The 60,948-nt window shown below is 41.1% G+C and overlaps 1 protein-coding gene across 2 annotated transcripts; it reads right to left on the bottom strand.

The window, feature by feature from the left end:
• Positions 1 to 18,395: 18,395 nt before the first annotated feature.
• YWHAQ (tyrosine 3-monooxygenase/tryptophan 5-monooxygenase activation protein theta) lies at positions 18,396 to 42,264 on the bottom strand. Of its 2 annotated transcripts, none has more exons than XM_075049160.1 (6): positions 42,108 to 42,264; positions 40,505 to 40,889; positions 24,510 to 24,633; positions 21,805 to 21,968; positions 21,344 to 21,439; positions 18,396 to 20,285 (listed from the first exon to the last, which is right to left on the bottom strand). In XM_075049160.1, the coding sequence occupies exons 2-6, from the start codon at positions 40,796 to 40,798 to the stop codon at positions 20,226 to 20,228; spliced, it is 738 nt and encodes a 245-aa protein (XP_074905261.1). In that variant the 5' UTR covers positions 40,799 to 40,889; positions 42,108 to 42,264; the 3' UTR covers positions 18,396 to 20,225. The 2 variants fall into 2 exon arrangements, with proteins under 2 accessions (XP_074905261.1, XP_074905262.1); XM_075049161.1 differs by having other exon boundaries at positions 40,505 to 40,892; positions 42,108 to 42,260.
• Positions 42,265 to 60,948: the final 18,684 nt, after the last annotated feature.

The raw sequence follows: 60,948 nt of genomic DNA, 5'->3' as shown, positions 1-60,948 counted from the left end.
ATTCCTTAAAAGTTTCTCAAAGTAAAATAACCTCCAAAACATGGAAAAAAACCCAACAGCAAACCATCATCTGTGTTTTTGTAACACAAGGAGGGCTTTGTGTTTGTTTAATACCATGGAACATGGGACCTAATAGCAAGAACATACCTGCAAGTGTTAACAGACAAGACGACTGGTATACTTAGATCTTGATCACTGAGGTTAAGTCTTCTTCCTCTTGCTGATTGAGACTGTTCTGATAAATGATCTGGACTCCTGTGGCATACCAGTTCTGTACTGTTAAGGAAAAACGGTAGAAGTTTCTAGAATTCCTCTCTTCCTCACCTTTTTCTTTTTGTTTTCTCCTCTGTTCTCTTCCACGGCTGTCTTTCACCATCTCATCTGACTTAGTCTCCTCTCTTTTATCTCCATAGATGTTTTTTGTCCCATACAGCCTTTCATTACTCTGAAGGCCTCACCCTTACTTAGTGCTATTTGGCCCATTGTCATTTTCTAAATATGTATAACATTCCACATTAATGATCCAGGAGTTTACTTTATTAATAGTCTTTTCCCGCTATTTCCCCTACCTACTCAGCAGACAGGAACTTGGCTGCATCTCTTGAAATCTACATATTCCATTATTTTCTGGCTACAGGGAACTTCTATGGTCATCTGTGGTCTTCCAGGACTACACTAATACACTGCAACTGGACTAACTTACCTGCTTTGCTGGTTTTGAAATCTGCTATTACTACATTATAAAGGAAAACAGAGGCGTCAACATGAGAGAGCTTTTTAAACGCAGAAGCAACCTGAATTTGTTCTTCATAATTGTGAGTATGTGTTCTCCATAATTATAATAACATATAATGCTTTTCTTCCCTGAAGCATATCAAAGTTAATCTTCCTAGGGAGGGAATATACTCTTGTGAAGTTACTTCCTGTTACAGTCTTTTTAAAATCCACAAAGAAATTACTTGGCCCTGCTCTCTGACAGAAAGTGGTCCCTATTTCTTGTATCTGCCAGGAGATGGTGCTGCCAGTCTTCCATCTATTCCTTTCCAGTTCTTAGGAAAGGTGACACGTGTTTATGTAGAATTACGTGTATAAATAACGAAGATACTTCTGCCATCTGACTGGTGCACTTTTTTCCTAATTGGGATCTTAAGGGAAACAGAAAACACCTTTCCATATTTAAAGCTTGCTACTGTCTTAGCACTGGACATATATATTTAAGATCCATCAGATGTCAATGGCAAAGCCATTCAGGAGTTTTCCAGAGTTTTCTAGTGTTCCATAACAGGATGATGAATATAAGCCACTCATCTTTATGATTTGCTGGGTAGTTTCACACCTGCCTTTCTCACCTTTACAGACATCTCTGGGTGCACTCTGGCAAGGTGGTTCATACTTTCACAGGCATCCCAGCCCTGTTCAGAGAACCAGAGCTTTGACACTACTTTAAATGGAAGCAGGATGGGGTTTTAAGACTCATCCTAAATCACTTTAGGCAATTTAGGCAGTTCTCTTTGCATTAATGCTGATGTGAACAGGTCCTGCAGCCCCACCTTTTTATTGGTTCTCTTTTGTCTCCTAAGAAAGAGCTTCTCTGATTTGAAATATAATAGAAGAAAAGAGAATCTAAGTATTTGCTAAGATAAAATGTACTTCTTCTGGGCAATATTTCCGATCAGGCTAATATAGCTCCAGGAATGTTGTTAATGTAAAGGCTGCTAATGTGGAGCTTTTGGGAAGTAATGAAACGTGGGCTAGTCTCAAGCTGTACTATTTTGGTGTATGAGACACAGAGGGAACTGATTGCCAGTATACGTCAGTAACCCAAGCAAAACCTGGAAGCTGGACAATTGAACATCTACTGAACTGCAAAAAAAAATTTGCAGAAATTTTAACTGATTAAATTTGCACACATTTGGATTTGGAAATCTCTGCTGGGAATCTACCTTATGTTGACTGCTTTGGTCATATACCTCTGTGTATGTATATGTATCTCAGTCTATATATACATATAAACAGTCTCTGTATAGGCTTAGAACTGTAAGGGAAGCTTTGTAAGAGACAAATGAAACTCTTTTGGGCAAACTCTGAAATCGGTATCCAGTGGTTTCCAATGAGTGAGAGTTGCAAGGTGGAACTCCTGTTGTTTTTTTTCCTCACAAGATACATTGGCAATATGGGATTTAAGTGTAAATGGAGACTTAAACTTGCTATGAAAAATTAATGTATTGAATGCTGTGCAATCTGCATTACAAAGAAACAGAAATAGGGTCGGCTAGAAAGAGGCTGTGCTGAAATGGGTTAATGCCTTCTAGTTTTTTTGGCAAGATCTCAAATAGAGAGCAATTCATGGAATACATGGAATGTAGCATTCAACTTTGCTTGGTATTCCTCATTAGAGCTGTAGTAGACCACACTTGTGTATGTGGCATTGCTGAGAGTTGCTTGAAAAGAGACAAATGCCTCAGCCAAGCAAATAAGACCATGCATCTTCCTTGGCTTCTGTGGTGAGAACAGGAAGCCAGAGCCTCTTGCAGAATCAGGTGCTCTTGAAAAAAAAAATCTGCTCTGATGGGATGTTGCAGTGATTCTCCCCTGTACAATGAGATGTTGCGTGTCTGTCTTAATGCTCCTCTGGGTACCATCTTAAAGCCTCGGTGGAGGTAAAAGACCAGGACAAGAGGAAGTAGAAATTCTGATCTTCTGTAGTGACCTGGTAGCTTTGCAGCAGCAGGACAGGGCAGTTTTACCCTAACTTGCCCCACTGGCTGAATGAACCCATTCGCCCCAGAACTTGAGGAATGCAGGCAGCTTTTTGCTGAGCTGGTGCAGCCCTGAGTGTCAACAAGCTATCAACCTGTTCAGAGGTTTCATTCTCCTTATTTATTTTTTGGCCCTGTCAACTCATTGGTATATGAGCAACGTAAGTGTGAAGCATTACTGCTCCAGGCTAGCAAGTACTTCACACTGAATAGGTGTGACTGCACTGAGCAGGAAATCTGGATCCAACTCCTCACAGTTCTTTCTCAGACAAAATAGTTCTGCTGACTATGTGAGTGAGACCAAGAGGATTTATTTTTAAGTCATTTCTTTGCAAAGAAAAGGAGTTCACCAAATGCCTTGGGTCTATGAACACTATACCAAAATCTTCATGTGAGCAGAATCTGCACATGCTAGCTATTTCCAAAGAGAAAAGGAAATATCTGTGAGCAGCCTGCATCAGGGACACCAGTTCACCACTGCAAAATGGGCCTGCATGTGTCTTTGACTTGCAGACAACCTACTGATGTCAGGCTTGGGAGCACCAGTTAGCTCACTTCATCTAACAGCTGGGGTTTAGGTTACCCAGACTGGCCATCCTCATGATGGAGCTTTGACGCAGGAGCCACGCTTGAACCACTTAAGACCTACATTCGATTCAAGAGTCACCTGCCCATCAGCTGAGATTTCAGCCATATTTTTATATGTCTTTGTATTTATGTGCCTTTAATCTCTCATTTTCATGGTGCCTCATTGCTACAGCCACTGCAGCCCTCTCAGTTCCGTATGGTGAAAATGTGACTCAAACAATTGCCACTCCCCAGCCCTACCTGATTACACTCCTCTGTGATTTTTTTCACCAGCTAGATCTGATACAGGGCACACAACAGGAAGACAGAGAAGCATACTTCCAAGGGATACTTCTGCCTCAGGAGAGTGCTGCTAGAAGGCATGTTTCCTTGCTACACCTGTGCAGGCTCTCATCCTTCTGGCCTACCTGGAGAGGTTTGGTTGGAAGTATACTCTGCATAGTGGTAGTAAAAAACCTTGAGAGGTCTACCCTCTGGGTCAGCAAATATGCCACTGAGCTCTCTTATTCATTGAGCTGTGACTTAGATTGCACTGGTAACACAGCTGTGACATCGTAAGGCACCTGGGAGCACTCTGGTGATTCTGTGATCACAAATGTCTAGGTCAGTAGTCTCCAAACAGTTTGGACCACCAGAGTGTAGTCAACTCTCAAAACTTACTGTAGCCTGTTATTAAAATTCTTCTTGAAAACATGTTTTTGTATGGTTCTGCAGAGCCCTTACCAGCGGCTCATGGGGCACAGTAAGGAAAACACTGGCCAAAATACTTCTTCAGCTGTAAGTAACTCAAGGTACCTCTACAGAAGTGGGGAGACCTTCGGCTAAGTCTCTTCACCTTTCTGTGTGTGAATTACTTTTTCAATGGTAGAGTGTGCATATTGATATACTTTAAGTATGCAATGTAAGTGCCAAGTATTCATAGTTATTATACACTTGCTGACCTAAAGCACCGATTTAAAAGAACTGGGAAATAACCTGAAAATAAGCACAGTGCTAGACCCATTTTTAAGTGATTATCTTAGAGACAAGGGACAATTTTCTTTATGAAAAGTGAGACTGATACTTACAGCTCCTGTTTCTCACATGTGACTGTATACTGTTAATGGTGAAGAACTGGTAGGCAGGAAGTTTCTAAGGTCCCTAAAGCAGAAAACACAGGCATGGAGTTTACTGCAAATCTAGGACAGAAACTCATACTTGGTTACCACTCTTTTAAATGTTTTTGATCTCAAAAGAATACTGCTTTATATTTAACCAGGGATGTTAATATGGCTGTTTGTAAATGAAAGTATTTTTGCACTTGAGGGAAAAGATAATAAAGGAAGTGTTTGAGTGAATGTCTGTTCTGAGCAAATGCCTGTTTGTTAAGATAGTAGGTAAACAGCACTGTAATCAAAGTATTCAAACGCTTTTGAAGTTGATGAGGAAATGTGTGACAAATATCATCAAGAATGCAGTTCAAAGGATACAGTTCATATCTCTTAAGACACACACAGAAGACCTGATTCTGATCTTATGCTACTTGTATACCTTGCGTCAGCTGAATCAAACTTACTCTGCTGTCAGAAGCCATCAGTGGGTAACTGTTCCTGCTTTCTCTGGGACGCTGAGAAAAGCTGACCCCATGGGACCAGGGCAAAGAAGGACTCTGAAACAGGCCATAAAGAGGGCCATGAAAGATGAGGTCAATGAGGTGACCAAGAAAAAGTTTAAGAGAAAAAAATCAAACTGTGTAGAGCCATCAGAGCTTTTGCTCTTGCACTTCTGCCCTTGATACCTCCTTCTCCTCTGCCTTGCCTTTTCCCTTTGGGATTTGCAAAATCTGTTCCAGGATGACCAGTTAAATCGTGTTGAATATGGTTTGTCCTTGTATGTATTTGTAATTAACTGCCCTGAACTCTTAGGCACGTTCATAGTTTATTTCGTTGGCTGGTTTTTCACTTATTTGTGTTCTTCACAAATATGGGTAACAAAAAGGAGTGAAAGGTGTAAATAGTCATGCAGAAACAAGGTCTACTCCTGTTTGGATCCCTGGGTTATCTGGAAGACTTCTCAAAGACAGCTGACTGAGAAAAATCAGACACAGACAATAACACTTGTGATGGAATACCATGGGCCTCCACTTACTTTTTACATAGAAGTTGTTCTCAGTACAGCTTCTTGGGCAGCAGTGTCTGCATCATGAGGCCCCTAGACTCATAATGACAGTCATCCTGGTTGGGTATTTTCAGCAGGATTACAAACTGATCAGATGTATGTACCAGCATCTTCCAGCTGTACTTACAGAGGCCTTGCTGTAAGAGTCATTTCCCAGTAGGAATTAGTAAAATCAGCAGATTGTCCCCTGCAAATTAAACCATCCTTTTGGTCCAAATCCCAGTTCTTCTATGTCTTTTGATGAGAAACATTGCTAGAGCCAGTGTAAGCAAGGATGTGTTGCTACTTTTTTTGGTGCAATTATACTGAGATTAGAGAAAACATTACTTTTCAGGACCTTTTACAAACACTAAAGTGATTAGAACAAAATCAAACCAGTTGAATTTTAGTGTGTTGCTGTTGGACATGTTTTCTCATTTATCACAGCTGATACAAATCCAGGTCTTTTTCCCTTAAGAATACAGATTATTGGCTTTTATTAGTATCTGAGTAATAGCAGTCTAAAGTGTAATTCACCAACCCCCAATCTTCAGAATGCAATGTTAATTCACCAAGAATAAAACCACCACCAGTGACTATACAAACATATTTGTACTTACTGGCTTTATGCAATAAGGGGTATAAAATAAAAGTAAGATAGTATAAAAATAAAAGCTGTTAAGATCTTGAGAGAAAAACCCCTAAATTGCTGTTTATGTAGGAAGAAGCAAGTATAGTAGCTGAGTTTTAACATAGGATAAGTCTAATGTATCTGTTTGACAGTGGACTAGTGAGAACAACTATGTTAATGTTTTTAATGTAGAGTATTAGGACTATTTAGCATTAAGTGTGTTTCAAAGACAAGGCCCTGAGGAACCTGTAACTTTGAATTCGGACCTGCTCTGAGAGGAGAGTTGAACCAGATGATTTCCAGAGGTCCCTTCCAGCCTTAATGATTTTATGACTCTAAATCATTAACAAAACTAGTCTGCATTTATTAAAATATTTGCCTTATTAGTGGCTGACAACGTTGTCTAATGATAAGAGCAATGCAGGTGTGATGTTAAGCTATAAAATGTTATAATCAGTAATTATATAATTTATGTAATTATATATATTTTATAAATGCGTGTGCAATTTGTGCAATATAGAGAAACAGTTTAAGTATGAGATGTTTTTCTAAGATCTCTAAATGTATATTACTTGTCTCACTCTTATTAATGCAAAGATACTGCATATATGATAGTAAGTAAACCTGAGCAGTTTTTTACATTGTATTTCATTAGACTTTCACATTGTTTTTACTGTGCAAGCCTCTAGCATTCTCTATAACTTAAACAATGTTCAAATGAGCTACTTGAAAAGTTAAATTTACTTAAAGAATAGGTATTTAACTGGCTATTCTCATATAAGTCTACAAGAACATACAGAAAATAAGGGTTTATCTCAATCTTTAAGGATTTATACTTCTATTTGTTTTTCCAGACAACATGACCAGTAATTACTGTGTCAAATGTGGTTTCTAAATAGTCTTCAGAGAAGATGCCATAATCAAAGTCATGTATTTGGGGCAAAATTTTAACTTTAATAACATTTTTCTGTCCCCATTTGAGTCCAGAAATCTGAGTTATGCAAAGGCATGAGTGGTTCAGATGACTGCAAACTTACAGCTGATGATGTGCAGTTACTGGCATGGGTTCAGCCTAGGTCCTTAGTAACGAAAAGTTGTTACCATCTGATTATAATGAATTTCCAAAATGAAATGAGTCAGTCTTCTGCAAGCAGACATGGTCACATCTCATAAATAAATAAATATATACACAAATACATATAAAAATTTATATAATATAATATTTATAAATAAAATACATATTTCAGTATACACACACCAGCACAACTGAAACTAGTTGGCATACTACTTATTGTTTTCCCACCCTTTTACTTCCCACAAATGTGATGCATCTTTTAGGTTATCATTTTAAAGTGGGGATTCCAAATACTCTTGGCTTCCTGATTGAAATTAATAGGAGTCTTGCCCTAGATAGTTTCATTTTAATCAGTTAAACTTTTTTAGTGAACTAATTTTCTGTGGAAAATTATCAGATCATCTTGTTTGTTGTATTAATCCCATATTCTCCCATTCCCTTCATTACAGGCATCAGTACCAGGACATTTCATTCTGGAACACTACAGAAACAGCCTCCCACACAATAAAGCACGGGAAGACTGAAAACAACGTTTGCCTTCTGATACTTAAAATTGTTTTTTACCCCTAAACCCAACTGCAAAGGTAGGAAGAAATTTGGATCATATAGAATACATGAAAATTGTAGTAAGACACATGTTTGCTTACCAAGCCTATGTTCTTCCAGGGTATGATTTGGATTGACAGTTCTGCTAAGGATGCCAAGGTTATTTCCTTGGTGAGGATCATGATTTTTGTCTTTTAGATACAACTCTTCTTTTTCTGCAATGTACTTTTGAGTCTTGGGAGCTTTCACTACTGGAAAGTATTACTCCTAAGGAGATTTTTATCATGGAGCCCTGAGTGTGAATCTGGTATCACTTACTTTAAGTCAATAATAAACATTACAAGACCAGACTCAGAATCCAGTGCAAACCAGACAAATAAATCCACCTTGAGTCTGACCAATAGGGGTGTTCCAAAAGTCCTTATACTCAGGTTTTTGTCACATAGCCACAATCAGTCCAACATAATTTGCATTGCCATGGGGAGGGGTAGTCCTCCTGGTCTCTCCTCCCATGCATTTCTCTTTTTACAGAACCAGGCTGTGTGTGTGGGTCAGCACATGGTTGGGGAAGTAATAAGTGAAAGGTGTCTGCCTTCGTATTGGGTTCTGCATTCAGGCTGCCTTATGCCAGCCTAAGGGAGGCACTAGGGACAAGCACAGATGAGACAGCAGAAGTTTTTGAAGGCAGTATGGATTTATGTTGGACTAAATTGACCACATAACTGTGGCCTCAGAGGGATCCTCCAGAGCATGTATCCAGTGCAGAAACTGGCTGTCAGCATAGGAAGCATAGCCCAGGAGGACAGGCTGCCACTGCAGCTTTGTACCACGGCAATTCGCATTTAATGCAAGAGTCCTCAGACACCACTGGCAGCAAGTATAAATCAGCATAGCCTTTGGGTTGCTGTAATTTATAAGGCTCAGACTGATACATTTCATGCTGCAATGTTGTTTAAAAGCAATGTGTAGTGTTTGTAAGCCAAGGATCTTTGAAATAAGAAAACAAGTAAACACATTACTAGTAGCAAATAAGAGTTTTGGGAGTGGGTGGATGCAAGTGAATATGAAAGCTGAGTGACGAGGAAGAAAAACGAATAAAAATACATCAAACTACATCTACTAGTTACTTTTGTCTCAATGAGGTAGGTCTCTGAGGCAGTTTCCCTGCACAGCAACAATCTCTCTATTCCATTTAGAAAAACTTCACAAGTCAAGGGAAAAAAACAAGTAGCAACAAACAAGAAATATGTTGTTAAATGTAGGATTTTGAATTTTTGGTCATTTCTTCCACAAAAGGCCCTCAGTAGTCAGACATTCCTTATTTCTAAATGTTAAAATTCCTTCATTATCAGAGTATTCTTATTAACCAATAAGATTTTTATAATCTACATGTATTTATTTATATTTTTTAAGATGTTGAAGATTTTTTTCTCATTGCCTGTTTTAGAAATTGGGATCCCTCTGCACAGGAAAATACTTTGGGAAGAGGAATGCAGGGCATGTAAAACAATTGACATCCCTCTATCTTGTCGTTGTCTCTGGCTCCACAGGCGGCAGCGTGGAGAGCACTTTTCCTTTGGCCCACATGAGAAGAAAACAGCTGATTACCAGTGCCAAAGGAACACAGGACTGGTCCAACCTTTTATATTCAAGTAAGCATGTAATAGACATCTACTTCAGAAGGCTCCACAAAACATCTAGTCTATAACTCTGGGCTACAAAATGGGTTTTCAACATCCTGTAACACAAAATACCTACAGAAAAAGACTGAAAGCCACAATTATTAAGAAAAAAAGCCACAAGAAGAGGTCAGGAGACACTGGACACTGCAGAGACCCTAAGTTTCTGCAGTAGTAGAAAGTATATGACAAAGTTCCAGCAAGAAGCACACTTCTCCACTGTCTCTTACAGAGAAGGAAATAAAAGTTACAACAGTTCTTCCAAAATGGATCTGAGAGGCAAATTCCTCCTGGGTCTCAGTTGGCTAGATGAGCATCCCTCTAGTATTTGCAGATCAGAGTTATGAGGAATCTCAAGGGTAAACATCCACTGTCAGACAATAGGGTGCTTTTGTATAGCTTCCATCAAAACAACAATGGTGTTTTATTGGTCAGTGTATTCTGCTTTTAAAGTTCTTTATCTTGTACACCCTCATCTCTCTTCACCTAGATGTGAGTCTGTCTAAGTGCATTCTTGTAATCCATTCTCATCTTAATGCTACATTCTGGATTCTTTGGTCTTTGATTTTGTTTGTAATTATGACATGAATAACATTAATGGAGAATGATACAGATGGGATGCATGAAGTGGGAATGAAATTTCATGTACAAACTCTGCAGCATGAGGTTAATAACACATATTTCAAAGACTTATCCAATGATAATAATCTAAATGCTGATTCCAAAATTCTTAATATCCCAGATAAGATCTGACACTGCAAGACCACAGGCTACCTGGCTGAGGGAGAGCAGTCAGTTAGCAAGAAGCACCAAGTGATGGGGAAGGAAAATTTGGCAAATGGTCAGGGAAGATTTTACTTGCCCCCCCCCCCCCCAAAAAACCCAATCCTTTGGATCATGATAGCCAGGTCATGGCTGATTTACAAACAGCAGCAAAAAGCCATCTTAACACCAGTCTAACCAACTATGCAGACAGTGATTTCACACCTTGGTGTGCGTTGGCACAGCAAGCCCATGTCATTTGTATGATAACGTAGTAGTCAGCACAGTGCTGCACATCCACAATCTTGTAGATGAGTTGTATGGGACATTATTAAAACAGGGCATAGAGTATATTACCCCTGCAACTGCTTCTTTGAGCTGTTCTTCTCAAATCTTCCTTTTATTCACCCATCAGCTGCATCAAGCAGATGTCTCATGCAGCTGAGAAAGCAGTTCTGAATTCCAGGCAGAGCAGATGTCAAGTCAGTTTTAAAGTTTTATCTAGAAGACCAACATAATGATATAAGACTATATGGTGTTCAATTAATCAGTGCTTGCAAGGTGATGGAATCAAGAATAGGATTTATTTGTTACGCTGGGAGATATGTTTTCCATATTTTTCTACCCTTATTGTCAGTCATGTGCTTGCATGACTAGCTGGGGAATCAGAGACAGCTCTAATGGAAAAGAGAAATTAAGTCATCTGGTCCATCCCCACTGCCAGGGCATGACTGTTCCCTGCAATGTATCACTTCCCACACAGTTATCTTTCCAACTGTCTTTTGTAAGATGGAAATGCAATTCAGAGTCCCATTTGGCTATGACTATCAGGCCTTTTGAGGACTTTTTATTTGGACAAAAATGCCTAATGAGGGACTCAGAGCTAACAATTTTAAATACATTTCAAAGAAAAAAAGCAAATCTCAGAATTTGATTCTCAGTAAAAACTTTTTAATAGAAAAATTGTGCAATATATGGGATAATCGGGGACACTGTTTTCATTCAGACAGGAAATAGTTTCTATGACTCAATTCTACAAATTAAACAATAAATTTCCTGCTTAAAAAAAAAAAAAAGCACCAACTAAAAAAACGTAGTTCAGTTAGTAGTTTAGGAATCAGCCAGTACTTGTGATGCTCTGAGCAGACTCTCATCAGGAGACTTGGCACTAGAGCTAGCTGACTGTAGGTATTCCAGGTTGCCTTGATAAATTATTCCAAGTGCTTGGATCCCCATCATTCAGCAGAACATCTCACTGTGCAAGCACTCAAGACTGCACAGAGCAGGACTGGTTTATTAAGGGAAAAAAATGAACAAACACAAATGGAAAAACAGTGATAGAACTTACATGTAAGGAAATGGCAAACTACTTCCCTTTTGGCAGCCTTAGCATTACTAACTTCCATGCTGCCTGCAAATGGGAATAACCCCCAACTTTTACCCCTTGACTACATCACCACGCTCATCAAGTCCAATGGTTTGCATTACTAAGTGGCAGTCCAAATATTTCCCTAAGGTTGATCTCCTTTCCCAAAGGACCTGTTTGCTTCTTTTTACCAGGAGGTGCCACCATGTAGTTTGGTTTAAGGATTCACTTCCTTAAGTTAGGCAGGGATTCTCCAAACTCTGCTCAGCTTTGCTGCAGCATTTCCTTTTGCCACTAAATTCTCATCCTTCTCTCCCTTCGCATGCTTATTTACATCAGTTCTTGTAGTGATGTTTTTAGACAATCACGCTTCACTGGAGAATTTTGTTTACGCTGCACCTTGCAGCAACATTTTCACTGGAGAGGACCCAAGAGCATTTAAGGAAATTGAGCAGAAATCCAGCAGTTTAGAAACAAGCTCATCATGACAAAAGGAGTAATAATTTCTCTAGAACTTCTCTGAAAAGATCACAACCACTGCAATCTCAAGTACAAGTGCATGGGGTTGCTTTTTATGTCCCACAAGAGGAACCAGAAGATTTTCTTGGCGAAAGATGCCTTTTCCCCTTCTCTAAGAGAGGAGAGTGCTCTCAAGTGCTTCTGAGTTCAGGAATTCAACAGGTTATTCTCTACAGTTACCTTCCTAAATCTGCAAATTAATCCACATAGCTTTTCCTTTTGTCTCCAGCAAATTGGACTCAAGACTACAAACAGATGACAGGATTATTCCATCTCTACTATAAACCCAGAAGACATTGTCAAGCTCTTATGCTGCTTATCTTTTAAAGTGCATGAGAGAACTCTGCATTTCATTCTTTTACATAAATAATGACCTTGTGTTAATTTAAATGGGCTTTAGGGCTTTACCCCATGGTTTTAGGTAGTCATTGAGGCACTCAGCTAGTTACCAAAGGTTGTCAAAAAGTCATCAGTCACGAAAGTAGCGTTAGCATGTCAGGTGTGAGATCATAGGGACATGACTTTTCTGGATGCTTGCCTATGTAATGCTCTCCACAGCATGGTTGTAAAGCTTTACTGTAACAAAAATAATTATTAGATCCACACTGACATGACAATTTTCATGAGTTTTCTTGAAGTAACAGGTTTCTAGATTCCACTTAATGAGGAAAGATCTGATTACTAACAGGAGAACATACTATAGTGCTTTTTTGGGTGTAGCAATTTCATACTATTAGAGAAAACAAAAAAACATTCCAGTATTACAAATCCACTGAAACTGAACAGTCAACTTGTTTTCTTTCCCATTATTTTTCCTACTGCACTGTTTAATTCCAGTGATTTATTCATTAGTAAGATAGCCTGCCTAGGTGTCTTGACAAGTGAAATCTGGAAAGTCAGGGAATAAAGTATGAAGTTCCAGGATGCTAATATTGATCTCATATTTGTGTCTGCCTGAAAAAAATGCTATGTTCCATTTGGAAGGCTTGAGCATCTTTTAAAAATTGAAGTGCCTTTGACAAGAATGATCCGCCCTTTCTCCTCTGGTTCTAATTGGACAAAAATAGTATTTGCATTTGACCCTTCAATCAAGACAGACAGATAAGCAATATTTCCTGCCAATGACTTAACAACTTTTATCTTTTAAGACAGTGAAGTAACAAGTGAGCCACCTTTATAAAGAGCAGCAATTTGGAAAAAGAAAATAAAATGTTTATTTCTTTGAAATGTCAATGCCCATGCTGTTAAAGATCATTCTATTAGGCAACCAAAATGAGAATTTAGAGATTCCTCCTTCCTCAGCTGTTTTTTTCCCTTTGCAATATAGATTATGTGCACACGCACACCAAAAGAAAATGTCCCCCTTACCAAACAAATAACCATTGACAAAATACAAATCTATTGCAAAACCATCTAGGAATGGAATCCCCACCAAAATCAGCAAAACCTTGAGCAAAAAGATGTGCAGCATTAGGACCTGCCTCTGACAAACAGTTACTGTTATAGATATATCAAAGCTTTGCAATTCCTACCATCCCTGCATACCACAAAAGGTTCCTGGAGCACTCTGATCTATTAATCCAAGATTTCTTCCTGTGCAGACCTCCTGACAGCAGAATGCTTACTGGATTTTAGCCAACAGGCAACACTGACACAAAAATAAGTGGATATAAACTGGCTAAGAATAAGCTTTTTATTTGGATTTCTAGCTATCAGCAGGGTAAGGACCTGGAACAGGCTTCCAGTAGCAAAGGAGGAAAAGAATCTAAATATAAGGCTTGATAAACATGCTGTGTAGTGCCTATGATGGGACTGAGTGGGATGTGATGATCTAGGGGGTCTCCTCCAGTCTTATTTTTAGAGCATAAACAACAGCATACGTTGTCCCACTTTGAAGCAAAAGTCTCTAATTGATTAGGTTGGCACACTTAAGGCTTTCTTCTCCATAGGAACCATTTATATTATTATTTCTATAAATCAGTATTTTTTGTTACTTACCAAAGCTGCTGGTTTTGAACCACATTCTGCAGCTCCACCAGAGGTGACTGTGCACTCTTGATACAGAACAGCACATCAACGTATTGTCTTGTTGCTTGTAGAAGAATGGAGCGCCACAGACACGGAGCTATAAACATCTTTTCAGCCTTTACCACAGAAGAGACCTTCATGCCTCTGCATGTCCATGCACCAGTTTTAAGTGACAAGATATTTTAAGTTCTTTCCACTCTGGAGGTAATAATAAGAGGCAGTAGTGTTCACATTCAATACTACTCTGATTTATGCACTGTCTTCCTTTTTTTATTCTCTTGCCTTACAGTGCACTTTCAGTAGCGAACGTCTTGCTGTATCTTCTTTCCTCCAGGATCCTACACGCCTTGCACCTGGGTGCAGAGACCAACCCTCCTACAAGTATTTTCAAGGTGCAAGAGATGAGAACCATTTGTGCCTTCAAGAACAGCATCTCTTCACCAACCTTACAGCGTGCCCAGCCCTCGCTCCAGATCCTTAGAAGGACAGGGTAGAAAGGAAGAGCAAGGCCAAGGACAGCTGGAGTGGAATAGAGCAGGAGAGTAATCAGAACATTAGAAACACATTTGTAGGAACAGAAGGTTTACAGCAGAGTAGTTCTGAACTCAGCTGGTAAGTTATTAAAGAGTAGGCCTAGCAAAAGCCATCATTTTGTCTTCCTACATTATTGAAACTGTCACAGATGGGATAAAAATTGTGGGAAGGGACAAAATGGAATAGCAAAAACATGGAGTCAGTTAAACTGGCTCTAGCTGCAATACTACTGTACACAAACTTCTCTAGTCATGCTTAGGTACTCCTTGAGAAGTTCCTCCTGTTCCTCCCACTGAGAAAAACCTCAGCCATCTCTCAAGGGCAAAGCTTAACAGCAACAAACTCGCATGAGAGTAACCGAGTTTCCACTTGATGCAATATTTACCGGGCACTAACATTTATTTAATGCATTTTGGCATGGCTACATATTAACAAATATATATACCTTGAAGCCTCAGAATAAAAATAAATTTTGCATAGGTACCTCTAAAACTAATGCTAATAGTGTTTGTATAAAATCCTACTGAAGACCTGATCTATGAAAATTGAGTTCTATTCTCAAGGTCCTGTATTTAAACTGATTAATTCTAACGTTAAAGGTGAATTAAGTGATGAATAAAGTTCACCAATGACTGAAACCTTTAAAATCAGATAGCAAGATCTTGTTCAGACCATTTATTCAGATCAAATTAGCTGTATAAATGGAATCTACACTACCTACATATTGAAACCAATGGTAATTAGGCTAACAGAGCAAAAGCAACTTTTTATAGCACTCCGGATTTTTCAGAAGGGATGAGAGCACAGCAAACCCTTGATTCTGCCATTTTATAAAATAGCCCCCCAAGCATTCTGTTGCCTCCCAGTTCACATTGGCATAATTTGTTCTGCAAGTAGAAACTGAAGTATTTTCTAATCTAAACTTAACTAGGCTGATTCATGCATCCTGTACCACAGAGGCTACAGTATCTGTAATACATGCACAAAATCTCTTTGGAAGACTGAGTTATGTGAAGAATGTTATAATACACAGCTTTGTTACTGCTGTCACTGCTGAGACCCTGGCCATAACACATCAGGAGTTTTCCTTGGAGAGTGCAGTTTAAGTAATCTAGAGCATACAAACAAACATCTCCCTGTCCTTTTCCTCCCTCTCTTACAGGGCCATAACGAGTCCCTTTTATTGTTTCCAAAATATTTACAACAAATCTAAAATACCCAGCATCTGCTCAGCAATAACAAGATCAGCAGCCATACGTAATTTGAAGCCAAGGCCTAAAAAACCCCAACCCCACCCTGCTCCCCCCAAACAGGTTTTACAAACTGTCCTTTTGTTTCCAGAAGTAGGGGGATTTTACAATTATGATGACAACAGCAGGAATGAGGATTTAACTAAGCAAAGAGATTGGACAACTGAGAATATCATTTGCAATAAAAGAGCTTATGAGCCACTTCTAATGGCATTTACAGAATCTCAGCTCAGGGATTCCTACACTGATGTCAAGTCACAGATCCTACACTACAGGCAAACTTCCCTTAAACAAGTTTGCATACACAGAAACTTAAGTTTTAAAATACTTGATCACACAGTTTCAGGCTACACTTTATTATCAGAGACGTACTCATGTCTGTTTATCCATCTAAGGATTCTGGCAGCCATCTAAGGATTCTGGCAGAAGACGACAAAGGCATTCCTCTAGCAAGTCTTCACAGCGTAGTGGAAAATACCATGGCAGTAATCCAAAGCTGGTACTTACATTTCACCCTTCCCACACTGGCATTTTATTCATCTGAAAGCTGGCCAAGCTGTAATTGCTGGAGCTTTCAGCAGTTGTGTCATCTAGCTACGCTAACACAGAAAAGGGCAGTTAGTTCTTGTTACAGAGGTCTGGGATTTCAGCTGCAGAATTGGGATTTCAAGTTTGTAGTCTTCCAGTAACATTAAGAACAAATTTCAAAGTTCATGCTTTTCCTATATATGATCATTTACTACCCAATTTACAGTCTTGGTTTGATATGGAAGATAATTTTATGTGGTATCAGACCATTCTCAGACATACTTAGGATGTTACTATTACTTTGAAAACGACATTAACATTTAAAATATTAGTGTATTTTGTATAGTCACATAAATTCTGGTTATCTCAATGAACATTTCTACTGGCTTTTTTTTGGGGGGTGGGGAGGATGTGTGTCTAAGTCAAAAGCTTTAAAAAAATAAAACCAAACACCACTACCCCCTCCCCCAACCTACTCTGGTCTCCCTACACTGCTCTGTACTGCACAAAACAAAGTCAGGTGCAACGTAGCAAGTGCTCTATTTGTTTTACAGAATCATAAAATAATTTCTCTCCGGCTATAACAAGTAGCCTGCTATCACACCAGGAATGTTGCAACTACACCTGGAGAGAAGAAAACAGTGTGGTTTGTTGACATTACTCATTTCAACTAAGATACTGAGAAATTAAGTACAAAACTCCTTGTTTTGCTGCTGAACTGAGTTACAGCACGAATACCTCAAAAGAAAATGGCTTTATATGAAGTACCACCTCTACTACCATCACCATCTGGCAGAAAAGCGAGAACTCTAGAGCGCAGTTTTTTCTCAATATTCTGAAAATACTAACAAGGAAGTTGAGATGATTACTGCACTAATGTGAAACTTGTTGTAGAGGTTACGACAATAACTCTGCCCCACAGAATTTATTGTATACAACTGTATTCAGCATATGAAAATCCTATCCTTAATCTAACAAAACACTGTTGTTTTACTAAGGTGTCTTAGATTGCATTGTCATTTTTATGTCTGGCTCACAAAGAATAAGTATGGTTCAGGATTTGAGGTGTTCGTCTGTCCAGCATTTCCTAAGCTGCGGAGCAGCATGTAAGTGCATGCAAATTATCTCCTGAAGCTGGAAACCATAATACCACATGAATGCACCTAATTACTTGGGGTCTTGCACTAATAATGAATTTACCTGGGAGGGGGGGACTAGGCAAATTCACTTTGGGAATTACGGTCTATTCCTTTTTTGTACCATCATCCTATTCCCCTACACCTTTCATTCCTTCCTCTTCCAAAAAATACACATCAATGGCCAAATTCTGCAAGTAACAGTATGAAGAAAGATGATGCTGCATTCATTATTATTAAAGTTCAAGAGCTGATGTTGCAGTTTCAAGACTTATTTTTTGTGCAAAATGTAGATGCAGTGAACAAGAGACAGCTAGAATTTGCCCAGCTTGATAGACATTAGAAAAAGCATTTAATAAATTAAGCTATAATCTAGATATAAGCCCCAGATAATGTTCCTGTAAGGAAAACTGACAGCTCTCCCAACAAGTTGCAAAAGGAAGGAAACAAGAGAACAGCGTTAGCTGACAATGTAATGCATGCTAAGACAGCGGCACTCCAGAAGACAGCGGCACTCCAGAAGACAGCAAACAAAGCAAACTCTTAAATGAGCAGATAAAGCTCATTGCCAACATCAGTACTGAAACATCTTTACTAGAGAATGGGAGCACTTCAGAGTTAAAAACCTTTATGAAACAAATAAAGGATCAATAAGAAATGCATGGGGGAGGGGAAGAAATTATGAAACCAAAACACCAATTAAGAAGCATATAAGTTTATATAGAATCCTGCCACACAATACTTTGACAGCAATTCAAAGTGACTGCATGAAGAAAATGGAATTGATACAGTTTTTGTTGGGGTTTTTGTTGTGTTTTTTTTTTTTTTTTAAAAAAGCAATGCATGTCAATCGAAGCACATAATCTGAACAGTTTTATTATAGGAACACTCATTGTGCACACTCAAAGAATGAACAAAAACATGGAAGGTGGAAGCTGTACCATCAGAAGCCTGCAAGGACTAGAAATATGTCCTTTTTCATAATGTCATATCCTGTCTAGCCAGGACACTAATAGGAGTTAAATATTTTCAAAAACCCACCAACATGGGAAACTAAGAGGTAGAGGTTTAGGAAAAAACTCTTAAGAGATCTAGGGGAGAAAAGAAAAAAAAAAAAGGCGGGAACAAAAAAGCAGAGCCATGTATTATTACAAAAAAGCTCCAAGAACTGGGGGAAACAGTAATACTAAAAGCAGTCTAAGAACAACAGAAAGCAGATTATGATGTGGCAGCACACAAACTACTGTTCTAGAGCAGGACAAATTCCTCTGCATTACTACAAGTGTAGCTGGAACACTGTAATAATAACGATGACCATCAGTGAAAAAACACAACAGGAGAACAGATCAGAGAATTTCAAGCAATTATAAAAAAATGCATAATTTAGATGAGAAGATTTGCATGCCATGGAAGAATACCAAGAAATTGGCTATTTTTTCTTAGGTCATTATTAAGGTGAAGCCATTAGCTCAAGTGGATTTAGTTATTAAGAAGTCCACAAGTCAGGTTAACTATGAAAAGTTATGGAGGATATTTTCATAAAATGAGTTCATTTAAAAGCAGACTTTTTAAAAGTATGCACTAAATTTGAGAAAGATACTTCTAGCACAAGATACTTACATTTAAGTTTAGCCCTTAAGTGATTACATGGAATTGTTACAAGTCAACAGTAAGTGGTTTATAAAATGTAATTTTATTTAATGTTACTTTGCTGTTACAGAGGGCATAACATTTTCACAAGGCTTTTTTGGGACTACAATCAATGATTAGCAACACACAATAGTGGTCCAAACTCTCTAAATAACAATCACTGGACAAACTTGACACCTTCTCACATGTGCACAAACCTGCATGGAAAAGTACTAAATTTTATACTTGGACATGTGAACTTCAATTGGTTTTCCCATTCCAGTGTATTAAGAAATGACATGCACTTTAGTCTGCCAAAAAGCACTGCCTGTACTCCGGCAGTAACATGCTGCTTCTAATACATAGTAAAGTGAATACCAGAACTACAAAGGCAGGAGTGTAAGTGAACTTTTATTGGGAAGGGATATCAACTTAAACAGCAGCAACTGAAGATTAAGAGAAGCCCCTGTTTTCAAACACACAAGCTTCTGTATTACACGATACAGGAAGCAAGTCAATTTGTCATTTTCCAAACTAGAAATGCTCAACTTGATCTGGCCCAATACTTCCATATTCCTACTGAAAAGAATACACAGTAGCATGTGAAAGTCAATTATGGAAAGGAAACCCTGCAGAATAAGAAGGGAATGTGGAGAATTAAAAGCTATGTGGAACACTCTTTAGTTGCAATTAACTACATTTTCATATCTTACTGTAATACAAAACACAGTCAACTGGCAGGAACTGGTTCAGATTTCTTTTTAAATACCAGGTACACTTTAGTCCGCTACATAAGTGTTTGGAAGTTACTTATGTTTATATGAAATGAAGCTATTAATACTTTTCTACAGCAGTAACCGCACACCAGGAAGGCCAGGACAAACACAAATCAAGGAATGGAGTTTTCCCAAAGCTGCAGTGTGAAAAGACTATAAATTGATTTCCATACACATGGATGGGTTTTCTTTGCTATAGGAAATCCAAGTGGAGCTATAAGGAATGGAGACGTGTAAAAAGGTTTCTTGAGAAGGAAAGGGAGAATGACACCCCACGTGCAGTTTAGTTTTCTGCACCTTCTGCAGCATCACATTCTTCTCCTGCACTGTCTGATGTCCATAACTAGAAAGAAAAGAAAAACAGTGTCAGCTTTCAGAAGCACAGGTTTACTTCCAAAGAGGGACAATTATTGACTGTATAGAAATGATAATGAATTAGAGTTAAGGATGTCTACGAAGTACCAGTGCACAGAAGTATACTTGCTTGGAGAGAGGTAATTGGAAATCGTTCCCCATGCACAGGGCACAACTAGCTATGCACCTCAGGTATTAGAGGCAGAACAGTGTTCTGAACAGATCCAGGCTTTTGTGCTTAATAGCAAGTTATGTCATTGATCCTAGATCATTCAACAAGTCTGAATGGTAGCTTCAAGAGTAGCATCAATTTCAAAAGCAGCGGTCTGAATCCTGAAAGTGAAGATTGCCATTTTGGTTAATGAAGCTAAGCATTTTACAGTGCTAATAAAAGATTTTCCTACTGAAGTCGTATTGCAAAATAATAAATGTTGCTGTAATTTTAAATGCAGTGAGATGCAGAGAGGATATTCCCTAAAAAATTGCCTTAGTTACATATTTTAATAGAACCTAGTGGTTCCATTAGGCACTTTTCTTAAATGGTTAATCATTATAATACGTACTCAAACATCAACTGATTTTATTCTTAATACATTGAAATTCTGGATCTTTTAAATGAAAATCAGGAAAATGAATAAAGCAAGCTGCACTGGATATACAACAGGAAAGACATTTTGTTTCTGAGGTAGTCATCAAAAAGCTTGATTAAGAATCCCTGACAGATCACAGACTACTATTTTTTGACTCCTTGTCCCATCTTGTACGTTGTTAGCTGAATGCACCTTCTCCCCCTCCACTGAAAAGGCCATCAAACAATGAAGAATGTGAGCTATCCAAGCTGTTATTCTAGATTACACAGCATGAAGTTGCTGACATCAACTTACACTATACTCAAACTAAATTATGAAAAGGTATAGTAGGGTAAACAGCCCAAATCAGTGTTATGTTTTTGTGCTAGAGCAAAAGGGTTTTGTTTCATCACAAATTCAGTCCTACTGAGCAAATACATGGTTACAGAACCAGATAGCACATAAAAAGGCAACTTACTGTTAGGTTGTCTCTAAGCAACTGCATGATGAGAGTACTGTCTTTGTATGAGTCTTCGTTCAGTGTATCAAGTTCTGCAATAGCCTCATCAAACGCCTGGAATAATTAAACTATCTTTAGTCTTTCTATTAACTGATCATTAAACAACCAGAAGCTAAACCTATCAGTAATGGTAGCTTAAAAAAAGTTACATTGGAAGTTAATGTCCTGAATTGCTTTGTTTGAAACAGAAGCATAATAAAGGCATAATAAAAGCTTGCCATGTTGCTGAAAATTTAAGTCACATTGTAAATACAGCCCACTTGTGCCCCTTTAATCCCACTAACAATATGAGCTTGGAAAACAGATACATTAAATAGGATCATTTCCTGCATAAACTCTAGGAAATAATCATTCACGTTATTTTAAGCATAAACTCTCCTACTGTCCCTGCAGGCATGCAGAAGAAAGAAGTAACTTACTGTCTTTGCCAGTGTGCAGGCAAGCTCAGGATTGTTGAGAATCTCATAATAAAATACAGAGAAGTTAAGAGCTAGACCCAAGCGAATTGGATGTGTTGGCTGCATCTCCTTCTTGCTGATATCAAATGCCTCCTGGTAAGCTCCCTGTGAGTTTTCTATTGTTTCTGTTAAAAGAATGAAAAACATTAAAGGGGTTTTGGGGTCCTTTTTTTTTTTTTTTAAAATAAGCTATGACTACCTAAAGTACTCCATTAGTAGGAGACTGAATAGTCCTCTATTAAGCCTGCTCTTAGCAAAACACTGCACTTACTTTAATCAACGCAACGACTTTAAACCCATTTTAAAGTACAGCTGCCCCACTGACAAAACACAGGGAGCTAATTAAGCTACTACAGAGCAAAGGTATTCAAAAGACAGATAAACACGCAAAAATTAGTAAATACAAACATCCAAGATGACTGTATTACCTCAATGGCCTTTGATACTTCAGGTACAAAAAAAAAAAAAAATATCTGTGCATTACTTTTTCTACAGAACTCCTGCTTCATTCCTTGCACAGGACAGACACGCTCCTGTGAGTTGGGTATGCAGAGTAAAGAAGGCTACTTACTGTCTGTACAGCCCTACTGCTTCTTGAGGAAGTTTGGAAGGCATGTACTGCATGTTCCTGAAAAACTGAAAGTCTGCCTCCAAAAATTGGGCGCAGATAGGTCAATATAAAAAAAACCCCCAAGGTCGTGCCCAAAATAACCGGGAAAAATACCACAGAGAAAAGAGGTTACCAGGCCAGAGTGAGTACTTTAAGAGTATGACATATATAGTCTATTCCAGATTCTCTTCCGGTAGACAACCAAAGGGCCAACAGCTACCCTAAACATGCCTGCAGAATGGAAGGAGACTGCATGAAAAGAAAGGCCATTGTCAGAGCTCAGAATAGAGCTCTCTGAGGCAGCTAATACCATAATTGCTCTAGAAAGTGCTGGGAAAAAAAGAGTTTGTTAAGTAAAATCTGTTAAGTATTCAAAAGAGTCACAACACAGACTTGGGTTTTTCAGTACTCACACTGTAATGAGTGCTAATGGACTATTCATTTGTTGAGAACAGGTGAAAAAAGGCAAGAAACCTAGCAAATGCAGGAAATAAGTTAGCTTATAAGTACATAAAATATATTTGAAACTGAGAAAATAAACAGATGTTTAGAGGTGGAACATCAGAAAAGCTTCAAGTAAAACTCCTAGAAGTTTGCAAGGAGCCAAGCACAAAATGTATGCATGGTGATACATATAAGCTGTAACTTCCCAGCAAAACACCAAGATCTGCTAATAAGTTTATCAATCAGTCCCTCTTCTACAGTAAACACCCATATTAGCACACATATCACTTTAAATGCAGTCTTTTTAGCCAAGATAAACTGGTATTTCTCTGCTGAGTCAAGCCCACAGATTTGTAACTGTTGCTTGAGACAAAATATAAATCAGGTTATCTTTGTGAAAACCAAAGACAAGTTGTCTCTGCTACACTTGGACCTGCTGTTGTCATTCGAATCAGGCAAAGGGTTAAGAATTTCTGAATGCAACTCATTAATGCAAAGTCTTTTACTCTATTTTGTGTATTTTCATCTTTCAACTTAAAGGCTCCTACAATACAAGGAGGCTAACAAAGCCTTTATTTAAATGACAATCAGCTCTGTCCTCCTACTTTGCAATTCAATCGGTTTAAAATAGCCAACACTGTCAGATGCCTACCATGCCCAACCCAAAGGGACAGTCACTTCAGCACTCTGCCCACTCTAACACACTCCTTTCTGTGTCACAGCATCACTGCAGGACTAATTTTAGTTTGTTATGTAGAAATGTATCACTAGCTTATGCCATACCAAGAGTTTTTAACATCACAACAGTATCTGGGCACCTTGCAAGACAGTTCTAACACTTAATTCAATACATCCTCTGAATAGAGAGTTAAAATCCTCCCCAGAAGAGCTTCCTGAGGTACTTACAACCACCTATGCACATCTTCTAACTTCAAGGAATGTTCTACATTCTCAGGATGCCCAGTACCAAGTGACAGTACCAGCTGTGAAGTTTTCCAGGCCTTTTCTGCTGGATCCAAAACGGCAAACTAAAATTACAGGGACAGTATTATCCCTGTGAACATCAACCGTTTCAGAGCGCAGCTCACACTTTTTTTGGATAGTTTACCAACCTAGTAATTTTGTTGCTTCTTTATAACCTTAGCCGACTACAATGAAGCCTGCTTCACACTGAAATGATTAAAACTTACAGATCAACAGAACTCCATCATGGAGTAAAAAATGTTGCAGAAACCTGTTTACTCTTCCTCACCAACTTTGTTTTAATAAATAAATACAAACAAACAACATTAAATATGTTAGCAGACCTTCACCTAAGTTGTTCTCCAGAAGCTCTGAATAAACATTACGGAACATCTATCCAGAAATTTAGGAGAGATGGCAGGAATACCAGCTAAAATTCCCTAGCCTACTATGCTTAAGGTCTATTCAGAATTTTACTCTCTGCATAAACACTGGAGATTTCCAACAGAAACGTAGTTGTTCCCACTCATCTAACTCACATGAAATCAGAGTAAGATACGGGCATGTGTACTTCATTTACTGTTCTCACCCATGGCCCAAAACTGAAGTTCATTAGCTATCAAAGACCCAAAGACCACAAGGTACTTACGTTTTCTGTCATCGCCACAGGCAACTTCAGCAAGGTACCGGAAGTAGTCTCCCTTCATCTTCAGGTAGAACACCTTGCTCTCTGGATTAGTTGCATTAGCTATTAAATATTTGTCCAACAGCTCCTGAAACAACAAAAAAGACAATGACATATTACATACACTGTTGCAACTAAGTTCAATCTATTTTTCATCTCTCCAGAAAGTCTGGATGGACTCGAATGTTTGCTACAAGGAAAAAAGGAGTTTTAAGGGCATTTTAGATAGAGGCACACTCATTTAAACAAACTGTGTAAAGGCACAAAGCTAGAGAGTACATTAAAATGACCAGTCATCATCTGATCATACTGCAGAAAAAGTAATAAGAAATGGTTTAGTGGCATATAGTTTCAGGACCGAGTTTACTTTCAGGATATGCACTTCTCATTTCAGAAATGTTGTTGCAAATGAGTAAGCTTTTACTGGAAAAATTAAACACTATGCAGAAAGTTTCAAAGCTATTTATAAATAAGAACTTATTCCCACTTCACAGGAAAAAAAAGTAAGAAAAACAACTCTGCTAATTTTTTTTATAAATTGCATTCATGAGACTTGTGATAAGGAATCTCCATCCCACCTACCAGAAAGCACCAAGGATTCACACCCATCTATTCGGTAGCCAGCCTCACCAAACCATACCAGCTCTTTGCAAGACCCTAAAGTAACACCCACTCCAGCACAGCAGGGAGGCATCCTTCATGTCTGCCCTGCTGCTGCCGGGAACGGGAAGAGCTATCTAGTGCTCTAGCACACCCTGAACTGCTGCTAAGGTTGCTCCCTTGGCTCACAGCTCTCCTATCTGATAGCCAGAGGGACACGGAAAGGTTTACAAGCCTCCAGCAAGAGGAGATAAGTCTCTCTCCAAGGCTGCAAGGCCTCCTAGCCCTTCCAAGGCAGGGGTGAAGGTGAAGGAGAAAAGAGGCACAGGATTTTTCCCCAGTGAAGGGGGTACTTCAGAGAACTGACGAGGAGGAAAACAGCTTCTGGCTCACCTCCTTGTCCCTGAGCCCTGGCAATTTTACCCAACTCATTGCCACAACCAACCCATCTTCTCTGGAGTTGACAAAAGATGCAAATAAGCTCTAATAGACTCAAGGAAAATCCCACAATACTCAGAGCAACTTTACACTAAGAATTTAAGTGATAAAGATCTGCATTCAGTTACTTGGAAAATAAACAGGTCATAAAAGCAGCAGAAAGTTTCCACAAAGCTTGCAAACTGTGGTTAGTTAAGTAAGATTTTTGTTACAGGAACATGTATCCAAATTCATGAAACAGCTACAAAGAAAATGTTTAAGGAACTGTAGGCTTTTAAGGCAAAACCCAGGAGCATTTTAATTAGCAACTGTAGCACTATAATCAAAATGAGCTAATTTGAGACACAAACCTACTCCCTAGCATGCGACCATACCATTATTACTTCCTTTAATAATCAACAGTAGCAGAACAATCCTGCTGAAAGCATGTACTCATTCCAATTCCATTTGAGGTGTTGGCAATTATTTTAAATCAACACGTGTAGTAGGGTACTTCCAACTGGGTGAAAAAAACATCTTTGCGTCCACACAGTGTGCTTACCACAAATGTAATATTGCATATAGCTCCACAGACAAGCTCCCTTCAGAGATCCCCCTACCAAGGCATTAAGAAACAGTAAAGAGTTGCAAGTGCTCTTATTATCACCCTAAAGAAAACAGCAGGAGGGTAAGATGATACTGAGCCTGACAAACCCTTCCACTTACCAAATCAGACATTTTTAAGGCTTTTTGTAAGGCTAGAAAACCACTGCCAAAGACTCGACACTGGCTAGTATGGCACAGGGATAAGTGGGGAATTTGTATAACAGTTTAACACAGTGAAGTATGCAAGGGCTCGAGCAAGCATCTTGAACGGTACACCTCACTGGTGTTGTGGAAAAAGCAGCAAAACCTTAGATATGTTTCAAAACAACAGTTAAGACATAGTAGGCAGATGGGTAATACAACCTCATATCAATACTGTTATTTTGCATGAGACATCCCTCGTATTAAGATGAGTTATTCCCACCCTACAGGTTTCTGCAATGAGAAAAACTTCACATTTTGGCTCAATGTTTTCTTGATGCTTTTCTCCTATGACAGATGTACAATGCCAGCCATAAAAGCACAACACTACACAAACCAGTTTCAAAGTCTCAGAGACAACAATGCAGTAACCTCAAGTTTAACACAGAAGTTTGATTTTTACAAGAAACTGCCCAGAATGATGAAAGCTTACGTGTAATACACCTACTTTTAAAAAGGTTCCTTAAATCAGTCACGATCAAAGAGTAACTACCAGCCTTTAAAGATCATCCTAAGGTAGGGACTGCATTAAGCAGCAGAGATGTGATTTATCCATGTGCTCAGACTAGATCTGAAAAACTATGCCATAGTCTAAGGAGCACTGACCAGACAACCAAGAAAGACATGTTGGATGGGATTTTAAACCAGATATTTGACATAACTTCATCTCTGATTTTTCTTTTAAATGCTAAAATAAAGCTTCTCAAGATGTTACAACTACATCAACAAGGGAATTGTTTAGGTTTTGCCTTCCAAACCCTAAAGATTTATTGTAAACTTAGAACACAAAAAATATTACTGATCTTATCACAAAAGTCTGTCTTTGGAAGGTAGCTCTAGCAGTAGAGTACCATACATAACTGATGTGGCTTGGTTATAACTTAAAAATACTAACAAATCTAGCGTACACTAAATAATGTTTACAGGAGAGCTTTAGCGTATCTAATTTAAACTGAGCCTCAAACCTACATTCCTTAGAGCATTATGCCCACTTTTTTTTTTTCAGATGGGGTAGGCCACACGCTTCTTCCAGGAGCACAGAAGGATTCTGCCATGGCCAGTCCTACCGCAAACGTGTAGTGCTGCAGCCTGTATGGCAGTGCATTCTGAAAGCGCTGCATCCACTATGCAGGTTTGAAAAACACTGGTTCTGTGCAGATTTCTGAGAAACTGAGAAAAAAGCAGATGCTGGGAGTGAACTGCAGTTTTTCAGACAGCAAAGAGTGGGTTACATACAGTGCTTTATTTCCTAGGCTCTCCTCAGTTGGAGGAGCTGAACTGCCTAGTCAGCAGCTCCCACTCCCAGTTCGTCTTGAGGGCCTCCTAATCCTTACCACAGTGCATGGTAAGGGAGAGATCTGCGCCTCTATCAACTAGGGTGGAACATCCTCGTTCTGGACTTTATGTATCTGGTTTTGGTTTTTTAATTGTCTTAAATGGAACAAGATCTCGTTTATGAATCATGTAGGATAGAACAGAATACAAATAGACGTTGAGTAAAGCTCATTATTTATCTATCCAGACGTTATCTTTCAAATCATTAATGTATTTGGTACACTTAGTGAGCCATTCATGTCAGGACATCATCATATTTTCTTGGAAGGCATCTTACCCTCCCTCTAACAGACAAAATGTTGGCGGGGCAGTGAGAGTAGACAGCACAATAAGCTAAATTATTTACTTTACACTCTTGTGAGTCAGTAATAGCCAGGAAAACTCAACATTTCCTACATCTGTTCTCTATCCTTCCCCACTTGGGCTTTTCTACCTTTCCATCAGACAGCAATCAGCCAGAAACCCTCATTTTAAACATCAGTTGATAGTAAAATGAATACAGGCAACCTGAGCAATGAAGCAGACCACAGCCAACCTCAAAATCTATTACGATAAATTTTACCTAAAGAGAGGCAGGCACTGCCACAGGTATGATTCTGTGATGAAGTCAGCCAATACAGTAGACTGCCATCCATGTTCACATACAGCAAACATGCCCATCACTTTTTTTTTTGTTAGAGAAAGTTATGTATCAAAATATAGTTGCCACCATCATTAAGAACTGCAACTGTTCTTATCACCGTCTAAACCAAGACCTGAACAACCAGCAGTCACATGCTCTACAATGTCACACATGCCTCACTCAGACGCTGCCATAAAAGCCACATGATGTTCGAGCTGAAGGCCTGCCCTGTTGGTGAGCGACTCTCAGAACCACCACCAGTAAGAAGACACAGGAAACAAAACTCTATCCTCAAGCCAGACCCTTCGTGTCCTGGTGTGGTTGCATTAGAATAGGTTTGCACTGGGACAGCTTGTGGTTGGTCTCTGCTACTTCCCCCACACCAATACATTATTCTCAAGTGGTGCGCTGGTCCTCCCATAGCATGACAGGATTTCCCACCCCACTTCTCATTAGTGTTGCTCATCCATCTCAATTTATTTCTACCTTTACAGTGTGCTAACACTCTTGCCATCCTAATAGCATCATATTCTCATACTCTTTTCCCCTCCTACAGAAGGCAGGCTTATTTATTTATTAAAGAGATGCCAGCAACAAAGGGCTACCAGTCCCTGGAACAGATCTGCAGCTGCTTGAAGAAGCCATGGGGAGCAGGCTAGGAGCCTGGCAGCAATCCATTTCTTCCCCCTTTAAAGCTGAAATTTATTTCTTTTATTTTTCTCTCCATTGGCAGACTTATTCCTTTACATGCCGAGAGAAAGTTACATTTCAATTGCCTTTTTGGATCCTTCTCCAGTTCTTTCCCAGCTGAGTAACTGTCCTTTCTTAGTCTCTTTTCCCCTCTGCTTAAGCAGGAACAAGGGTTGAACATGCCCTTGTAGTATCAGACCACTGCAATTAACCTGAGCCAGAAACATTAAGCTTAATTCATCTGCTCTCATCACTTCCCCATTATTTCAGCTTTATGAAAAGCAAGCCCTAAAGGAATATGCCAGCCATATCTTTACTTGAAGTGCCTGATACAGACAAAGAAGCTCCCTGAAGACACAGCTCCTTCATAATTATTTGTTGTATGTGCATCCAGCCAGCCTCTCCTTACATACACCATGCACGCTTCCCCTGGAATTCACGCACCAGTCCCACTCCACATGCTTTCTGTTACCTGTTTTCAAGACAACCCCTTCTTTTAAAAGCTGACATCCAAACAGAAAATCCCACCAACCTCCCCCATCTAAGCCTGTTTTAAAAGGCAGGCCTGATTGAGACATCAAGTTCAACCACAGTGTACACTAAATACTTTTAATACAATTTAACTATGTGGTAGGTTCAAGCGGCAGAAAAATACCACCACTATCTGATCTGTGCTGTTCTGTCTTCCCACATATTTAGCTATAAAGAATCTTGACAGCAAAGATGAATTAAAAAAATAATCTTGAATACCAAATTGACCTTTAAGAGTCATTTAGAATTGGACTTCAATAAGAAAAGCAAATACATAAGTCTCTAGGTATATTCCAATACCATTAGCTAATAGATACATTGTTCACACCTACCCATTAAATACCACAGGATGAACATGAACCAGGTCAGCTCCAGAGATTATCTACTGATCACAAGTAGTTTAAGGTCAATTTTCAAAGCAAGCTAAAGATATCATGTACCTAGGTACGGACAGAAGTTCGCAATGTGGCAAACTGAAGTAACTCAAAATATTTGCAATGCCACCATCACTCAGATGTCAACACCCATGACATGTTTGGGTCACATCACCAGCACCAAGTTATTTAATGTTATGCTATTAAAAGGCTGATCTACATTTCCATTTGCATTTCTCACCAACTTAGTACAGTATTTTGTTACTTTTGCTCCACCATAAGGAAAAAACAGTCAATGTAAAAGCAATCATCATAAGCAGCAACGCTCTCCAAAAGTTTGCCCCCATACATATAAACTGATTAAGTTGCTGCATTTTAGCAAGGAGGAAGGAGTGTGCCAATGTCCAAAATTGCTGGCATAGAATTTTGTGACTGAAGTCTATGTAAAGTTTGATTTTCAAGTCAGACTCTTTCAGCAATTTTCTTGAGTCTAAGGCCCATATATCTTACTTCAAGTTGTTTAAAACACCTTATTCCAACACCATCTTCATCTTTTGGCCATATGATTTTAAATGCTATTCTTTAAAAGCAAACATCAGAACAGTTTGTGCAAGTAATTTGTACTTGCAGGTTTTAGTAATTTAAGACAAAGTCCTCTGCTGGGCTTTAACTCATGACACAAAACACATCTAGAGAAAAAAAATATCCAGTGATATTACTCTTTTTTGATACAAGAACAAACTAATCAATATCAATGCATATAATATAAAAAATTTTTACATTCCTCCTCACCCCATGATGGAAAAAGTTCAATGAGGTGAAGAAAAAAACAAAACAAAACACACCAGCTTGAACTTCAAATCAACTGCTCAGAAGTTCTCTACTGTCCAAGTGCTTGTCAGACCTGCCAGCAGACGGTACTGATTTTCACAGGTCTTACAGAGACTAGATTGAGTTTTATGGCTGTTTCCCAGGTGTTCCTTCCCTTCCTGAGTTTACACAGAATGTTCCCCATTTTGAGCTTTAAAGTACTTTTGGGTTGTTTTTTTTTTTTTTAAGGAGTATCGAAGCTAGCCACCAGAACATGTTACATGGGTGACAGCAAGTAACTCTGATTACTTAACGTTGTACTTGCCTATAACAGTGCACACTTATTGACCAAACTCCACAGAACCAAATGGTCACAGGCAAGTGAATAAACTGTTTCAAAATAAGACTATTTTGAGACAAGGTTCCTTAAAAATAATGCACATGCAGAGTGCATGTCAACACCAGTTTTTTTAGCAAGTTAACTCACCACCCTGAACACAGATTCTATGTCACAGTCCCATCTAGAAGATGAGCAGCTTGCATCCAACAGGCACACCACACAAAGTGTGTGACACTACATAAATTCAGCTGGGGCTGCAGCACACAAAACACTTGGTAAAATTCTTCAGTCTTAAGTATTTCTGAAGGTCCATCCAGCTCCAATGAGAAAAACCACCTACAAGCACAGCATACAGGGTTTCCACCCTAGCTGCAGTCAAGAAGTACAGCTAAAATGTTGGTGAGGCAGCTCAGACCAATATATTCCCCTAATATAATTGCTGAATGTGAACTTAAATACATTAAATGTTCCAAAGTGTTTGACAGCACAAACGATCGGCGTAGGCTCAGACCTTTCAATAATGCTTCTACTCACAAATGACTGCCTATTTTAATCGTCTAGTAAACTGGTATTAAGACTTCTTGACTACTTCAAGTATAATCAGCCATTCCAAAGTCCACTGTATGACTCACTGCAACCTAGGTGTGTTTTAACATTCAGCCCTTGTTTTCTTGACAGGAAAGGGAGAGTCCCCTGCTGCAACAGTAAGATCACTTTACTTTCAAAAGTGTAATTCAGCAGAAGCAAGTTCTTCATCCTTCTGGATTCAGGCTCTATGCATCAACTCCTTTTGTGAGAACATGAAATAGTTTTCATACAGACCTCTTAAGACCATTAGTATTTCAGTTTATCTATTGAGGAAAATACGTGTATGCCTTTCCAGTAATGGCATGGCCTTAAGATGGCCTTAAGATGACCTGACAAAGCACTGTCAAAAGCAGAGACAAACGTACCTGGCATGGAAACAGAGAGCGTGACCTAATTCTACTTTTCCATTTGATTCTGAGTCTTTGTCTACATAGTTTTAAAAACTGGCAGTCGATATTTAGGACTGGCCCTGAACGAAGTATCTGGAATCCCACTTAACAAATGCATTGGAAGCCTCAGCTGCAGTACATCTGCCCACACTATTCCCACCTGGGGTTGAAATTAATTTCATCTAACATTTACATTCACTGCTTACATTTCTCCTAAAACAAGAAGTCAGAAAGTTCTGTGGTCCCCAAAGAACTATGTAAGCCAGGAACTAGAAGTGTGTGGAAATGCAAGTTCTCCTTTCTATAGATTTTCATCAGACAAAACCAACAATCCAGTGAAAGTCAAAGAATTACTCAAGTTTTTATGGAAGAGCCTAAAGTTTTCCAGTTTCCCCCTGCCAAAGGTAGAAATGAGTCTCAAAAAAAAAAAAAAAAGGTCATACCCCTTTTCAATAATTGTAAATTTTTGCTGAAGTAATGGCCATACAACACAGCCAAAAGCTTTCAGGAAAATTTTCTTGGTATCAGACAGATTTATCTCAAATTAATGCTAACATTCTTCCACGATTGCATTTTTCATATTGCTAATTCCTCAAAATACTTCAAGTGTTATTTTCCTCTTGGTAAACATGCATTACTGTCATCAAGTTCTTCCCTTCAGAATCCTGACTACCTAAAAGTTTCTTCCAGCATCCTCCATTTGGGATCTTCCATAATGTGATAGAAAAAGTCTAAATCTGCATTTAAAAATATTTCTGTGCTCTGCAGCTACAGAAGCCCATAAGGTATGATTAAATGATTGACTTAGATATATCTAGACCAACTATACTCAAAATGAACAACAGCATACAGGAGTTACATGGGTTTAAGGTATGTCGCCCTTGTGCAAGTACCTGAGCCTTTTATGACAATAAATAAACTCTGAAGGGCCTAAAAGCTTTACTTGCTTCAGTTCTGCTCTCTGTTTCGGAGCCCTAGATCAGGGGTTGGTGATCACTGAAATCCAGAAAGATAAAGAAACAGATGCACTTTCTTCTCATTGCTTAGTGCAGCTGGAAGAGCCTTCTGCATTGTCCAGCTTCACCTTGAAGGAAACCCAGCAATGTATTATTTCATTCAGTGTATTAGAAGCATGCCAGTAATTGGTTACTCCCCAAGTGAGAAAACCTACAACAATGAAGTCTAACCTTTAAGTCACAAAATCTAGAAGCCAACATTTCAGATAACCTTGCTATAACAATTTCTAATAGCAAGCGAACCTTGACTTTATTGTTAAGACCCTGCTACCTACCTCTGTTTAAAACAATTTCTGCTTACAAGAATTTTGCAAAATGTATTCAACTTCAGAACAGAACTTCCTGAAGAAATTTTATCCAGAAAATATCAGACTGACAGCCTCATAAGAGTGTATGTAGTGTATTTAGAATACGTATTATCAGAGCAAATGGAAAGTTCTCCATTTCCAGAGCCTAACATGACTCCTGTATCCAGCTGCTTCAGTGGATGGCTCGTACAAATTAAGGGACAGAATAAAGATTGCTAGAGCAAGGAATAAACCTTTATCAATGTTAGAAACTGGTAAATCAAACCCTTGATTATTTTAAGAAATTAAGAGAAAGGCACAAGCAAAATCACAGCTAATTTAGGACTTTCTAGTTCATAGGTCTTTACATCTGATGTTCTGGTGGGTGCCTAGAACCACAGGATGTGAAACCTGGCACTTAAATTATTTTTACTGCCTCCTATGTCTAAGTGCCCAGTTCATGTGGACTGTTATTCAGATGTACAGAGTTAATTAGCAAATTACAAGCTTACAAGTCAGCTGTATGCTCAGCTGGAGCATTCTGATGTTGGTTCCAGCATCCTGGGAAGCAGAAAGGATGAGGAGGAACCTGTAAACGTCAGGCCAGTGAACTTGGTAGAGGTATATGGATTAAGTGCCACAAATGCGGTGTTCAAGAACAGTCTTACTTACCTTACCTAGTTAGTCTGTGATAAAATTAGCTTCAAGTTTATGGTCAAGTACAAAAGCACTTAAACACAAACAGCAAGTAACATCTAGAGGCACTAGGCCTACCATTCTCTAAAACCAAGAGCATAAAACTAAAAAAGGGTTAAGATCTATAAAAATAAGAAAACACTTATTAATCAAGCATACATCTTCACCTACCAAACTTACAAAAAAGCATAACCATGTATTTTTACCGGCACCCTCCCCCCACCCCCATTTTCCTCACTACCTTCCTCTGAAAATCAGATATCCCCCATTACTGGAAACAGAATAGCAAGCTTCTGGGCCCATACAGAAATTATGCTACAGAAATCTACTGCTTTAATAATGTGCTGAACAACCCCAATTTATGCCATCATAAAGAAATTAACTGTGTTCCTTCCTCATCAAGTTCTATCTTTCTGATACAGAGCCTTCTATGTTTTACTTCAAAAAGGCATCCATCATGTTAGTATCTAAGGTAGTAGAAACGCCTGCAAGACAACTGTCTAGCAGGTGAGCATGACAGTGATTTACAAAAATCTGTTAAAAGCTTCACTGCATTAGCAGAAAAATAGAATTTGTGTCTTTTCTGTCCAGTCCTACTTAGTGAGCACATCCTACTTTCTCAAGGCCACCAAACCAGTAAATGTCCTCCAAGAAATTTAATAATTCTAACTGTACAAGTGGACTGAGGTATTGTATAGACAAAGCTTTAAGAGCCTTGACTACAACCAGGTTAGTTAATCTATAGCTTAACCTCATTAAAAAATGGATTTGACACTGGAGATAGATGGGGCTTTGGCTGCCCCATTCTCAACAGCTAGTCACCTGCATCAGTATTATGATTTCTTATTTTCAATTACTCCACATCCTGCTTCTTACAGGATGTTAACGTTCAGGACAAGCCTTTCAGAGCTGTTAGGAGCTATGACTTTAGAGAAGTGCAATTCTCTCACGATCATTTCTTAAACTTTTAAGAACAGACAAGCCATCGGTCTTCAGGTTTTTTACTTTCAACAGACATAAGTTAACCCTATTCTCAGCTTTATCTCAAGATGGAGATATCCATGCAAATCAAATCAGTGACCTAAACTCACCCCAGCAGCTTCTGAAAAAGGAAATGACACTGCACACGCAAATAACATAATGGCGCAAGTTTTCAGAACCTCAGGCAGAATACCTTGCTGCCATTTATCTTGTATCCTTCACTAGCCTGCTTGTATGTTTTAGAAATTCAGTATGCAGTTGCAGGGGTAAGGGGTGGAAAGCAATGACTGCATGGGATGGAGGCCTCAGCTACCATCAGAATTCCTTGAACTTAGTTGGGTTTTCAGCCACTTCAAGAACCTCAGTGCATTCTACGCTTTGTTTCTGCAAGTGTCAGTCCTTTCCTAGAAACGAATTTAGTTTTCCTTGCACAAAAGTGTAGTACTCCAGCAGCAGATTCTAATGAAGGGCAAAAACTGAGTAAGAGAAGGTACAACTATAAGTAAGGCAAGTTTGGATCATGAATTTAAGTTTCAATCATATTAAACTAGAAAAGATTTGCGCATTAAGTTCCACAATTCTTACCACAAATGTGTTGACATTTGCTAGAAGTTATGCTAAGAACACAAAGAAAAATCAACGCTCTCCCCATGTATTACCTTTCATCAAAAAGATGACTGTTATTCCAAATGAAAACATTCAGTTAACATTCACTCCACAATTCTGGATTTGCCAAGAAGTAACGTTCCCAACCTAAGGTCTGGCTTTGAGTCATGAAGTAGCTAGTTCTTTCAGTCAGTTACTTAAAAAGGATGAGTCAATCGCATTTGCTTTAATTTACAAAAGGCAAAAAAAGTAATACTTGAAGCACTGTCCCAACCACTATCGGGACAACTAATTCAAGTCCAAAAGTAGTATTAACTTGAGTGGTTAGTTAGCCTGACCTTCAGAATAAAACTGCATCCTGCATAGCTCCCAGTGTCAAAAGACTGTAATATTCTTTTACTCAGATGCCAGAGTTTTACTGTTACAACACTATGTATTTCTGTATAAACTCTGGCTGTTCACTGAAAATAGGAAAGCAGAGAAAAAGGAGTCACAAGACATGAAACCCTAGCATATTGTTCATATCAGCATCAAGCTGGTACCTACTGAATCTGCAAAATTTCTGCACGTGTAAAAAAAAAAAATATCTAGATTTCACTTTTCTGTAGGCCAAAGGTAACAGTAGGGAAAAAACAGGGCTATGGTCAAAGCTTATTCATCATCTCACATCAGATATTTTAGCTGACATGAGGAATCTATTTGCTGCTGCAAGAAAATGCCAACCTCATTTTCAATGAAGCTATGAACTTGTCCTGTTGAAAAAAGCCACTTTGAACATCACCTTCTAGCATGGGGATTTTTGTTTTAAGTGATTAATTTTAGAACTAGATCGACAAAATGGATAAAAATCAGAAGTGGATATAGATTTTTACCCTTGTTTTTATTAGCATTTATTGTTTCTTAATTATGCAAAGCAGAAGTAGTAACAACATTGCAACCTTGGCGGGGGGTGGGAAGGAAGGAAGGAAGGAAAGGGGAGCTGGCAAGAGCAACACACTAATACATGCCTTCAACAATTAACACTGCAATCTCACAGAAGATCAAACATTTACAAGCATCCTCTCAACCTTAAGAAGTAAAAACTCAAATAAGATACACCTTACAGCTCAAGACTATTTCATTGCAGGCACTGTTGCAGGGTACAGAAAACAATCAACAGCACAAGTAATGTTACTGTTGGTCCATTTTTAAAAGTTCATGATGCCCTTGCTCATTTCTAGAGAAACTGGCCAACATGGGCCTGACACAGTGCAATGTACAACTGCTTACAGAGGACATGGTAAAAACAGATGTTTGGGAACAACTGAAAAGCGTCATATATGTAACTTTTCTATGCAAAAAACTTAAAAGCATATTAAAATAAAACTTTTAAGTTTCAGCTAGAGACATTAGGAGTAAGTAACCATCAAGACACAGTTGTTTCCAAGCCCTAATAATTTTAGCCATTGCATCTTCATAGAGTTTTAAACCATGGGCAAGTAGTCGGGATTGAGGATCTCAGAAAACCCAACAGTTTGATCTGCTCCCCCAGAGAAGTTCCAATTCAAAAGTTACATTTTTTGAAAATCTGATGTCACTAAACTGCAGGGTGTATATACAATAAAGCATTAGTCTTATATCGTACATTCGATCTTCAAAGTTTCACATGTTATTTCACTAATCAAATGAAAGTTACTGCTGCACCCAACCCTTCTACATTATCTAGCATCCCCATCTTGAAATCATTCAGAGAATATGAAGAAACATGAACTTTGCACTCACAGAGTATATGAAACAACATAGTTCAACTTTACCTTGAAAAAAGTTAAGTTGCAAACCTGTTTCTTTATTCAAGGACAAGAGAGTTGACTAATAAGCGATGATTCAACATAATTCTCTACATTACCAAAGAATTAGTCAATCAGTACAGAGACTTCAATAAAACCTCCTACCATACCTTTCAAATAAAACATTTGTGCAAGTTGTTTGACAAAGTCATACCATTTCTTCATTAAAGAGCCACTCTCACCTGCAAGACCAGTCATAAAATTAACAGTTAAAAAGAGTTCAAATCACATCTACTCCTACTTGCAAGACAGGCAGTTAAAGAAATGTCTTCACTGCTTGGCATGAGATGGAATATCTTACTGTGACCACGGATGGTGGTTATACATTAATTAAATAATTAGTAAAAGGTTTCTTTTTATTTATGTATCTATATGTATATCTCATCATGATTTTGGATGTTTGTATTCTAGTGGTGATTAAATTTAAGTTTCTTATCAAACTATGCCCTAAAACAATGCCTTACCTAATTAGCTGGAAGCATTCTTTAGAGGAAAAGAAGTTATTGCAGATTCAGCGTTGTTGCCTTTTTAATCAGAAATTAGCAGTATTTTGTAATGCTAGCACAAGTATTTCTAAATGAAGGTTTCTACAACAGTTCTACTTCATTTTGAAAAGGTAAGCCATGCCAGTAACAAAAAAACAAAAAAAGCCTTTTGAAAAAAAACTATTAGTAGTCTGACTAAGAGCAGTCACACTCCACCCAATACATCCACCCTTACTAAATCCAAATACTCCAGATGACAAGCAACCTTTCCATACTACTTGCCAGCAGTTGTTTCAGCTTAGCTGCCTTCCTACTTCCTAGAATTAAAAAAGCACCTCTGAGATTCAACTTAAGAGATCTAAAAAAGCTACAAGCAGTTACTATAGTAAAGAAGAAATTACCATTCAAAGAAGGAGGAGTTAAAACTACTTTGTGGCTCAGCTTTAGGAAACCGGTCCTTTGTAGTGCCTGCACATTGTGAGTTCCAACCTCCTGGATGCTGACTCATGGATCAAAGGAGCGGTAGATGGAAGAGGAAAGGCAGAGAAGCAGAACAGAACGTAACTGCACATGGCCCTCAAAGAAGGACTAAAAATCAGAAGGCTTCCAGTAGATAGCTGACATCTCCTCCTACCAAAGGAAGGCACATCTTTGCCAGCAGGGCAGAACACAGGTTTTGGTCTTCACTACTTCCTGTTGCCTTCCAGGAGAGAAGGGAAGAGAGAGTTGCCAACCAGGCCATGGCCAAGAACAAAGAAAGACTAGAATGCAGGGAAAAATTCAGCTAGCACAGGAAGAGCTTGCCTTCCCTACATCAGCTTTGCGTTAGCATGGCTACCAGACTACCTGCTGTCTGCCATTTGATGTGACTGAAATAATTTCAGCATAGACACTGCGTGAAATAGCTCACTACCTTTACTATTCAGAGATGCTCAATCTCCCTAAGGAAACACGAGCTCCTTGTCAAGATGGCACAACAACCAGTATGAGATTTTATGCATAACCTTCTCGTAGGAACTAGATTTGGTAGAAGGACAGAGGGAGATTAAGAAGTCTGAAGAGTGAGCTTTATGTTGAGGTCCCAGAAGTTAGTTCTGAAGTGGGGCACTGAGAGAAGTGACAACAGCATGAATGCTGGCACCTCATCACACAGGTTCTAGCGAAACTCTTGTCACAGGAAATAGGAATCAGTGCCCTACACAAGTCACATCATTTTCACAAAGGTGAAAGTTCTACAGCTTAATGATGCCTGTAACTGTAGAAACAGCTTCTTTGGAAGACCATGACCTCTTAAATGTGTTAAGGAATTAACTCAACTGATTCATTATGCTAATAAATTTCCGAATTATTTTCAAGCAAAGGTAACTCATATTGACTGATTTAGAAAACAAAAAAACCCTAGGTGGCAGCATGCAAGGAAGCACGAAGTACTCCCTTGTACGTGAACCAGAACGCTTAAGAAAATTCAGTTACTTCCAAACCTGTCTGTTTTAAATTCAGGTCTCCTAAACCAATCTAGGATACATTTACCTCAAAATCGTTCATTTCCTTATCGACTTGCTTCTTCCTGTTCTCATGTTAGCAATACTAGACAACAACAACAAAAAGTAATTAAGAGGAGCAGATAAACCTCTGAAGATTATCTGCCACATTACTATTGCATTACACACATGCAGCTTCCCGCAGCCACAACTCCCTGGTCACACAGAATAAGGTCCAGCAGCCTCCACACTGCTGATGCGCGTCTCTTCAGCTCCCACTACAGTACAGTACAGTTTCGCTATCGATAGCGTCTGGAATTCCGCTGCTTGTACCAAAATGTATTCCTAGGCTTTGATGCATGCCTGCGGTGTCATGCCAGTCTTCACACCTTAGTTTTACATTATTCCATAATTACTGCAAATTCATCTTAAAGATTCCCCTGAGAAGACAGCTTGACTCTGACAAGGCCAATTTCTATACATCTTTATTTCCCATCTTCAATACAGATGTCTTACTTCATAAAATCATATTTTATATTTAAAAAATCCTCAAAACGTCCCTTAAAGACCCCTTGAGAGTATTTTTCTTCACAAGGAGTAAATGAAATGCACACCCAAGTACTTCAAATGCTTTTAACAGGTTATTAGCTCTCATCTGAAGATATAAAGGGGTTTTCTCATTCTTGTTACAGCTTATCTTATGAATAGATAAGCTTACTAACCACAACACAAACAGGCACAAGGCTAAATTCTCTGCATTTCTGCAATTACGTAGCACAATGCTGCCTATGGATCACTCCATCCAAAAACGTACTCCAAATACACACTCAAAATTGAGCGTGTACCTCAAATACCTCTACACATACGGGACCCGTAGCACAGTGCAGATGATCTTCCTCCTCACAGTAACCCACGTAACGGTTGCAGAAGTTACTGCACTGACCTCCCCTACCCCAGCATAATACTTCACATGATATTCCCCAGTCAAGTTCCTAGTCTTATCCCCCAGTGCAGCAGCACACATTACTACTGTCTTTCTTTTAAAAAGAATGGAAGAAAAAGGAAAGCTCACACTCACCAGCACAGTGGTGCAGATGGACCTGAGCTCAGATTCCACCTTCTCCCGATAGTCCTTGATAAGCTGCATCTTCTTGTCACTGGTGTCTGTCTTCTGCTCAATGCTAGAGATGACCCTCCAGGCAGAGCGCCGCCCCCCCACTACGTTCTTGTAGGCCACTGAGAGCAGGTTGCGCTCTTCGTTGGACAGCTCGGCACCTTGCTCAGTTACTGCCTTCATGCAGGTGGCCATATCATCATAGCGCTCAGCTTGCTCAGCCAGCTTGGCTTTCTGGATCAACTCGGTCTTATCCATGGTGGCTGGCAGCGGGGCAAGAGCAGTATAGTAGCAAAAGCAGGAGAAGCTGGGGATGTCACACTAGCAATGTGAGAATGCACCTCAATACCTGCTGGAAAGAAGACAGTAATCATGACGCTAGGATAAAACACCACAGAACACAATCTTACGCCACCCCTCACAACCTACCAAAACCCAAGGGTCACAGTGAGCCTTGCCTCCCCTTTCCCATCTCCAGGTGCTTCTTGTGGAGAGACAGACTGCAGCATCCTGCCCTCCCACGCAGGGCTAAGGGGAGAGGCACTCGTCTCAAGGGTCCACCCCTAGGGAAACCACGACCTAGAAACCCAACTGGGGAAGGCATATTCAGCGCTAGCCAAGGGACAGCAGCCTTAAGACCAAGCACTGGAAATAACTGGTTTTCCACCAGAGGGGACTTTTTGTCCTCACCCCGCTTTTTCTTCCTTGCCTTACGTGAACACACTAAAATGCTGTCAAACACGGACCTGAAGGACACCTAGCCACCACCAAGCCCGGGGGGGCTGTCCGCAAAGCCCTTCCTTCCCCCCGTGTGCCACAAGCCCTGCAGGTGAGAGCCGAAGAAAGGCAGATGCCAAAGCTGCGACAAGCGGGGGAAAAAAAAAAAAAAAAAAAAAAGAGCGGGACGAGCTCGTCCCTGGGGAGGCAAGGAAGGGGTTAAAACCCAACGGGCTGGCAGAGCGGGCCCGGGACCCGCCTCCCTCGGGCACCCGCGCTCCGCGGGGCCGGCGAGGCCAGGCGACCTCACAGCGGCCGGGGCGGGGCAGCCCGGGGTCCAGGCCGGCGGCCCAGGCCCCGCTTCGCCTCCTGGCGGCGGGGCGCGGCGGGGCCTGTGCTTCTTCCCTGCCTCTCCCCCACCCCCCGCCCGGCCTCGGCGGCCACAGCTCCGGCCCCGGGACGGCGGCCCTGGGGGCGCCGGGGGGCGCGGCGGCCCCGCACTGCCGGTGGGGGAGCGCGGTGGCACGGCGGTGGGTGGGGTCTCGGCGAGGGCGGGGGCCAGGGGCGGCCGCGTCCCCGGGGACGGCAGGGGGTGGGGGGTGGTGGGGGGTGGAGGCGGGAGGCCGCGGGGGCGGCGGGGACGGGACGGAGGGCGGCCGGCGCTGTCCCCGCGGCGGCAGGGCGGAAATAGGAAGCCGGCGGCCCTCGCCGGGTGCGAAATGGCGGCGCTGGCTGGCTGCGCCTCCCGCTCCCCGGGGCCGCCGAGCGCTCCACGCCGCGATCACAAAATGGAGGACGCGGCGGCGGAGCGGGGCCCGCGCCCGCCGCCGGGACGCGGCACCGCGCTCACCTGAGTCCGCTGCGGTAGGCCGGGCCGCGGGCGCCACCCGATCGGCTGCCTCGCTCGGGGCTGTGGCAGAGAGAAAGAGCCGCTCCCGTCTCCGGCGAGAGCCAGCGGTAAAGGGCGTTGGCACAGGCAAGCCTACCCGCTGCTCAGCCCGCGCCCACGCGGCCAATCGCGGCCTGGCCTGCGAGCCGGGCTCCGCCCCCCCGCGCCCCGACAGCCAATCCGAGCAGAGCGCGCTGCCGCGGGGGCGAGCGCGGGCAGGGCACAAGCTCGGTTGGCCCGTGGGCTGCGGCTGGGGCCACGGGGTTTCCTCCAATTAGATCCAGGGTGAGATGACGTCACTGTCGCCATGGTGATGCTTCTACCACCCCCCCCTCCTTCCCCTCCCCCGCCGTCCCCCTCCCCCCTTCCCCGGTAGCCGGGGCCCGGCCCCGGCACGGGACAGTGCGGGGGGTGCCCGGTGGCGCGAGGGGACGAGGCGCGCACCCGGGGCGGGGGGAGGGGGCCGGGAGCTCCCGGTTGGAAGGCGGTGCCGGCCGAGGCGGTGCCCGCGGCGGGGCGGGGCAGGGCGGGGTGAGCCGAGGCCGAGGCGAGGCGGCCCCTCGGCGCTGCCCGTCGGTCTTTCGCCGCCCCGGGCAGCGGCGGCCGCTCTTCCGCCCGCGGGCGGCTGCGCCCTCGGCCCGCCTCTCCCCTCGGCCGCCGGCGGGCGGGAGCTCCTGCATGGAGCGGGGCAGCGAGCCCGGCCCTGGCCAGCTGCCCCCGAGGTGGCTCGGGCGGGGCGGGGCGGGGCGGGGCGGGGTGGGCCCGGCCCGCGGCAGGGGCGGGAGGAGCGGGTGTGGGCGGCAAGGGCCGGCGGGCTCTTCCGGAGCGGCTGTGCGGGGACAAAGTCCGCCTTCCGGCGGCCGGGGTGGGGGTGTGCTCGCAGCGGCCTCTCGGCCCGGCCTGCCTGCGCCCCGGCCCGGTGTGGGGGCGGCAGGAATGCCACGGAGACTCCGCTCCTGGCGGTTTTGGTTTATTTTGGTGGGTTTTTTCCCCCCACTGGCAGGTTCTCAAACGCCATTGTCGGTGAGGGTGGCTGCGCTGTGCCCTGGGGGCCGGGGTGACTGGAGGGTGTTCCTGAAGAGTTCGTGTTCCCGAGGCCCCACGCAGGGGGAGGCAAGCATTTCACATCAGCAACCGTCAATAGATTTACTTCTCCCCCCGCCCCCCCTTCTTGATTTCACCTTAATGTTCAAGAGGCCAGAGGTGCAATGGACACAGCCTGGAATTTTAGGTCCATGCAATGACTTACAAATAATAAAACGTTACCCATCCATGAATGGATAAACACGGGGCGCCTATTGCTGTATGTATGTCCAAAACGCTGGCTGGGTGGGTGTGTGATTTTGTCTGCACTGGCGCTGCCTCTGTCTCAGAGGGTGTGGTAAGGACACAGTGGGTTTGTGCTGTTTGTCCTGGCATTCAGCAAACAAAAACCCAGGCGTGGATCAAATGCATCTGGTTTGTCAGGGTTCAGGCTACTTCACGTTCACCAATGTCTTTGTGCGGTACCGAGTCTTTGTGCGAAATGATGAGACTTCTTACCTTTGGTTTCAGCATCGCCAAATATAGTCATGCTGAGGAACTTCAGCATCCAGATGGGATGATGAATTCTCTGAATCAACCCCAGGATGTTATTGTCTCAACTCGTAAAGCTCTTGATCTGTGTTTGGACTAGGACTGGGGTTATGTACGTGGAAATTGGATCTATGCTGTGAACGAGCCACTCTCTTTGTCATTTGAGTTTGGGAAGCATTTATTCTGTTATAAAAAAGGACCTATTGATAACACCTTTTTCAAAGTTAATGAAACTCTTTCAGAAAGCATTATGGAAATGTATTACTTTACCCCAGAAATTACTGTCTTGGCAACTTGCTACAGTTGTAGGTTGCCTTTTTATTCTTCCCTGTCAGCAGGATACACTCTCATTTTCACCAAAGTCCCTAATGATTAGCTTCATCTACACATGAAGTAAAGACCAAAATTGACCAATTGTGCAACAAAACCTTTTGTGATTAACATCGTATCTTCATCAGAGAGAAAACTAACCATTCTACCTACAGGGCATGGGTGAGTAGGTTTTATTTGAGAAAGGACAGCTGACCTAGTCAAAGCTACCTCCTTCACTGATTCCCCTCAAAAATGGGGAAGATACTAGAATTAGCCTCATACCCTGTAGTTCATATCTCTCTCCCACCTACTGAGATGTTGCATTAAGAAATGCAGAACCATCTTAAAAGTTGGGAAGTGCTGGGCATAGCAAGTCTGTGTGCATAGAGCTGTGTGATAGATCCAGACTTAACTGCATGCGTGATGTAGAGTCGGATATGTAAGTGCAGAGCAGCTGCGTGGCCTGGGTGTCTGGCTTCAGACCTACTGTGTGCCGCTTGCTTTTCAGGTTTGGGTCCCTTGGACTTATGTGCCTGTCCTGGTTTCAGCTGGGATAGAATTAACTGTCTTCTTAGTAGCTGGTACAGTGCTATGTTTTGAGTTCAGTATGTGAAGAATGCTGATAACACTGATGTTTTCAGTTGTTGCTCAGTAGTGTTTAGACTATAGTCAAGGATTTTTCAGCTTCTCATGCCCAGCCAGGGCACCTGACCCAAACTGGCCAACGGTGTATTCCATACCATGTGACGTCCCATCTAGTTTAGGAACTGGGAAGGGGGGGGGGGGGGCAGGGATTTTGCCGCTCGGGGACTGGCTGGGTGTCGGTCGGCAGGTGGTGAGCAATTGCCCTGCGCATCATTTGTACATTTCAATCCTTTTATTACTACTGCTGACATTTTATTAGTGTTATCATTATCATTATTAGTTTCTTCTTTTCTGTTCTATTAAACCGTTCTTATCTCAACCCAGGAGTTTTACTTCTTTTCCTGATTTTCTCCCCCATCCCACTGGGTGTGGGGGGGAGTGAGTGAGCGGCTGCGTGGTGCTTAGTTGCTGGCTGGGGTTAAACCACGACAGTGCCTTAAGACTGCACTGTGATACGTTTTTTTAATCACATAGCCATAAGCTCGTTTCCCCAGAGGAACCCTATTGCTAAGTAGGAATGATGTTCTTTGGGGAGCTCTTATGAGAGGAGGCTTGAAGAATTTGTTGTGTTCAGTTTAGCAAAATAAAGGTTAAGAGGAGATTTGATGTCTCAAAAGGAGAGCAAACAACATGGATGGGAATTGTTATTTAAATGGAGAACAAATGTGTGTAAAATGGGCAGTAATGAATTTAGACTGTGAATTAGAAGATTTGGAATTTTCAGAGCAATGAGACTGCTGAACAACATCCCTGTGCCGAGGGCAGGAAGCCCATCCACTTTGAAAGTGGAGCCTGATCAATTTATAAAAGTGCTTGTATGATGTAGTTGTCTGAGAGAGCAGGAGACTAAACTCCAGAAGCTTTCCAATTCTGTGTTTCTGTTTAAAGTTTCTTTGATTGCTTATTCCGTGTATACTGTAATGTACAGTTTCCTGCATAGCGTTATCCTTCATTGAATAAAAAAAAAAATAATTTCCTTTAGAGCATTTCAGGAGTGCTATCATCCTACTAACATTAATGACTTTACCCTTGTCACACCATTATGAAATGGTTGGCATTATCTTATGTCCAGGAAATGAAAACTATGAACCCTTCAGGATACCTATGTGGAGAAATATAAGACCTTAATTTCCAGAGTGGTAAATTCTAAATCGAAGACCTTCATTTCCAGGGTGGTAAATGCTTTATGCTACTCGGCATGTATTGAAAGTCCACCTCCCACTGACTTCAGATGCACCTACTCACATTCAGCATCTTAGCAGCTCACACCACAAATTACTCAATTGGGGTGTGGGAGAAAAACAAGGAATATATATAATGCAGATTCCTTGGACTTACATGTGAACTTTACAACAGAGTTAGAATCCAGTTTTCTAGAGGCTCAGTTATTTGCCATAACTGTAAGACTCTCCTTTCTTTTTCCCAGCAGAACCAGCCCCTTCCATCACATGCTTTTCATCTCTGTAGCAAATAAGGTAGAGGTGGTACAGACAGCAGCTTCCTTTCCTACAGTCTGTACAATGGGTACATGGCAGGTGAAGGTAGCATCTCACAAAGCAAACATATAGCATAGTGAATTAAGGTAAACACACAAATGAAGAACCCCCAAAAGCAGACTTCTTTCATAGGATTTACACAGGCTGCCAGTGAACTGAGTGCTTTGGATCTATAGCATACTCCTGCACTATCTGAAATAGCCCTGTCGTGGGTAGTGGTAGAAAAACTTACTCATTTTGTGTCCTGCCTTGAGTGGGATGGAGATTCTTTACAACTAGTCTCATGTCTGTTCGCTTAATGGCAAGAGAATGTATTTCATGTTTATAAAGGCCCTGTGTTCTGGTGGTTAAGGACTTTTCTCTTTTGCTCCCATGCTGCTTCCTGTCATCTTCTTTGCCTTATTATCTGCCCCCTAATTTACACTGCTATCCCATCTCCTCCCCTTCTGATTCCTGCCTTCTGCTCAGCTCCTGCCCATACACTCCCCATCTGGTTCTCCTTGCTGCCATTCTTTCTGTAGTTGTACTCTCTGCCCTTCTTTTCTTGTTCCAACTTCTAGTAAAACTTCTGGGCAGAGAAGAGGGCTTGCTTAGGAGGACTGGAGGTTTAGCAGTCTTATGTGAAAGCTGGAGTCTTAAGGAATTTCTGCTAGCAAATTTTAAGATGTCCGCTGAGCATACTAAAGTTGAGTTTTCCATGTTTGAGTAGTTTTTCATGAAACCAGCAAAACACTTAACTTCCAACTGGCCAACTTCTTAATGAGTTTAAGGGTGCCATTCTGGTGGTTGTAGGTGTTGGAATTCTTCAATAAAATGGTAATAAAGTTTGTTAGCCTAGGCAAAACTGGATTTGCCTCTGATTTTTCTCTGTGAGAAACAGCTAAACCATTCTGGCTGAAACATGAAAAACATTCTAAGTGTATTCATATAGACTGATCTGTATTTAAGCTTTTGGAGAGGAACTAAAATGATGGTCACAACTTTTCTAGATAAAGTAAGATACTACTTAGAGTTGTTTATGACACACTTGGTTTGGAGACTTGGGAATGAAGTGATAAGGAGAAGATCTTTTGTTACACTATTGTAATTTATGTTCATATTGTAAAGGTGCTAGAGGTTGGCATGAGTGCTCTTCTACTTATATTAAAAATAAAAAGTCACCCACATCAGAGGCTAAAGCATCATCAGAGTCCAGTGAGTAACAAATAAATGTGAGCTAGTGGGATCAAGCTCTTTAAATATTATTTAGCCTGATTCTGTATTGTATTTGTACTGTGCTGTGAGGAACGCCACAGGACTTCTTAAATTTTTGAAAATACTTGCATGGCTTGTTCATTACTGGGGTAAACTAATCAATTCAGGGAGGACAAGCCTCTGAAGAAGTTGTTGAGTGTGTAGCTAACGGTGGTTGCTGTTTTATGCAAACCATTTTCTTCTGCTGGGAGAAGAGGAATCAGGGAATACTTGGGTTAGGAAGGCGACTGTCAGCCTGGGAGGGTGGTACCGAACCTCAGTTTTGCTGCTGAGTGCCATTTTTCTGGTTTAACTTGCTGCAGGGTAAGTGTATCTCCATGCTGGGAGTAGTTTGGTCTTTGCTGCTAAAGGATGATATTGATGAATATCGGTATCTGCTGCGGGGTGAATGCTGCTGTAGTCTGATACGCTGAAGCAGCTACTGATCATGGTTGGTAGTAAAGACTCAGCCTTTGACACTTTTTCTTCCCTCCTACCATTCCAGTAGTTGATGTTAAATTCTACTCCTTTTTCTGGGTGGTGCAATATATATATATCACCTTACTGAACTTAACAAGGTTTCTCTGCATCCTCTCCTTCAGCGGCATGTGGTACTGAAGAATGGAAAAGACTTTGGGGAGCAGAGTCAAACCTGTGTTACCTGGGTGAGCTATCTCCCCACCTGAGACAGCTTTCCATTCCTCCTGATGGCCCGGGAGGGAGGGAGGGTGCTGGCTAAACAGAACCATTCCCTTCTTTGTGCTGTTGGCATAAAAAATACAGGTTTGTCAGTTTTGGTCCTAAGCAGGTCCAGTGGACCTCTTGTGAAGTGGCTCCAAAGCCCTGGGGCCTTCCTGTGCTGCAGCTGCCAAGAGACGCTGGTGGAGATGTCCCATGGGGGATTCCTCTCCAAGAATACCCCGCACCCGTTTAGTTGGACACAAAGCTTTTGCAGATCTCCCTTGGGTCTCTCCCTGGCTCTGTCCCAGCAATTGTGACTTGCAAGTGGGAGGACAGAGGAGCCAGCTGGAGCTCAGTGGCATCCCTGAAAGTTGAGGTGTGTCTTTTTTTATGGAAATGAAACAAATAGCCTTTTAATGGCTTTTATTCAGTTAAATGCAACTTGCTCTGCCAAAACGTGATAAAGGGCCCCTTCTTGCATTAACAAACGGGAGTGGCAAAAAGCACCGAGATTGTCAAGTAAATTTTATCCTCCTATCAGGAGACAGCAGTAGGGCCCCTAGAATTAAGATAAATGCAGCTAATTTCCTTTTAATGGTGATTTGATTATTCTTTCATTACAAGTAACTAGTTCCCTTTTCTAATTATATGGCTTGTTTTTATCTAAGAAAAAATACCCAATTTATGGGAGTGGAACATTAAAGTTGCTCATCCATGAACAGTTTATTGTGGTGCTATGAGATTGCTGGTTTCAGAAAATGTCTATATTGCAATAGATATGTATAGATTCTTGGCTCTTCTGCCGTTTTGCCAATGGTCATGACAAATGAGAAAGCAGGTAGCAGGAAGGGATGTGCAAGGCAAAAATGAAATGCAGAGGGCAGAGAGCATAAGCCCTGCACACATTTAGCATGTCTTTAAGGGAGCGAGAAGTAGTGGAGGGGAAGCAGACACTAGGGAACGAGACCAAAATCATAGATTCACAGAACGGTTTGGGTTGGAAGGGACCTTTAAAGGCCATCTAGTTCCACCCCTCCCTGCCATGCACAGGGACCCCTTCCACTAGACCAAGTTGATCAAAGCCCCATCCAACCTGGCCTTGAACACTTCCAGGGATGGGGCATCCACAGCTTCTCTGGGCAACCTGTTCCAGTGCCTCACCACCATCATAAAAAAAAAATTTCTTCGTTACATCTAATCTAAATCTACCCTCTTTCAGTTTAAAGCCATTACCCCTTGTCCTATCACTACATGCTTTTGTAAAAAGTCCCTCTCCAGCTTTCTTGTAGGCCCCCTTTAGGTACTGGAAGGCTGCTATAAGGTCTCCCTGGAGCCTTCTCTTCTCCAGGCTGAACAACCCCAACTCTCTCAGCCTGTCTTCATAGGAGATGTGCTCCAGCCCTCTTACCATCTCCATGGCCCTCCTCTGGACTCGCTCCAACAGGTCCGTGTCCTTCTTACGCTGGGGGCCCCAGAGGAGTTAACAAAATGTGTAAAAGTGCACTGGTACTTGGGAAGGCTTCATCGGTTGTTTAGTTGATTCAGGGAGAACTCTCTCTGTTATGCCTTTGATCTCTGCACTTCTTGCTTTTTCTCTCTATCTTCTTCTCTTTCCCCTGCAGCTGCCATATGAATATGTTATCCAGACGGGAGCAGGGACATCAGTCAACCAGCTTACACAGCAGAGGCTGGCGAGGGGACGTTGGAGGTGTAGTTAGGAGTATGGTGAGGTTGTGAGAAAGCTTCAGGTCCGGCAGGCAAGTCACTGCAGGCCACTCTCATTGGTTTGGTTATCTAAACTGGTGTAGCTGTGATGGGCTAGGGATGTCAGCAGGCAAAATTGGTGCAGAGAGGTAGTATCTCTTACTAGATCAATTAACAGTTGGAAAAATAGACAAGCATGTGATCTGAGAGCACCCAATGTAGTTTCTCTGTATTATCTAAACATACTTTTTTGTTCTGTGCCATGTAATATTAAGGCTGATGGATATTTGAAGGTCGAGTGTTCATCTGTAAGGGTAAACTGACTGGTAAAGGAATCATGAATAATTATACCTGTACACTGTAGGTAAGCTGGGGTAATTCCCCACATGGAAACTCCATTCTGGAAAGCAAGCCACTTTTATTCTGAAATACAGTGCCTGCTAAGGGAGCAGTAGCAACAAACTATAATTATCAGATTATTCCCAGTGTAGACAAACCATAAGAATAAAGGAAGAGGACAGAAAACACAGAGACGGAAAGTAGGTAGTCAAGCAGTTAACCAGAGATACCTGTGGGAAGATGTGATATAACTATGCTTTATTGTATGAACTTTATAGGCTAAAATAAGCCTTGTAGTGAGCCTCAAAAGTTTGTTTAAAGGTAAGATATTTTTTCAAACTCAGTTTTGAAGAGTTCTTGCTCTTCTATCAATTCAATGTGGCAGTAGGATCTGCATGTATTGAATTTTTCCTTACAATTTGTAATGGCAAGGTTCTTGGTTATGAGTTTAATTAGGACTCAGTACTGGCTTCCTTGTATGTAGATCAGAAATCTGAGGACTATGAAAATTGCATGTTAAATCTCTAGCTAGTTATGATTATGTACCTGGTACACCATTAATAATGATTTAAATATAGAATGAAATAATCCTTCAGTGGAAGAAGTGGATGGCATATGCATATATATATATATATAAGCATATATCTATATATGCATATATATACACATATATACATATTTTAGGCTGAAATGCTCATTGACAAACCAAGAACAGGACACTATACATACATCTTTAGTAACTGAATTCTTTTTGGCAGCTGACATACCGCATCTTTGCTTTACTGAAATATTTTATCACCGTTGTACTTATCTGCTATCATTATAAGCAAGCCGCTTAATGATGGCCTGTGCTAATGCAAATTGTATCCCTTAATTACTTGCATTAATGTTGTAGGAAGCCTCAGATACGCAGGATGAGCATTCATGGAGCTACAAGCAAGAAAAAAAAGCTTTGGACCAGTGAAAGAGGTATCTAGGCAATGGGTTGCCTCCTACATAAGCGGGATGAGCTTACCAATGGGAGGTTTTGCCTTCTGGAGAAACCTAAAGAAGAGAGACATCCCCCCTTTCCCTCTTCTCGTGTTCTGATGCTAATGAGAGAATAGAGCTTTCTGTTGAGGTAAAGAGCTACGCTTGCAACACATAGCCCAACAAAGAGTAAGATAACACACTGTCATTTGCTGTGTTGGTAGGTAATGCCATTTCTGCAGTGGGAGATAACTTCTGAATAGAGACATTCACATGTGGTCCTGACCTGTGGATGAGTACATGAGGAGTTTAGTCTGATGGTGCTACATGTTCATAATGTTACAGCAGTGATGTTGGGAGATGTTTTCAGATATAATTTCTACGTGTTTGAACACTGGAGACTTTCAAATAGAACACACAGAAAAGCTGTAATTAAATCCCAGTATTTATTTCATTCTGCTTCTTTATGGGTTTCCTCCCAGGGCAGCTAAATGGTTCCTGTTCTTCTCAAATTATTCTTGTTTGTGTAACCTTCAGTAAAGTGTTTTTGAAAGGTTAGATGCTATTGTTATGTAGTTAGCATTGCTCCCCTTCTTAAGAACAGGCAATTCTATGAATTGATCTGATTTAGGTAAGTTTAAATACAATGTTTCTGTAAATCTTTGCCTGTGCTTACAAGCTATGCATGGAATCATTAAAATCATAACATAATTAAAGGGAAAGCTTTAGTATAAAATGTTATGTTAAATGTATCAAATATTCCATAAATCTGTTTTTCTGGCATCACAGATTACCACCTTTCTTAGCTATTTTATTCAAATGTTTTCCTGGAGAGATGGTGTCTTACTTTCCCGGGTGCGATATTGGAGGAGTACTGGTTGGCCATTTTGCTTTATTGTTCCCATGCCGCTGTCGCTAGAGCTGGGTAGGAAATGAATGTCCTGCTCTGTCAAACTCTTCAGGAACTCAGACTTCTTACCCTGCAGAAGGTTACAGAACTTTTCTCATGAAAAAAGAAACCATTATGTCTACAACATCAATGAAAGCACTCACCTGGTATGCAAGATCTCTTTTCAAGTTCCCATTTTGCAATTTTTTACTTCACTGGGTTATTTTAAATGTAGAATGATCTCTCCTGTCTTTCCCTTATCTCCAACATAAGAAAGTTTTCAAAGTAGAAGTTTTATTGATCATTAATTTTCTAGCAGCCCCTCCTCCCATGTTTCAGCAGATACCTCTGCTTCCTGGCTTCAGTCCAAAATTTCCCCTGAAAATAAATACATAAAATCTCCATCCTTCCCATATAATGGAATCAATGTGCATAATATTGAAGAAATGTCTGGCTATATAATATGATACAGAAAGCTAAGCTTTTGATACTAATTGTAAGTAGGTTTTCCTTCTTAGCACACATAGTTTAAAAATATGTTGCGGCCGTTATTGTGGCTGTTGTACTACCTCATACTGGAATCTGTATCAGAATCACAGAAAATGCTACATGAGAAGAGAAACTGGAAAGACATTTTCCTAGAATTTACCAGAAGCAAAATTTCTATGAACAAACTAATAAAATTCATCCTTCTCAAGGCAATGCTGCCTCCTTAAGAACCATCAGCATCTGTGGCTTGTGCACATTTTTTCCCCAGATATGATCTATTTTGTCCAGTGTGCCAAATGCATCAGATCTTGCTTCATGAAAGTCAATTTCTGCTATCCTCCATATATTCTGTCTCTCTTTTTTTTTTAATTCTTTTAGATAGAAAGTGACCATCAGCTATATGTCTCAAGCCTGAAAGGTCTTTCTGCTTGAAATGGTGTTAGTGGGACATCACACAAAGTGCTCTTCTTCAGAGTTGGTATCATAATGGGCAGACTTTCTCCTTAGACCAGCACCGTGTTGTGTTGAGGTTTTTGAACTATAAGATAGTTCTACCACTTCAAATAGCTTGTCTTGATTCCAAATATGTTTGTAAGAAAAAGCTCCTTTGGTAAAGGTGATTGGATTTGAGATTTTTTAGAATTGGCAGGTAGTCATTACTGAAGGCAGAAAAATCTTAAATGAAAAAGGTTGTGTCCATAGGAGAGTATTGTAACTAACTGATGCATTCTTGGCTAGGTAGCTGCCCAGATAAGATTTAGGCATGATGGGGACAAACGTAGTCTATACAGTAATGAGGTGAAATAACAAAGACTTTATACAATGAGCAATCATTTGAAAAATAATTAGTTCTCCAGCTTTATGATAAGTTTACAGGGGAATCAAGAACACCTTTTGGAGTCTTATGAAACAATTTAATTGAATAATTAAAATGCTTCATTGGATATTTGGTGAATATATTTTTATTCTTACAGAATCACACAATCATAGGATGGTTTGGTTTGGAAGGGACCTTAAAGATCATCTAGTCCCACCCCTCCCTGCCATGGGCAGGGACACCTTCCACTAGACCAGGTTGCTTGAAGCCCCATCCAACCTGGCCTTGAACACTGCCAGGGATGGGGCATTCACAGCTTCTCTGGGTAATCTGTTCCAGTGTCTCACCACACTCATTGTAAAAAATGTCTTCCTTATGTCCAATGTAATTCTACCTTCCTTCAGTTTAAAACCGTTGCCTCTTGTCCTGTCACTACAGGCCCTGGTAAAAAGTCCTTCTCATAAGCCTTCTTTATATATTGAAAGGCTGCAATAAGGTGTCCCTTATAGATTAATGGAAGGGTGTATCCTGGAAATGTAAAGTCTGTTTCCCCAGACTTTGTTAGGACACTCCACTGAAAGACAGACATGGATTTCTCTCTTTTTCCATGACATAGTTCCAAGTTGCTGAATTTTTTACCGTCATAGCCCTAGCATCTCTCTGTAGCCTATGGAAAGCATTTCCAGGGGACAGTTCTTCCCATCCCACTAAGCTTCTGGAAGTGTCTCTTTCCAGATCCTTAAGCAACTAAATAAAATGAAATAGGTTGAACATAAGCCAAAGTCTACAAATATGAGAGCAATTTGATGAATATTCATAATGGCTGAAATTTACTACTAATGGACCAATACAAAGACTATATACTAATTATGTCCAGGTTATGTTCACTCAGGAGGCACATAAGCAGTCATCAGGTTTGTATATAGGGCTAAATTTCATACTGTTTAAAGTGTTATTTGTTAGGGGGCTGAATTATCTAGATGTTTGCCTTTTATATCATACTTATATACTTTCATTCAAAGTCATACATTTTTTCAGGTGGAGAGGAATATTCTGTATTGCTGATGCAATTGGTTTTATTGTTATTCTTGGCACACAGCCTTTTAATTGGTTTGAATGAACAGTAGTTGCAGGGCCTGATAAGTAGGATGATTTTCATCAAGAGTCATTTAGTGCTTTGCTTTCACAGAGCACAAACTCCCTTTGATTCACATTAAAAGTATAAGGCCGGATTTTTGTCTGGTGTAAATCAGAGAAAAATGCTGCCTGTTGTGAATGTGTCTCTGTTGTATTTAATTAATTGCTTGAAGATTTTTCTTGTAAGCCCATTGTAGGATTTGTACAATCTCACTTAGTCTATCCTTGCTTCTGAAATTCTTCTATTATACCTCTGTGGACACTTTCTGTTTCTCATATATATTTGCAATGGGAGACTTGGTAATTAACACTGCTTGCAAGGTGAGACTATATTGATTTAGATAGCAGTTTAATGCTTTCAGGACTTTTCTCAGTCCAGTGCTTCCTCATATTCTGTCAGCTTTTTAGAGTGATGCTGAACATTGTGCAAATGTTCTTATTTTGCTGACCACATCAATACTTAAATGATTTCTTCTAAGACTGTACTCGGTAACATGGAGTTTCCTCTGTTTTGTGTTGTCCATTCAACCAGCATTTGTTAGATCTGTATTCAGTTTTTTCACAACCTTATCTCAGGCTTCTGTTTTGACTGTCAAATAACATTCTATATCAGCTGTAAACTTGCCCGGCTCACTCTCTTTTCCAGATCATTAGTCAAGACATGGAGCAGTAGCCTGCATCTTGAGGCACTTGTACAGTTAATCTTTGGCCTGAGTAAAAAGTAAAACCCACTCTTTTGCCTACATCAGTGACAACGGCAGAACTGGATGCAGCTGAGAAGGCAGCTAAAAAAATCTTCTTGTCCCTGTAGACTTTAGCATTGGTTGAAGTTTGAACCAGTTTGGATAAAAAAATTCTGCTATGAGCAGCTGTGGTGCCATCAGAATCCCAGGGTGGTTCCAAGAAACCTGTAGGAGCTGCAGGAGTGGAGCCCACGGATGAGCGTTTCCTACAGCCTACAGAGCAGTGCACTTGTTACCTGGAGTCTAACCACCCCGGACTGCTGCTGGTCGGCAGCTGACCTCTTGGATGGGAGGTGAAGTGTGGGCGAAGGTAATGGGTGCGTGCTCTTGCTCTCTACAATACGCACAAGCCTGGCTGGTGCACTGGAGATGGTACACAGCTGACTCGATTGCACTGGGATCAATGTAAGGTGCTCTGTACGTTTTTTTCTCTTTCTTCAACCAGTCTTTCTAGTTGTTACAGGAAAGGGTTATTTCTGCACATAGCTTGTCATCACTGTGGCTCATTCAACAAGCTCGGGGTAGTTCGGAAGTCCACAATCCCTGGAAACTCTGCTCTCTTTACTATGTTATATTCCCAAAGGTCCAACATAGGATGACTAAGTCCTGGCATCTTCTACATTCCCAAATGATTGCCTGGCTCCTACTCAGCTATGGGCTTTCCACTCTTCTCATGCTGCTGAAATATTGATGCTGCTTCATTGCAGAAGAGCTACTTAATGCCCATGTTTAAGTACAAGACCCCGATGTGAGACGTTCCCTTCTGTAGTTCATCTCATCTCTCAGATGCATGTAGGCAGCTTGCGGAGGGAATGGTTTTAGGGTGTGGGGGGAGAGAATGTGTGAACAGATGGGGAAAAAAAATGGGATCAGATATCAAAACAACAGGGTAGGAGTCCCAGCTGAGAAATCTGAACAAAAAGAAGTGTTTCATTAGTTGGAAGGAGATGGTTATGTCTAGTCCAACCTGGCAAGGAAGAGCCACTTTTCAACATTTCGCTAAGGCAGCTTCTGAGGGAGTTGTTCCTGCAGGTCTGTCTCCCCTCTCAGGTTTGTCATGAGTTATGAAGAGTAAAAGTATGCTGGGGGTACTTTTGGGAAGGCTGTATGAGGGATGCTGGAAGGGTCTGTACTTGTTCACTGAAGCACGAGAGCAAATTCTGTGCACATTTCAAGGCAGGAGCATGCCCGTTTGGCTGCGTCTGTCTCAAGTGCTGCAATCCTACCTTACAATTCACTCATACTGCCTGCACAAGTGTAGCCTAAACCTATATGCTAGCCCCTTTGCATCTCTTTTTCCCTCCACCAAAACAGCCTCAGTACCTCTTAAGACTGAATCTTTGTTCAACACAAAACCCCCAGTGTCTTAGAGTATCCCAGCAAGATCCCAGTAGGACTTTTGGTGTTAGCACATTCACTTTATTAGTGGTGAAAATGACTCTTCTTATACCTCTTGGCATCACACTTTGGTTTCTCAGCCCTGCATCACGTTAGCAAGGGGTTGTCAGATTGTGCTTAGCTAGAAATATTGGGTGCTCCTATTTTGCTGCTAAATTATGGGCTTCTAAGTTTATAGCAGAAATTCTGGTGTTAATCCCTAAATACATTACTTTATACTCCATGATCTTCAGTTTTATCCTGTCTGTTTTACTCTTAGCCCACCTGTATAATACTCTGATCTTCCTCTGCACTGACACAGCCTTTGAATCTTGTGATATGCTCTAGTTTCATTAGCATGTTTTCATTTTCTTGTGCCAAGGTCGTTAATGAAAGTATTAAATAAGATCAGTTCCAAGGTCCCAAGCTTGAAGAAGCCTTAATTGGTTGTGCAGGGCACATTTTGTAGATAAACAAAGGACACAGCACAGATCGTCATGGGAGCAAATCAGCCTAATCCTGGTGACTTCTGTAGAGTTATTCTAGTTATTCAAAGGATGCTGCTTCATTTCAGTCTTTTGTCCTGCACACCCATAGCAAAACAGTCCCTTGCCCTATGGCCTGAATAGCTTTACAAGGACAATGAAATATGATTTGCAAGAAGCATGGATGGATAACACTGATGTTGAGGTGGAGGCAGGACAGAAATACTAGTGTCTTACTGCTGAGTGCATTTTGCAGCAACTTTGTAAAGACAAAGAAGTGAGAGGGCCTTGTGCAGATGTGAGAAGAGGCAGTGGATACATGAGCCGAATGCCCTGAATAGCCAGATAAGGAGCCTCACAGAAATGCTGTATGTTCTTGGAGGCATAGAGTCAGAAATGCATTGTGCTTCTGGCGTGACTCAAAAAGCCGCTTGTGAAAAACAGATATGTCTTTGTATAAAACATTAGTCAAGCTTATTGCATGTCTTCTTGTGTATGGGATACTATTACCATGATTCATGTGTACCTTTTACCTTATTTTATGCACAGAATCAATTGTACTTCCCGTGGGATGGGAAGATATTTTCTTTTTTTAATAAATAGCAAGGAGTACATAGAGCTAAACATTGAGCAAAAAAACATTATTAAGCATCTGAAAAGTAGTTAGGAGTATTAAAACCCATGGGCTTTAGGAGGGTTATCTGCCCTTCCGTGATCCCCAAGAGCTGGTGTGCTGTAGCGTATCAGCCCTTTTCTTGCCCTCTTCTGCCTCTTTTCTCTTTATTACACTGAAGCTCTGGGGAAACACAAAGGAGAAGAACAAGAAGTTACTTTCCAACTTACAGGCATTAACCCAGTGCAGATGTCCTCTTGCCTTTTCTTCAGGTTTGGGTCTTCATTCTCACAGATTCTTTCCAGACCTAAACAAATCTGAAGTTACAAAGATTTCATCTTCCCAAATTTTTGCTGGTCCCCTGGGCCTGTTGTATAAAGACAGTGCTTTTCTCGTAACTCAAGGAGAAATTTATTAAACATGGCATGGATTTTTAGATATCCAGGGAAGGAGCAGGAGGCTAGAAGGCTATTAACTGGAGAGAGGTTTCAGGGGGTGTGTGTGCCTGTTGATGGCTGCTTTCTGTGTGGGGTAGCAAAGTGCATGAGAGGCAAATTAGTAAGTGGGCACCTTTAGGGCTGTCCTCACTTTGAAGGATGTCACTATCAAGCTTGTTGCCAGCAGGCAGAATCAGATTTTTTTTTTTTTTTTTTAATGAGGGTAAGGACACAGGTGGAAAAATACATCCTATTCCTCCAGAATACTCGCCCCACAATAGACAGAAGCACACTCCCTCCCAGTCTGTGCCACCACCAGAAAGCTGTGTTGATGCACAGGCTCCGTACTAAGGGGGAGCACTACTTTTGGTGTAAATTCATTTAATCCCAGCAGGTCAGCATGAAGTATACTGCAGAATGACAGGAAAACTGCAGAGAATTCCCTATAGCAACTGTCAGAACTGCTTTCCTTTGGCAAGTGTCTGCAAAGCCTGAGCTCAGTGATTTCCCTCATAATAATTTATGCTGGCTCAAAGCTGAGGGCATCAATTAAACTGTAAGCCAGCAACATGTCTCTAGAAGTTTTTTCCCCCTTGTTCAGTAAGCACTGTTAGAATAAAAGAACTTTTCCTTTCAACTGATGCGGTTTTCCTTTACCTGTGGATTCCTTTGACTGATGTAATGCCCTATCATCTGGGCAATCAGCTCAGTGGAGGAGGAGATGCAACAAGCTTTATCAGTGATCTGGATAAGAGGATCGAGTGCACCCTCAGTAAGTTTGCAGAGGACACCAGGTTGGGTGGGAGTGTCGATCTGCTGGAGGGTAGAAGGTTCTACAGAGGGATCTGGACAGGCTGGATCGATGGGCTAAGGCCAGTTGTATGAGGTTCAACAAGGCTCAGTACCGGGTCCTGCACTTGGGTCACAACAACCCGATGCAGCACTACAGGCTTGAGGAAGAGCGGCTGGAAAGCTGCCTGGCAGAAAAAGACCTGGGGGTATTGGTCAACAGCCAGTTGGATATGAGCTGGCAGTGTGCCCAGAAGGCCAATGGCATCCTGGCTTTTATCAGAAATAGTGTGGCCAGCAGGACTAGGGAAGTGATCATCCCCCTGTACTCAGCACTGGTGAGGCTGCACCTCGAGTACTGTGTTCTGTTTTGGGCCTCTCACTACAAGATAGATGTTGAGGTGCTGGAGTCCTTAGGCTTAAGCAGCCCTCTGAGTCCACTGGAGAAGGAATTGCCATTCCCAGGTGGACACAGTTGTTTATTGTGCATTGAGTGTTCATCTCAATGCTATTAAACTCAGAGCAAGTTTGCGAAATGCACTATACATAACTCCTATCCCTCTGACATCCATCCATCTGGAGTTAAGCATGGAAAGGGAAAGACAAAAAGCCCTCTCCTGGCTCATCCCTTACTGTAGGAGATCACTTTTATTCCATTTCCCCACATTCTTTGCATTCTTTCGCAGTCAAGGCTGGGTCTGGAGTGAGAACCAGACAGACCGTGAGTCTGCTGCAAAACTGTGGACCTGAGGCACAGGGATGAACTTTAGCGAATGTTCACCTGCAGGAGGAGGGGGTATGTGCCTTGTGAAGCATCTCACTCTTTCCACTGAAGTGTTAGGGATCTGTGTCTGCAAAGGAAAGGGAGCATTGTGGAAAAAAGTCTTCTGTTCAAATCTACTCCCTTTCAATGATGGGGAGAGGAACAGTTCCCTCTCCCCAGTGAAAAAGGCAGGACCAGCAGTAGATTTGGTCCCTGAACTCAGGACATCATATTATCTACCTTTCGGTGTGAATTTTAACATTAATATTTCCCCAAATCTGGGCAGAACCTTCCTAGCACACTCCCAGTAGGATGTGACACACATTTTAAGGTACACTGCAGGCACTATGTCTTGTATGTACAGTAATGGGCTCACTCCCATTTTGGCTGCAAGCTTTCACTGCCAAATATTTGGGAGTAGCTTAGTTCCTATGGTAATGCAGGTATACATCTGCCAGGAAGGATCTGCTCTGAATGATGTTTGCTTTCTCCAAGTATTTGTCCTTTGAAGCATTTGTCCAAAGGAGACACTTCCTTTGTAATGCCCAGCAAAGGACAGCTTGAGAAACCACAGCAACCTGCTCCAAGCCAACGTCTGAGCTGAAAGGAGGAATATGGCCACAACACTGCATCCCACTCCTAGGGAAAATAAAGCTGGGAATGTTGCTTTTTTCCTGCTCAAAGTGAAGTGAAACAGAAGCCTCGCAGTCTTTTGTATCAACCTAATTGAATAGAAAAATGAAGGACACCAAGTAATCTGGACTTTATAGCTGAAATCTGATCTCTGTCAAAGCATTTCAAGGATGTGCATCATGCCTGTTAAAGGCATTATAATCATGGTAACAGAACTTGCATGCTAATTTGTGCTGCCCTTGCCACAAAGTACACTGGAGATTTTCTTTCTGTCCCCATTCTGCATCATCAGGGAGGCTGAGCCCACATTAAAACTCGCAGGCCGGTGGTGAAAGTGTGACTGCCTCCCCTAAATGTGTCAGCTAGCTGTTAAGAGACTATAAGCAATTTAAAGGCAATAATGTGAGGTGGAGTCATGAGTGTTTTCAAGCGTTGCTGTGCAACAGGCAGTGATGCCCTGCCCATAGTATCCTTGGGAAGCTCCTATCACTTTGTCATCCTGACTGTAATTGGCGCATCAGAGTGAGTATCCCTGTAGGTATGCGGTTACTGTGGTATTTGTTTATTTAGTCCCTTCCATGCCTCCATCTCAGGACTTTCCAGAGTTACAGAAGCTGGGGAGGACATTAGGATCTTTCGAATGAAGAAGTGTTGGAAGCATAATACAGCGCTTCTT

The sequence above is a fragment of the Buteo buteo genome, chromosome 17 (assembly GCF_964188355.1).
Source record: "Buteo buteo chromosome 17, bButBut1.hap1.1, whole genome shotgun sequence".
Classification (NCBI taxonomy): Eukaryota; Metazoa; Chordata; class Aves; order Accipitriformes; family Accipitridae; genus Buteo; species Buteo buteo.
This window is presented reverse-complemented; position numbering and strand designations above follow the sequence as displayed.

Bases quoted from the DNA above. Each gene is read 5' to 3' on its own strand.
- YWHAQ (XM_075049160.1), bottom strand. From the start codon at position 40,798: ATGGATAAGACCGAGTTGATCCAGAAAGCCAAGCTGGCTGAGCAAGCT. The intron at 24,634-40,504 runs GTGAGTGTGAGC...TTGTTGTTTCAG, and splicing joins CCATCTGCACCACTGTGCTG to GAGCTGTTGGACAAATATTT. The intron at 21,440-21,804 runs GTAAGTTACTTC...TAATTATTCCAG, and splicing joins CCTGCACACTGGCAAAGACA to GCGTTTGATGAGGCTATTGC.